We start from the raw sequence: 72,089 nt of genomic DNA, 5'->3' as shown, positions 1-72,089 counted from the left end.
TGACATGAAAAGGCTTTCAAATAGTTCAAGATAGTGTATGGTACATACATTTTAAAAATTCCAATCCTATTTGACTAAAGCACTGATACACTGAGAGAGAGAGAGAGAGAGATAAACAATGAAGCATAAGCACAAGCAGAAACAACAACTTGTTCAACAACTGCAAACTAGTATCTAAATTGGCAATCTTACTAAAAATTCAAAATGGGCATATACAAATATACAAATTTATGGACAATCCAATATAGCAAAACATCCATTCTGCTTGATCAAACCTTGTAGAAGATAAAAAAGATAGATAACACGAACAAGGTTGAAGCTAAAAAAGACTGTTCCACAATGAAAGAGAAAAACAACACTGTAAATACAGAAGATAATGAAACATCAGAAACAGAGTAATCAATAGAGAAAAGAAAACACATTACAAAGAAACAACAATTGGGTAGAGAATCAAACAATTCTATACCTGTAATGGGTTGGGCAACGAGAGAGAAAACAGAGTGAGAGTCAGAGACAAGGTCTCTCTAATGGCGTCAGGGCAGGGTGAGAGAGAGCGTTAAACAAGGGAGCTCCAGGTACAACTGCGATTGGGGGTGTAGAGAGACGAAGGAGATGAGAGGGATCGGCACGAGTCTCTTTGTATTGGGTGATTTGAGAAAAAAACCCTAATCATCACATGTTTGGAACTTTGGATAACCGTCCGTTTGATCAATAAGGATACAAAATAAAATAAAATAATAATAAGATAGGAGAGAGAAAAAAAAAAACATGTGTTATTTTATTCCTTGTTTGGGAATTAAGAGTTTTAGGTAAAAAATTAGATTATTCTTTTTATTTATTTATTCTTTTACATTTTTTTTGTAAAATTTTAAAAAAATTATTAAAAAATCAATTCTCAAATGAGTCCTGATATAATTTAGGAAGTAGTAAAAAATAAATCATCCCATTCTACTGTTATTTAATAAAATAAAAGAAAATTTATAACATGAGTAAAATAGGTGAACATAAATATCAATTCTCAAAAAACTGGTAACTATTTATTATTTCAATAATACTTGAGACACTCGTAATTTTTGACCCTCATAACGCTTAATTGATTTGTAGCCACACATTATATATATATATATATATATATATATATATATATATATTTTTTTCTTTTCTTTTCTCCTCTCTATTTCTCACAAATGTCCCCGTTAGCGACACGTTCCTTTACATGCTTTTGTTAGGGCTCTAGGAGAAAAGTTTGTTCCCTTCAATTTACCATTTTAAAAGGAGAGCAAATTATACTAACAGTCCCTATAATTTGAGATTTGTGTCAGTTTGATATTTGACATTTTAATTATGACATATTTGATCATGAATTTTGAATCATATTCTACATAAGGACAATTGAAGATACAATTGCTTAATTTTAAAGACAAAATTGTCAATTTAATAAAATATAAATTAATTTGACAAAAATAAATGTCAAAAATATTTTTTAATTTTTAAAAATTATTTCTACACAGTAAAGATAAAATTATGTAAAATTGATATATCTTTTAGACATTTATTTATATATTTATTTTATCAAATTAATTTTTATTATGTGTTTGGATGATGATCATGTAATGAGTGGTTGTTTTTATTTTCATTAAATTAGTTTCAATTTTTTCAAAAGTCAAATATAGTGATAACTTCGATATCATTATTAAACCAATTCATTGGCTCAAAAAATCCAAAACTAAAAACATTTCATATATTAAATATATGGGTTACACATTGAATTCTAACAACCACAAATTACATAACTATTATCCAAACACATAACAAAAATTAATTTGGTCAAATAAATAAACAAATAAATGTTTAGAAGATTTATCAATTTTACATAATTTTATCTTTTGTGGATAGAAATAATTTTTAAAATTTTTAAAATATTTTTTTGACACTTACTTTTATCAAATTAGTTTATATTTTATCAAATTGATGATTTTACCATTGAAATTAAGCAATAATATTTTTATTTATCCTTATTTGGAACAAGATTCAAAATTTAAGATCAAACACAATTGAAAAGTTAAAAACCAAAGTGATATGAACCCTAAATTATAAGAACGGTTAGTGTAATTCACCCTTAAAAGAATAAAAAAAAAATCTTTTGATATAAATCGAAATAAAATAACCTTATAAACCCTGAAATCCCTATAGTTATGTTTTATTATCTCTTTCCTCCAATGCTACATTTGCAACATCTATTGACGCCGCCTCAACGCTATAAATTATTTAGATCTAGCAAAATTAGTGCTTTGTCTCATTGTCCTCAAATTTTCTGAAGTTGTTGTAAATTTAAAAAATTTGATTATAGCGCTTGTTTGGAACATTTAAAATAATAAAATAAAATACAATAAATAAGGGTTATGTTTTATAAGCAACTATGCATGTTCTATAATTATAGGGAGCTGTTAAGATGTGCACCTCAATAAGATGTGCACATCATATACACATTTATTTTAAGCCATTAGATTTTTACAAATTAATCTCGACCACTGAATAAATTGATTAGAAATCGTGAGTACCTTTTCAACCGGTTACCATTTTTACAAATTTCTTCACTGATTGTTCTCTTTCGAGCTGAGCTCTTCACGTTGTTTTTCCAAAGCCCCCTCTGTTTTTGAGACACCAGTTCGACACTCTTCTTCGCCCTTAAAGACCATCCTTCGAAGACCATCCCCGCGAACACGACCTACCCTTGACTTCGCCTCAAGGTATGTCTCTCTCTCTCTCTCTCCGCAACTTTTTTCTCTCCTCCTTTCTCCATCTCCATTCTATCCTAGATTGCAATCCCCTTCTTTGAAACTGCCCCTTTCACGTTTGTGAACTCACTGAGTTGGTTTATAAAATTAGGTTTAGGTTTTTTATGTTTGTTTTCTTTGGTAGCTATTTTGATTCCATTCTTCGAAATCCCCTTTTGTTAACCCCTATTTTCTATATCGATTCTTGTTTCCCATTGTTCAAAATGCCCCTTTCACATTTGTGAACTCACTTGGAGTGGTTGGATTCTAAATTTAGGAAAAGATGATATGAATAGCTTTTGTTTGTAATGTTTGTTTGATTTGGTAATTGTTTTGACTCCATATATATAGATATATATCTTGAAATTTTGGTTGAGTTTGTGAAATATGATGTGTGGACAATTGAATTTTGTACTCTCATAACTGATACGAGATTGCAATTATTTATTTATTGAAACCTGTTTATGTTTCTAATTCTTCGTTTCTTCTTATGTTATACTTCTGGTAATGGTGCTTTTGGGCTATCATTGAATGTAATATTCCCCTTATGGATTAGTAGTTGCATATTTTACCTATACATTTCAGGATTTTTATTGATTGATATACAATTCTTCTCATGATTGGATGCTGTTGTTGCATTATCTATGCACATATTATTTTAATTGTAATTTTATATTTGTTTGGAATTCCATCAGATTGAGTAGGTTCTTATTAACATTCAAATCATCTTTTTAGTACTAAGAATCTCCAACGCTCAAAAAATCATCCATAAGTACTAAGAGTTGAAGGAAACTTTTTTCCGTATTGTTCTTGTTCTTTTTGAACATGGTAGAGAGGGGGAAGAGGTTGTCAGGACTCAAAATATCAATGTCATGAACAAGCCTACAATGCCCCTTCATCTTGGCCAAGCTGGTGAACTCAAAACTACCCTCCCTCATCAGAAACTGAACTCAAACTTCCCTGTTTCAACTACTGTACCCAAATCTCAAAATTAAATCATCAATCTCTGCAAAAGTGAATAATTTTGAAATTTTAATTGTATCCAACAATACAAGACAAAATCATTTCAAAATAATCTCAAACTAAATTGCATTTGAGCAATGAGTATGTACGGATCAAAACATGTTCACACACAAAATTGTCACTTTTTTTTATGTAAGCACTCCAGAAATTCTAGGAATCATCATAATGAGTGGCACATTAGTAAACCACATTTAGTGATTCTAGTAATGTAAACAGGAATGATTCTAGTAATGTAAACAGGAGTTACTTCACTTGAGGTGATTTCAATCTTCTCTGTCCTCATTGATCTTTTCAAGAACGACCACAAGAGCAACTATGAAGGCGTAGTCCACGTTTGGATACACAGTCACCACAAACGTATCTTTTCCAAGAATAACGCTTTGAACACTGTGTTTTCTGTGCATCTACAATTAAACAACCATTAAGAAAAACAACCCCTTTAAACATATATGATAGAGATCAACTACTTGGGTGCCATTTGGTTGTCAATAGTGATATGAGCTTTAATCCAATGTTTTAGGATTTTGAAAATGGGGATCAGTAAAACAGAAATAAACTTGAGGAGGTTTCTTGTTGCTGCATCTCATCAACAAAATCAAGCAAAGCTTATACATGTACGTCTACGGATCTTTCAACTCAAACTGTTGATTTGGGAATGGTTTGTGTGCTCTATCTTCTCTATATATGTGCACGCATGTTTATGTATATATAGATTTTTACTCAGTTACAACTCTCCCTTCTTGGGGGATGTTTCTGTTATTATTATTTTTTAAATGGTTTTAGAGCATGTTAAAATGCCTTAATTGATTGGCATTGTGCATTGGCTGTTATATATATATATATATATATATTTTGTTATTGATCTAGCAAAAGAATTTGGTTTGTTGTTTTTTTGTTTATGAATTCATGCCATACTTATTATATATTTGCATCGTTCCAGTATGTTGCTACACTAAGAGAACAATTAGAACAACTAGCTGAACAGAGAACCTCAGATGGATTACTAAGGTCAATATTCTTTTCTTTCAACGTTTTATTTTTTTTTCTTTATACTATTGGATTATTAGAGAGGCGCTGCATAGTGCACACTGTCATGTCCGTCATATAATTGTTGTGAACATTTTGAATTGCTTTTTACATATCCTTCTAGAGGGACCTGATGTTTCACTTTCCTGGTAAATTCAAAAAGTTTTTCTTTGTGTATCTTTTTCAAAATGATGATCTTTGATGTTGCAATTTCAATCATGAATTGTGCAGTATTATGGTAGTGTTTGGTTCACTGCAATAAAGTGGAATAGAATTATCATTCCATCAAAATATTCATTCTCATAGTTGGTTAGACTAAAATAATAATGATAAATGCATTATAAATGGATTCATGTTACACCATTTTAAGGGAATTATCATTCTTTAGGAAAATTTAAGGAATCACATTTCCATTCCATTCCCTTTCATTTCAATGAACCAAATAGAGCCTCAGATTGAAGGGAAATTGTAAATAATGCATTATAAGCACTGGAGATAATAGGTGAAGGTCGTCTAAAGCCATTTTAGGAGGAATGATTGTGTATTGATTTCTTCATTTGAGGCCTTCTTAGGTAGATATAGCTCCTTCGGATTATTGTGCTGGCCTTTTATAGCATCATACATGTAATTCATTTGAAGAACTGAAAGCTAGAACCATTTCAAGAAACTAAAGCCATAGAAGAAATCTAAAAAAAATCAATATAAAGACATCAATGCAATGACAAAATAATAATAATAATAATAATAATGTAGGCAGGTCCGATCAAGGGGTAAAATATTTGTAAAAAAAGGATATCTTAGTCTTCAAAGCTTGTAGATATCTTGATAGATATAACAAAATTGATATTGGTACCTGAATATTCTAAGTCGTCATTTTTTTTTAAACTTCACGAAGTGTTGATGTGTAAATATATATTTCTTGATTGTTAGGTTTTATTCTTGGCAACCCCGTTTGACAAAATTTCTTTCAGTTGTATTTATTTTTACACTTTTATTTCAGTGAGGCTATGAGTGTTTAGATGCGAATCCAACCCGAATTGTGCCTTTCAGAGAAGTTTGTAATGCTAATACTTTCAAGATTGCCACTTCGCTGATTATGACAGGGATCGAGCTGCCCGATCAGCTCGCTGGGGTCGAGGGGCAGCGCCCCTTGGCGGGTCCGGGGCAGCGCCACGGCGGGGTCGAGGGGCAGCGCCCCCGAAGCAAAATGCAAAAATGCATTCCAAGTTGCCTGTCCGCTCAAGCGGACATTACCCCGCTCGAGCGGAGAATCCTTGGTTCCAGCAGTTTTGGTCGCCTGTAAAAGTACTGAGATGTGTGATTTCGCGCTCGAGCGGGTTATCTAGCGCTCGAGCGTACCTCTGTTATATCACGCGCATATTTTGCTGAAGCTGCTCGAGCAGGCTGTTGGACGCTCGAGCGGAGATCGCAGGACAGATTCTATAAATTTGCGTATTAGGTCAGATTTTAGGATTACTACTCCAGATCTTCTTTTTGGGTTCTAGGGTTTATATCTGGGGATACTTTGTGAGTTTTCTTTGATGCTTTGATTAAGTATTCAACTCATGTTTTAAAGAGTATACATCAAAGGTTTTGTTTGTTCTACAAAAGAGAGAGTTGTTCTTCGGTGGATTCTGAATAATTCGAGCCTGAAGCTTTGGTGGATTCTGGGGTGGCTCATCGTAAAGACAATTTCGAGGTGAAGACGGGTTGGAAGAGGCACGTAAAGGTTGGTTCAATTAGGCGTGGATTCACTAGGTAATTGAGAGTATACATGTGTAATTCTTTTAAATCTTCTTAGTGGATTGTTTTGTGGCTGTTGCCCGTGATTTTTTAATCACAGTTGGAGGTGTCCAATTGTGGTTTTTTCCACGTTAAAATCGTTGTGTTGATTTGTCTTGGTTGTTTGTTTGGGATTGTTATATACTGCTTAAATTTGTTACATAATCACAAATCAATATCTAGGGGATTTCTAGATTTTTCAATTGGTATCAGAGCAAGTCGTTCTTTTTTTTTTTAAATATTCTTTTAGAACGAGATCTTGTTTGATTTGTGATAATGGATTCAATTCGTGAGGGCAATTCTATGGTTCGACCACCCCTACTTGACGGATCCAATTATTCTTTTTAGAAAGCTCGGATGAGATTGTTTGTGAAATCTATTGATAAAAAAGTTTGGTAATCTGTCATGAATGGGTGGACCGAACCAACAATTACTATTGATGGAGTAACTTTCCCCAAACCAATTGATAAATGGGACACAACTGATTACCAAAATAGTAACTGGAATAGTAAAGCTATCAATTCTCTCTTTTGCGTTGTCACACCTGAAGAGTTTAGTCGTATTTGCAATTGTGAAGTCGCAAAAGAGGCTTGGGATATCTTACAAATTGTTCATGAGGGCACTTCTTCTGTGAAACGTTCAAAACTTCAAAGGCTCACATCTAGTTTCGAAAACCTTTCGATGAAAGATAGTGAGACCTCTGATGAATTTTATGCGAAGTTGAGTGACATTGTAAATTCCAGCTTCAATTTAGGTGAAAAAATACCAGAATCCAAAGTTGTGGAAAAAATTTTGAGATCCTTGCCCGATCGGTTCCAACCAAAAGTTACGGCTATTGAGGAGGTTCAAGATGTTGACAACCTCAAGTTAGATCAGTTGGTTGGAAATCTCCAAACTTATGAGGCACATAGGAATTTCAAAAAGAAAAAAAAAAAGATATTACTTTTAGTAGTGCTCATAAAGTTGGAGAGGATTCTGATGAGGATTATGAGATAGATTCCAAGATTATGGCTACTTTTGTTAAACACTTTAAAAAATCTTTTTTGAAAAAGAATCCTAATCTTTTGGAATCTACTCATACTCATAAATCTAAAGGCAAAGATAAACTCAAATTTAATTCTATAGCCAAGAAGGAGAAAGGAAAGATACAAGGGAACTCTGAAAGACTCCAATGCTATGAATGCCAAGGATTTGGCCACTTTGCTTCAGAATGCCTTACTCGTTTGAGAAAGAAGAAAGCCCTCGCTATCACTTGGGATGATGAATCAGAATCTGATGAAGATGAAAGTGACAACGAAGATCATGGCGAAGAGGGACATAAACAATTCCTTACTTTCATGGCGGCTTCCGAAGCTGAAGGACAAACAGATTCTCCGAAGATGTCAGTTGAGAATATCACTGATGATGAATCCTCGGAGAGTGATCATGAAAAGCTTGAGCAAGCTTATGAAAAGTTGTATAAGGAGTTTCTTAACTTATTCAAATTGAATGACAAACTCACAAAGAAACTCAAAGCATGTGAAAGTGAGAATGTCAAACTTAAGGAGGATATTTCCGAGGCTAGGATTGATGCCATCAAGATAGCTGATGATCGACAAGCTCTTTGTGCAAAACTATTGACTTGTGAGACAGAGAGGAATGAGCTATTGGAAACCCATGCCATGGATGAATAAAAGATTGAATCTCTCGAGATGTCACAAGTTGCTTTGGAAGAACTATTGATCAAGAAAGAGGAAGAGTTCAAGTGTGCTATGGCTACCATTGGTCTTTGGAACAAAGGATCAAAGACTTTGGAGGATATCATTGGGTCTCAACAAATGAGTTGTGACAAGAGTAGCATTGGCTTTGGTGATAAGAAAGAGCAAAAACAGAGTACTTCCACATCTCATGATACAAGAACTCAAGGAAAGGGGGAACAAAAATTTCAACATAAGGATAGACTTCTCAAACTTCCTAGAGTTAGTAAGGTAAAAGAAAAGAAGGTACACCTTGGACACCCTGTTTTTATTTGTCATCATTGTGGTATGCATGGTCATATTTGCCCTTATTGTTATAAGTTGCATGGGAGAGTGTCTCAAAAGGGTAGAAATTCGAATACTTTTTGGGTTAGGAAACAACCTTACATGCCCAGGCAGAATACCAAGATTCATGAGGGTGTTCACAATGCCACGACATTTACCAAGACCGCTAGACCTAATTTTGTTAAGATCAAAAAGATTTGGGTGAGAAAACTTGACTTGTGTTAATTTTTTTATTTGGTTTAGTTTTTGGGTTTCTGTGTGTTTTTTTTGAGAAAAAAAATGTGTGCATGTTCGGTTTTTGTCTTGCTTTGGTTAAGGGGAAAAAAAAAATAAATAAATAAAAATAAATATATGGTTTTGCAAGCTTGAAATTTTTGAGTGGTCCTTGGTACATATTGGATTTGATGAGAATATCCATTACATGTTAATATATGTGTGCTTTCTATGGTCATTAGTCGTTTTGGAGTGTGTGTTTTTTGATTAGTATGTCTCATTCTGTACACACTCTTGGATTAGCAAATTTTGGAGTCTTCCGCCTTAGTGATTATTTTTTCTCTATGGACTTCTGTCATTGATCTTTTGCGTTTCTAGAGGAATTGACCTATACTAGCATATCATGGGTGATGTTGAGTCTCTTAACCACCTTCCATCTTTTTGCACCTCTACGGCTTTCCCTTTAATTCTTTGCAGTCTAGCCATGAGGAAAAGGCTACCTCAGAGTCACCAACCAAGCCTTCCTTATTATATCCATGCTGCTCTGGTTCGGTTTCCATACTCTTGAGCGTGTTAGCCGCCAATGATTGTGCAAAAGAAAAAGAAAAAGAAAAAAATATGCAAAAGAAAGAAAAAATGTGCAAAAGAAAGAAAGAAAAAAAAGGAAAAGATTCATTGATTGAGGGGGAGCCTCCACCTTTACTCACCAAATACCCCTTGATTCCTAGTGGTTTGACTTTCCTTTGTTGTGCTTAGATCTTCTTGACGGAGGTCCAACTTTCAGATCACTACTAGGATTGAATCTAGTGTTTGTCGAACTCCAAGAGTCACACACACACTTTTATCATGGGATCTATGCCTTTCACATAATGCATCACTTTCTTTCATGAGGAATTTTCTGCAGACTGTGCACATTGTGTTTACTAGTAATGATGCTTCTTGGATAATCTTATGTGTTTTAAGGTACTAATCTGAAATTCCTTACTTGCTCCACCATATTATTTTTATCGTTTTCTTCTTGTTCACTGTTTTCAGTGTTTGTGGTTGCTTTTAGTGAGGGGGAGTTTGGTTCATCTTGATTTGGGTTGGTAAGGGAGTTTGGTTTTTCATTACAAGAGTTGTTTAGCATGAACACTTTGATATGTTTGGTAAGGGAGATTGGCTATATGTTTTGCAAGTTTCTATGCATCGTTTGCTAATTATTTCCTTTTTGCATGCCCCTGATTTTTACATCGTCATATCATTGCTTGTGTGGTTTATGATTTTGCTTTTGTTGTTTGAGAGTTGTTTTTCATGAGTCTTAGTTTTCATCTATTCATGTTTTCCATCTTATGTTTCAAGATAATCTTGTCCTATGTTTATTGTTTTTTCTTATACTCTTGTGGGACTAATAGTTTTTTTGGAGATTGTGGTACTAATAGCTGTTTTGCAGATCATGAACTTGAGAAAGAAGTTTGTTTTTGTTGGCTGTAATGGGTTGGGGTGTTTAGGATTTTATTTGTTAGGTATGTTTTGTCACGGCATTGCCAAAGGGGAAGATTGTTAGGTTTTATTCTTGGCAACCCCGTTTGACAAAACTCCTTTCAGTTATATTTATTTTCGCACTTTTATTTCAGTGAGGCTATGAGTGTTTAGATGCGAATCCAACCCGAATTGTGCCTTTCAGAGAAGTTTGTGATGCTAATACTTTCAAGATTGCCACTTCGCTGATTATGATGGGGATCGAGCTGCCCGGTTAGCTCGCGGGAGTCAAGGGGCAGCGCCCCTTGGCGGGTCCAGGGCAGCGCCACGGCAGGGTCGAGGGGCAGCGTCCCCGAAGCAAAATGCATTCCAAGTTGCCTGTCCGCTCGAGCGGACATTACCCTGCTCGAGCGGAGAATCCTTGGTTCCAGCAGTTTTGGTCGCCTGTAAAAGTACTGAAATGTGTGATTTCGCGCTCGAGCGGGTTATCTAGCGCTCGAGCGTACCTCTGTTATATCACGCGCATATTTTGCTGAAGCCGCTCGAGCAAGCTGTTGGGCGCTCGAGCGGAGATCGCGGGACAGATTCTATAAATTCGTGTGTTGGGTCAGATTTTAGGATTACTACTCCAGATCTTCTTTTTGGGTTCTAGGATTTATATCTGGGGATACTTTGTGAGTTTTCTTTGATGTTTTGATTGAGTATTCAACTCATGTTTTAAAGAGTATACATCAAAGGTTTTGTTTGTTCTACAAAAGAGAGAGTTGTTCTTCGGTGGATTTTGAAGAATTCGAGCCTGAAGCTTTGGTGGATTCCGGGGTGGCTCATCGTAAAGACAATTCCGAGGTGAAGACGGGTTGGAAGAGGCACATAGAGGTTGGTTCAATTAGGCGTGGATTCACTAGGTAATTGAGAGTATACCTGTGTAATTCCTTTAAATCTTCTTAGTGGATTGTTTTGTGGCTATTGCCCATGGTTTTTTAATCACAGTTGGAGGTGTCCAATTGTGGTTTTTTCCACGTTAAAATCGTTGTGTTGATTTGTCTTGGTTATTTGTTTGGGATTGTTATATACTGCTTAAAATTGTTACATAATCACAAATCAATATCTAGGGGATTTCTAGATTTTTCATTGATAAATAGATATTAGACTCACAATGTACATAATTTCATATTTTTCTATACATGATCTGCTAGTGATGTTCATGTGGAGGAATTGTTCTAAGTTACTCAATTTATTAACATTGTGAATCTCTTTTTCTTTTTTCTTTTTTTTCTTTTTTTTTCTGTGACTGTTTATATAGAGTTTCAAAAGCTTAGGTGCATGATTATTCAGAGAAGATTGAAGCCCTTGCTGCCAAATGTGGTGCATGTATACTTCAGCTTTGTTCTGTATTGGCAATTTTGCATGTTAAACAAATAATATTCAGGTTTTTCTAAGTTTTAGTAAAGTACACTTGAATGAACATGGGTTTTAGTTCAGATCCCCAGCATTATGAAACTGTTCCATTTCTCTGATTTTGAATTACAAATTCATGCATCTAATATGGGTATTTCATTTCCATTTAACTTTTCTCTTTGAAAACTTTCAGTCAGAGTCAGTTTTGCCAGAAACTCTGCAGCCTATTTCTGTTATTTCTGTCAAAGAAAGCCCTTCCAAAGCAGTAGGAGAAAGTTCTATTCCCACTTCTCCAGGATTGAGGAGGAGATTTTGTGTAAGGAGCTATGGTTTCTTTACTATGGCTTTTTTGGTGATATGTGTTTGGTCTTACTTTGTTTCATTTTTTGATTAAACAGCGCTCCATCAAACATTGAAGATAGGCCTCGTGATAGTGTTGTGACTGATTATTCAGCGCCTGTCAAATTGGATGTTGCAGCATGGACTCATATTGACAAGCACAGGTATTTTCCACATCTTAACTCGTTGTTGAACTAAGTTGAAGTACTAGAGCATAATAAGAGAGTGAGAGCAAGAAAACACCTATTTGTTTCTTGATTGATGTAGACAGGTCTCTTTCTATTTATTGATGTATATAATTTCTATTTATTGATGTATATAATTTTATGTACATTACATATGTATTGCGTCATTGCAGTTGAACAGTACCTAACCTACCTTTACCATATCCTTGTTTTATGTAGACTATCCACAATTTAATTCCTTTTAGGGGAAATGAACTTTCATCATTCTTTTTTAGGATTGCATTCTACTTGACCTAGATATCATTTGTAATTATTACCGCAGATACTTCATTATTGCTAATTCTTATTCCTTCCTCTATCAGAAAACTTCAAGATGATTTGACAGATGAAATGGTTGGGTTAGCACAGCAACTTAAAGAGAGCAGTCTCATGATGAGTCAATCCCTACAAAACACTGAAAAAGTAAGTTCCCAAAATGTCACAGTTTTAATTTACTTTGATTTTGATTGTTGTCTTGAGGTATACAGTGCAATGTATCCTAGTAGCTTGGATAGTTGACAATACTTTTATTATAGAGATTTCTTATAACTAGGATGCCTAATAACTAGCATATTAGATGTATTCTAATACATGGTCAACGAACCTCATAGTGCAATTCTAATTTGATTGCAGATACTTGATTCAACATAGCAGACGGTTGAACAGAGCTTGGCAAGCACTAGTCGTGCCAATGTGCGTGCTATGGATATATGCTCGAAGAGTTTCAAGACTACGTGTTTTACATGGCTTTTGATATTTGTAATGACATGTATATTCATCATGGTTGTACTTCTTATTCATGTCACTTAGTGTATTACATTCAGTGAGAAGCATCAGTCATAGATTCTGCAAGTCTTATAGTGCTTAGAATTTACCAATCAAACTATGTTCTTCTGATGTAACTTATATATGCTTACGATTTTGAGTATTAAGCCATGTCACTGGTTTATTCTGCATTTGACTTTTGATGGGAATGTCATTTTGATTCTCAAGAAATGCATTTTAGAAAATTTTGCTAGGGCTTGTTTCTGGTTTTTCTGTAGTATTAGCTAGCTAGTAATAATAGTACTAATAAGAATTATGGCTCAATTGTTTAGTTACAAAATTAATCGAATATGGGTTGGGTTGCGCTAGGTTAGAATTGATTTGTTTGATGTCACAAAAACACAGTTCTCAGCAATTCAACAACACAAGCCTTATTGTATTGGTTGTTTGGTACAGTATTTCATCATATTTAACTCATCAAAAACAACAAAGTCTCCAAAAAAAAACATCAAACCCTAGACTCAAACAATATCAACAATAAAAACAAACATACTGTAGGTCTCCACAGCATGAAGGTGTTGGCTAATAGTTGTGGTGGCAGCAGCAGCAACTCTGTCGTGGGATCAAACAGTGGCTAATACAAAGATAATATCAGACTGGCGGGGTGAGAGAATCTGAGACCAGCAACGTGAGAGACAAGACTGATATGCCAAAACCCCAAAACATGCGTTTTTGTGGGAGTTTTTAGATGGCCAAATTAAGCATGCGTTGAGTTTTTAGGAAGTTTTAATTTTTTTTTTTGGAAACACTATATGACTTTGTTGAGTTTTAAGAAGTCTTAAATTATTTTTTTGGAGGCAAAATATGACTGTTTTAATGGAGGTGGAGTGTCTCCAGTCCACAATCTGGACTGGACCGTATTGTTTGGACTTTTTGGGGCACCATTGATCCTGTTTTGATAATCAGAAAAAAAAAAATTTAGGTGTTTATTATTTACAAAAAAAAATTAGATCGCTGAAATGATCATAATCTTTTCAAATTATCGCATTTGTCATTACAAAAAGTGATGATTAAATTTTAAAAGCACCAATTTTGTACATTTTTTGGTGACAATGATGGATTGCTCTATCTTTTTGTGTTAACGAAATACACAAAATACGCAACAAAATTAATGGTTTGGATTCGAAATAGAACATGTGATGGGCCTCACAGGCCCAAGCAGTGCCCTCAAATCCAAATTATGGGGGGTCGAGGTAATCCACCTTTTTAAATTTGGTGAGGTCAAATAATTATGCAAATTTATTAATATTTTTTTGATTTTCTATTTTCCATAGACTATTTTTTTTACAATTTTTTTTATTGAAATTTCACTTTTACAAAATATCACTTTTTCCGAAAACGCCTTAAACTCAGTCGAAAAAAGGCGTTTTGGGGGCAAAAATTCAAAATAGCCCCCAAACCACCGTGTGGCTCTCGCGAACAGCTTCTCCATGACAAATAGGACTTGTGACAACTGACGGGATGTAATCCGGACCCGTAAGTTGGGAGTTAGAGCTGAATACGCCCAAAACTTACTCGAAAATGGGCGTTTCAGGGGTGAAAATTCAAAACAGCCCCCGAACCGCCGTTTGGCTCTCACGGGCAGCTTCCCTATACCAAATAGGACTTGTGACAATTGACGGAATGTAATTCGAACCCGAAGGTTGGGAGTTAGAGTCGAATATGCCCAAACTTACTCGAAAAAGGGCATTTCAGGGGCGAAAATTCAAAACAGCCCTTGAATGACCGTGTGACTCTCACGGGCAGCTTTCCCATGACAAATAGGACTTGTGAAAACTGAAGGAATGTAATTCGGATGTGGAGGTTGGGATTTAGAGCTGAATACGCCCAAAACTTACTCGAAAAAAGACGTTTCGGGGGCGAAAATTCAAAACAGCCCCCGAACCACGGTGTGACTCTCACGGGCAGCTTTCCCATGACAAATAGGACTTGTGACAACCGACAGAATGTAATTCGGACACGTAAGTTGGGATTTAGAGCCAAACACGCCCAAAACTTAGTCTAAAAAGGGCGTTTTGGGGGGCAAAAATTCAAAACAACTCTCAAAACGTCGTGTGGCTCTCATGGGAAGCTTCCTTTGACAAATAGGGCTTGTGACAACTGATGAAATGTAATTCGGACCCGTAGGTTAGGAGTTAAAGCCAAAATACGCCCAAAACTTAGTCGAAAAAGGGCGTTTCGAGGGTAAAAATTCAAAACAGCCCCCGAACTGCCGTGTGGCTCTCACAAGCAGCTTTCTCATGACAAATAGGACTTGTGACAACTGGCAGAATGTAATTCAGACCCGTAGGTTGGGAGTTAAAGCCGAATACGCCCAAAACTTACTCGAAAAAGGGCGTTTCGGGGACGAAAATTCAAAACAACCCCCCAACCACTGTGTGGCTCTCACGGGAAGCTTCCCCATGAAAAATAGGATTTGTGACAACTGACAGAATGTAATTTGGACCCGTAGGTTGGGAGTTAGAGCCGAATACGTCCAAAACTTACTCGAAAAAGGGCGTTTCGGGGGGCGAAAATTGAAAATAGTCCCCGAACCGCCGTGTGACTATCACAGGCAACTTCCCCATGACAAATAGGACTTGTGGCAACTGACAGAATGTTATTCGGACCCGTAGGTTGGGAGTTAGAGCCGAATACGCCCAAAACTTACTCGAAAAAGAGCGTTTTGGAGGTGAAAATTCAAAACAGCCCCCGAACCATCGTGTGACTCTCACGGGAAGCTTTCCCATGACAAATAGGACTTGTGACAATTGACAGAATGTAATTCGGACTCGTAGGTTGGGAGTTAGAGCCGAATACGCCCAAAACTTACTCAAAAAAGGGCAGTTCAAGGGTGAAAATTCAAAACAGCCCCCGAACCACCATGTGGCTCTCACGAGCAGCTTCTCCATGACAAATAGGACTTGTGACAACTGACGGAATATAATTTGGACCCGTAGGTTGGGATTTAGAACCGAATACACCCAAAACTTACTCGAAAAATGACGTTTCAGGAGCAAAAATTCAAAACAACCCCCCAACCGCCATGTGACTCTCACGGGCAGCTTCCCCATGACAAATAAGACTTGTGACAACTGACAGAATGTAATTCGGACCCGTTGGTTGGGAGTTAGAGCTGAATATGCCCAAGACTGATAATTGATTCATCATAGAAGGTTGCTTTTGTGATTGAACATACATTTCTACATATTTCCTTTTGTAATTGAACTTTATTTTGGTTATTATCTTTCTCACATGTTCTAATATCCTAAATGAAATGGCACTGACAGACATTAATAATTAGGGATAGTTTTATATCCGATCTAATGATTCAAGTGCCTTTTGCAAACAATTAATGAGGAAGTTGGTAAAAAGAATAGTTTCTATTCACATTGGGCTTTGATATTGGTTTAGCCACAGAATTTGGATACATGTTGCATACAAATAGAAGATTGTTACATTAGCTTTATGTTAGTAATGACAGATTTAGTAATGATTGTTCTGCATTTAACAATGTTTCTTATAACAAAAGACTTTAGAAGGACTGATAATTGATTCATCATGGAAGGTTGCTTCTTTGATATGTTATTTGTCACTTGTTCCCAAATTCATTCATGAAGTTGGGCATTTTTTGGTCCAATTCTAATTTTTTTTTTTTTTTTTTTTTTATAGATGACTTTGTTGCGTGGACTTTTAGAGTAACATTTTGGTGTATAGAGAAGAAATTTCACTTTTGTATAGAACTAATGTGATACTTTTGTCATCCCCGGCTTTTGTGCAGTTCACTATTACTGATACAAAAAATTTTTGGCAGCCAACAGATAATTACTAGCATGGTACATAGATCACCTTTTGTCGCCGTACATATATATGATTTTTTGTCATGGTACATAGATGTACTTTTGTCTTGGTACATACATCACCTTTTGTCGTGGTACAGATTACGATGGTAATTTGTACCATGCCAAATGGTCATTTCACATGATAGTAAATGTAATATTTGTATATGGCGGGCTTTGCTTTTGGTATGATTCTATATTTTGTATGGAATTATTATTTTAGTTTGGACAATAGTTGGTTTGTATGTACTTTGACAGTTAAAGTTATTTGTTTTTTGTATACAAAAATTGACTTTTGGCGACTAAAAATTTATTCGCAAAAAGTGAAAATTCTTGTAGTGTGTGTTAAAGTCATTTATACCCAACGTCATCATTTGGACATAATGACAACATGACACTAATAGTGGTAACAATGCTATTATAATGGCCTAAGTCGATGATGATGGTTGTGTTTCAGTGGATCAAAGGGCATGATTAATTGAAGTTGGTAACAATAACATTGTTGTCTAATTCACTAATAATGACAAGGAAAGAAAGAGTGAGAGTCGATGAGATAGTCATAACAACAACATTTCAGGTAACATTAACATTGACGATAATGACTGAGAGAGAGAGAGAGAGAGAGAGAGAGAGAGAATTGTAAAACGAGAAACGTAGTTGAAGTGTCATGCGTTTTTGTTAGTGATAATGTTTGAGGTAATGAAAACACAACAACAAAATTACATATAAATGGCGACCGATCAACCAATCAATTGTACAATCAATTGTGATATTTGAATCTCCCTTATATTCTAATGGATTGTACAATCAATTGTGATAGTTCAAGACTGTGGCCACTAATCGATTGTATAATCAATTGTGGTCTTTCAATCCAATCGATTTTGCAATCAATTATGATTTTCCATTTACTCCAATATGCTATACCAATTGATTACACAATTAATTGTGTTTGAAATTTTAAAAGTTATGATGTTTTCTTAATGTTGTTATGATTTTCAGGACAAAATTACAATCAACATGCTATGTTATGATTCATTGATAAAAGTTATGATAGTTTGTTAATGTCGTTATGATTGTGGGAAAAAAAGTTATACTAAATGTGTTATGGTTATGATTCATCAATAAAAGTTATGATTTGTACCGCCAAAAGTTATGATTTGTCATGATGAATCATAATAAAAAATGTTACGATTCAAATGTTATGATAATTAATTAGAAATAACTATATTTGTTATGAGTTGTCATTATATTGTTATGATTTATAGTGTCTTTGTTTTGATACTTTAGTGAATATTATGTCAATATTATGATTCATTGCAGTATTGTTATGATATTTGAAAAACGTTATGATTTTTTCATGTAACCTGTTAAATGACCTGTTTAACAAGTTACTTTTTATGACGTGGCACAATATGAACCACACAATAAGTGCATATCATATACCCTTTTAGAATGTGCACATTGTAGACTTTTCCATAAGTATATGGTGTTCCAGATTGTTGATCACTATTGATAAACATATATTGCAGTGTTTACTATTATTCAGATTTAATACCCATCTTTTATAAATTGTTTATTACTAGATATGTGGCTTGATGAATTGGTTGTTGAGTAATCCTTTTTAATTGTTTGGTTCATTTTTCGGGTCATGAGTTCCTGTCATATGTAATTTTTAGCCTTCCTCTAATTGTGTAGAAGACAAATAATCATCTCGTCTATAGAAAGTTATATATAAACATACACATATATATATATATATATATATGTATATATGTAAGGGGGAAAGTTGTTCTGTGATTAACTTGTGAAACATTTTAGAGATTAATTAATATAAATTTTAAGGGAATTGTTTTTCAAGGTTATGATATTAAGACTTTATAAAATAAATGACATACAATATTTTCATAGTAGTTAAGATCTCTCAACATTTTTACAGCGAAAATTTGATTCAAAGAAATTTTGCCCAGCTCAGAGAAATTTTGGCTCGACTTAGAGAAATTTCTCTAATATGATCACAGAGAAATTTTGAAAATTTATTTCTGATCATACCAGAGAAATTTCATCGAGGGACGTTAGTTACTAAAAAAAAAACATCTTGGACCTCTCCTACTACACAAAGTTGGAGAGGGATGTTTCACTAATTTTTCCTAAATTTTATATGTAAGGCTATTGGACTTTTATAATGGTTAAATTGATTGTTACAAATGGTGTATTATGTTAAGGGGCTTTTATGATATTGTCATATATGTTCTCTGGTAAATAGAGTTATAGCATCTTTGAGATTTTTATTGTAAAATTGGTGGCTTTTAATAATTGGCGGTTAATATTGAGAATATTGTATTAAGACATTAATGTTAAACAATAATAATAGCCAAGGATTATATACAAAAATAACCTGAAATAGAAAATAGTGTGAATTGCATAATATAATTGTTACCATATAACATTTCTTATTTGTCGCTAAGTGGGATATAGAATTGTTGCTTCTTTAATTTATTGCTCAGTCTTTAATTTATCGTTACTATGTATAAGTGATAGCATGTGATCGTTAAAGATTGGTATTTAGATCTTTAATGCTATTTAAACAGAAATAAAAATTTATGAGGATAAATATAAATTTTATGTGTCTTAAATCTTGATAAATTGATTGGATTGGTGAGCATTAGTTGGAAGCAAATTGTTGGTAGATTCGTATTAAAAGAAATAATTATTCATAAGGTTTTAATTGTCATTTTCATGGGTTAATCATTTGTTTGTGAAGAAATTACATTAGTACCTAAATTCATTTACTTCTTGGTTGTAAAGCCCTAAAATAATTAACAACTAATAATCTTGATTTAATCATTTTCAGTTAAATATAAGTGAAACTTCGGTCATCATTATACTAATCAGATCTCTTTAATTGTATTTCCTTGATATATGAGAGATTTAAAAAAGAGGTCTACATGCAATTACATATTCATTTTCCTCTAAGGTATGAATCTATAGCATGCGAGACAGACAATATAACAAAATAAACAAACACAAAATAAAATCCTTCAGGTCATAAGTTGCAAGGCTTATGTTTGGTTATAAGTAAATGGTTTACAAAACCCAAACACATAAGCCCTTAGCTTGTCAAAATATAATAAATAAACAGAAGAGTCTTGTGCACCCAAAAACATCCATTCGCCTTCATTGAGGTGGAATCACCGCATCTTTTCTTACACAAATCTACTAGGAGTGAGTACAAAATCCAGTAGAAAGATTTTAACAAAGTATATATCTTTGAAGTAGTCTTAAGATATGGATGCAATGTCATGTCTTGTTCCGAAACCATGTGTTTTAATTTTTTGTAATCACATGCAATGCTCTTTTCGAAAGGACGTTATCTCATTGAGTTCGAAATACAAATACAGGGCAGTAAATACGACTCAAGTAATTTCTAAACTGGTGGCTAGAAGTAGGCATATTAAGCACTACCAATCGCGACTTTACCGGCTCCTAACTGGAAGGAAATTTGGAACCCACCGCGCGGGTTTTTGGACTTTCATTAAGGACCTCAAGCCAATTTAACAAATACCAAACTACATCTATCCAGACTTACCAAATGGATTTACTCCAAAACATTTCAAGTTTGAAGGTTTCTGAAAACCATAATTCGATTTTCCAAATCATAACTTTAATAAAACATAACTCAAAAGTTATACAATGAATGGAATGAAATGTCTCATTAAGCAATTTCCAAAATTTACAACATTCTCTTGATGTAACATAATGTTCAACATCTCTCAAATTATCGCATCAACCCATATTTCTCAAAATCATCTAACAATATCAATAGATATATGTGATATATGACGATATTTCATACTCACAATAAACATCAAATTTTCATAATCCAAGTATATTCAATCATGCTATCAAAGATTATTTCTCAACAACACAACCCATCCATCTTATGGGCGCCATAGCAATACTTCACTTATGAAAGTTTATCATTTTTTTCAATGAAAATCTATGATGACCGAGTGTATTATCCGCCTCATTTTCTTGTTTAACTTTGGGTTTGCCTTATTAGAGTGTCGGGTTTAACAGGGAGCCTTGTTAATGTTTCGTTTTGTTGTATTTGAAAGCTTATCTCAAATCCTTACTTTCATTTACTTCCATATCGAGTTTCTCATATTTTGAAAGGTGCAAGGTTGGGTTCAGAGTGTCTAGAGTTGAACCGAGAAATTTCTAGGTTGGAGGACCAGGGTCACACGTGCGGAAGGTGAGGCCGTACGTATGGAAAACAGGGGAGGGTTGGAGAACACACTGCAATATATGCAGGTGCGGGAGCGGAAGTGCGGGGGGAAAGGGCCGCGCATATGGAGATGAAGGCCGCACGTGGGGAAAGAACGCTCTGCACGTGTGGGCATGGTTGCCGCACATGCGGTGGTAGGTGGAGTCTGAAAATTTCTCTTTTTCTCTTCTTTGGGCTGAGTGTATCTCACTTTTGATATATCTCTCTCTCTCTAAAACTCTTTTCTCTCCCTTCTCTCTACATTTCCTACACCAAATCGCTTAAAACTCCTGTTCTTGCAATCCATTGGGATTTTGACCCAACATTCTTCACAAATATTGGAGAGCTAAGCTAGGGCTACATTGTGTGCGGTGGAGATTATGTTTTGGCACCGTTGATTTTGAGGGTTTCATCTCATTTCTTCTCCAAACTTGAGGTAAGGATTTTCTTTGCGTTATATATATGTTTTTGCAAGATCTACATGATTTTCTAAATTTCCCTTTGATAGCTTTGAAATTGATTGTTGGTTAAAGAATATGGGTGATTTTAAGAGTGGGTTTACCCCTCCCCTTCTTTAAATAATTTTCTTAAGAGCTTGAACTACATTGATTGAGGAAAGATATTATTAAAGAGAGTTTCTCTCAAATGTTTGTGAGTGTGTGTGTTGTTGTGGTGAGAAAAAAAACCTAGAAATTTGGGGGTTTTAAAAGGGGTGTTGAAAACACATGGTTGACATTGTTAATGTATGATTTTGTGTACCAAAATGAGTAAAGGATTGGAAAATTCTTATTTATAGTTATAAATGATGAGCTTCATGAAATATGAGAATTGTTGATATTGGAAATTATTGTTCAAATGTTGCTATAGTCTTGAAATGACTAAGTTGTTGGGATTGCATGAAATACGGATATGTGGTTATCTTGCAAGATAGTATTGAAAAGAGAAATGGAAATTTGATTATTTCGGAATTATTGGTGTTAATAATTGCTGCATTGCATATCCATTCAATTAGCTATTACGCATTTTGAATTGAGTTGGAAACTTTTGCATTAAGAAAAAAAGGTTTATGAATAAACTTCTCATGAAAATTATTTTAGGGTAAATACGTTGGTAAGTCTGAATAGGGAGTATAGATGAGATTGATTAAGTTGGCCTGAGTGTTCGAGGTGAAAGACAGAAACACACGCGCGGAAGAAGTACCACTTCCCTTTCGGTTAGCAACCGGTAAAGTGGGATTTTGGTAGTGCTAATTATGCCTACTTGCAGACACCAACCTAGGGATTACCTGAGTCGTATTTACCTCCCCTTGATTTAATTAATAAACTTTGAATTTGTTGAAGATATCATAGTATCATTGAGTATGAAGGTTTTTCAAAAGATGAAGAAATATGAATTTCTTTCAAAAGAGCATAACATTGCATATGCATTTCATTTCTCGAGACTTGTATAAAATGTATATACTTTGTTAAGAATTCTCTACTGGGTTTTATACTCACCCCTATGGGATTTTGGTACAGGAAAAGACGTGGTGATCCCGCCAAGTTAGGGTGTGGACGTATGTGTTGGGAGCATAGGGCTCTTATATTTTTGTTGTGGCATATTTATGTTAGCCAACGGCTATAACTATTTGGGTTTGAGAAACCATTTTTGTGTAACTGGGCTTAAACCTTGGAAATTTGTAGACCCTTGAGGGCATTTATTTATTTTTGGATTTGATATTCTACATGCTATAGATTCATGTGTTTGGAATCATTGAATGTATAATTTGCATGTGGAATTATTTTGTACAAACCTTAATGATCAATGATGTAAATGTTGGAAAACTACTTCTTTTCTTATAATGAGTGTTGGTTGAAGGATTGAATGATGTTATAAATTTTGGGGCGTTACAAAATCCAAAGATTTGCATGATTCCTTCCCAAAATTAACTTTTTCTCAATTTCCAAAATCTAGGGGTTTTCCCAAAAAATAACTTTCTCTTATTTTTGAAAGTTGCTTTTCTCAATGGATTTTCAAGAGTCTCATATGTTCATAAAATAAATCAATTTGAGCAAAATCATGAGAGAAGTCATTTTTTCAAACCCTTGCAAAATCCAACACTCCCAAATTCTAAACTTCCAACACAATAATCATATTAAAATAGGTCAAGACATGTTAACATCATATATATAACTCTAAGCAACTCCTTACCTCAAATTTGGAGAAGAATGATAAGAAATAACCTTAAGATCTTGTTGGTGTTGAAAGCCGATCTCCACCGCATAAGATGTAACCCTTAAGGAGCTTTTCAAAGTTGATAAAAGAAACTAGGGTCAAATTTCCAACAGATTTGAATAGATTAAGCATTTATGGTGATGGTTGGGTGTTTTGTAGGGAGAGGAGAGACAAAATGAAGTTTAGAGAGAGAGAGAGATGTAATAGAAGTGAAGAGGAAATTGTAACGCCCCAATTTTTCATGCCCAAATGGTAATACAATAATCATGACCCTTTAAAGTAAAACTAATAATAAATCCTCATACTTGCATTACATGATGTAAATAGTCTTCATGTGATAATACAGTTAATCCAACAACAAGTAAATAAACAAATAAATACCCCAAAGGGTTTACAAGTTTTCAAGGCTTAAGCCCGGTTACACATAACGGTTATTCAAACCTACACAAATATAGCCCTTGGCTTACAAAACAGAGTCCCGCAAAATGAGAGTATTGTACTCCCAACACACACACTTCTACACCTTCAGTTAAGCGGAATCACCACATCTTTTCCTGCACAAAAATCTCGTAGGGTGAGCATAAAGTCTAGTAGAAAATCCTTAATAAAGTATATACATTTTATACAAGTCTCAAGAGATGAATGCACATGCCATGTCATGCCCTTTTGAAAATAAAACACGTCTTAATCTTTTGGAAACCATCATGCTCAATGATGTCATGCAATTTCTACTGTTCAACATTTATCAATTTTATTCAAGGGGAGGTAAATACAACTCTGTAAATCCCTAGGTTTGTGTCTGCAAGTAGACTATATAAGTACTACCAATTTGTCATTTTTACCAGTATTAACTGGAAGGTTCGACACCTATCCTCTACACCACCTTTCAAGACTTACCACCGTATTTACTCCAAAACCATTTCATGAAAACTTGTTTCTCAACATTCATTTCTAAATGCAAAGTTTTTAAATCAAATTTCAAAGCTCTTCATTATCAAATGAATTGATATGCCAATGCAATGATTAATAATACAATGCAATATTTCTTCCATTTTCAATGCTTCCACACAATATTCCTATTGTGATCAAAATTCTCATTTCTCATTTCAATGCAATTTCACAAGATAAATAAATAATTTTATTTCAATTCATCCAAGGGATAACATAATTCCCACATTTCAAACATTTTTAACAACGTAGTTATTTCAAGACTATATCAACACTTTTAAACAACAATTTTCAAAACTTCAACAATTCTCTTATTTCATGGAAAACCATCATTTATATGTAATAAATAAACACTTTTCAAACATAATTTATTTTGGCACACAAAATAAATATAACAACTTATTCTAAAGATTTTTAACATCTTTCTTAAAAATTCCCAATTTCTAGGTTTTCTCACCAAAAACTATTCATCTTTAAATATTTGAGAAGATCTCACCAAAGACATCTTTCTTTCATCAACATAGTTCAAAAACCCTCAATTTCTATTTTAAAAGAAACAAGAAAGTAAACTCACTTTCAAAATCACTCATCTTCTTGAATCAATAATCAATTTTCAAAACTAATCAAATGATGATTTCGAAAATCATCTAGATCTTGCAAAAACATATATATAACTCAAAGAAAATCCCTACCTCAAGTTTAGAAGAGAAGATGAGCAAAATAAGGTTGAAATTTCAAAGATGTCAAAACCAACTTCTACTTGGATCAAAACGAAGCTCTAGACAAGACTTACACTTAATCTCAAAGGACCATGGTGAAAAGATCACTTTAGGTGAGTAGATCTAGAGATTTAGGTGCGAAAAGTCAAGTTTTAGAGAGAGAAGAGAGAAATCATGGTTTGAGAGGAAAAGAGGAGGAAAAGTAATGAGAGGAAAGTGGTTTGGGTCTATTTATAGTAGTAGATAATTGCCCTAAACTCAAATAAAAAGGACAAGTCAAAACCCCAGGGCACAAACTAACCCAAAAAGCTGAAAATTATACGCACGTGTTGACCCTTCAGGCACAGAGGTCGACCCTTTAGACAGAAAAGCAAAGAGTGCAACAGGTAAGGTGTCAACCCTTCCTAGACTGGTGTCGACACAAAAAAACAAGAAGCAACTTTCAGATTTAGTAACACACAAGGGTCGACCCAACAAACACCTCTATATGTTTAATTTAAAATGGTATTAAATAAGGTAATATATTATGGTAGGGTGTTTAGTTTAATTTATGATTTAATTGTTTTATATATGAAAAATTCTATGGTATACACCCTATTTTATGGTAATAAATTATGGTATTTAGGTGAGTTTGGGGTTGCTGCTGTGCAGGGTGTGCATCAGCAACTGTTGCGCGCCTTATTGGATCCATTTCAAGGTCTAATTGGATAATCTGAACCGTTCACATTTTAGAAGGTATCGAGTAGAATATATTTATAAAAAATCACGTCGATCGGATATTGTTATCTCTTTCATCAAATCACATTTGCATTGAGTTTTATATTTCAAATTACATTGATTTTTTTTTTTTTAATTTTTAAATACAAATGTGATTTGATGAAAAGGCCAACGATATCCGATTGACGTGATTTTTTACAGGTATATTCTACTCGATACCTTCTAAAATGTAAACGGTTCAAATTATCGAATCAAGCCCTAAAATGGGCCCAATATCAGGTGCGTAGTAGCAACCCCAAACTGTATTTAGGTTAATTTATGATTTAATTATATATATGATATGTATGTTTAATTTAAAATGTTATTAAATAAGAAATTGAGTTAAAATTTTAGATTAAAATTTAGATTAAAGTAACTTTATGGTAATAAATTAAGGTGCTTATGTCAATTTATTATTTAATTTATCAAATATGTAATTAAGATAAAAAAAATTATATGTAGTGGAGAAAAAATAGAGAATATGGCATAAGTTTATTTAAATTAATTTTGTCACCATTATTAATAGAGTTAGTTTTTAATCCAAAACTATAAAGGAGTTCTCCACCTATATTTGAACCATTGGATAATAAAATGCTCAAAGACAAAACCATAAAAGGTAAAATAATTTTTATCTATTCTTTTATTGATATATATTTCAAATAAATAGTGGTGGTGGAGATAGTGCCCATTTAAATCGGGTCTCATATTCAATCCACTTAAATTTCATGTTAATTGTGTTTACAAGGCATGATATATCAAAGGGGCTGGACTTTGTGGAGGGAAAAAAAATGTAGGGTCAGGTCCAATCAATGTATCTCAGCTCAAATAAGAAAAAGCCCAATATGTAATAGGCCCAAAAATGAATATCAACCTCTACTACACTCAGGCGCGTGAGGATAATGGAAAGTAGAAAGATATTCTTCTAGAAAGGAAATCATTGGAGATAACCAAGATCGTTAGATCAAGTCCCCAATTCAATGGATAATAATTGATGTTAGAAGAGTTATAGTATAGAATGAGGCTAGTAAGAGGAAGAGTCTTCGATCATTTTCATCCGACGATCATAATGCAAAGCAAGTTGGCCACTATGGCCTGATACCATCCTTGCCGTTCGATGAACATGGATCGGAGGATCAATAGCCAAAGCAAGTTGGCCACCAGTCCAAATGATCTCTAATGAAGGCAGAATCCTCCGATCAAAGAAGAAATGAGTGATCATGATGAGAGCTAAATAGCTATAAAAAGAGAAGCATGTAAAGTACAAAGAGAGACCAAGGTAATCCAAAAAACTCATTTCACATAGTCATTTTCTATCTTATATTCATGGTCGATCAATATATTGATTTGATCATCGGAGGATCGTTTTGATATACTCAGATTGCAGGTGATCATTGACTTTGATTTTCTTACAGAATCAAGGAAGTGACACGTTATCTCACTTTTATCTGTGGAGATAATTTCACTTTTCACAAACTTATTTCAAGTTTAAATTTGAATTTAAGAGTATTTGAGAGACCGTGGAAGCTACCATGAGTATTGTTTTAATGATCCAATCAGTTCATTTTGGAGAGTTCTTCAATGTATATTATCCTTAAAAAAATTAGATAGATCTGATAATTGTATCATTTTTCATTTAATCATGTTTGTTTTTTAAAAATTGACAAGGAATATATATTTTAAAAAAAGATCATCTATTCTTTTAGACATAAACATAATAAAATAAAAATATTACAATTATCAAATTAATTTAATTTTTTTTATTTTTTATAAATGATATACAAAAGGATTCTACAAAATGAATCACTCAAATTCTTACAATAAAACACATGATAGGTTTTAAAGTCCCTCAAATTCTTTCAATTTCAAATATTGAAATTTGAGAGAAATTAAACCCTATTTAAAATTAGGTCCCGTTGATGACAACATTTAGAATTGTCAATAATAACACTATAAAATATCATAATATTTATATTCTTAATACCCTTTTCACATATTCTAAAATATTTTTACATTCAATACATTTTAATATAATTTTTTATCACTAACAATAATTCAAAAAACTGTTTAAAACTTTTTGCTTTAAAGTCATCTATATAAAATCTAGACTGTTTGAAAGATTTTGAAGTGGCACGTGTTCTCTCCCTACAGAAAATGCTGACCAAATTGTCGGCTTTTGCTCTGTTTTTGGTAAGTGCTGTCACGTGTTTCTTCTACAAACCAGGTGTGAAACCTCATCACCCGACACGTGTTAAGATCGTACCATCCAAAGAATGCCACATATCCAAAACACACATTGCCACGTTTCCGTTCATTACGTGACGCACTTGCCCACGCTCATCTGTCTCACGCTATGTTACATATATATATAGAAACACCTTCCTGAACAAAATGAAATGAATTGTGTTAACGTCTCTCTCTCTCTCTCTCTCTCTCTCTCTCTCTCTCTACATATCTACTATATCTATCTAACTCTTTCGAGTTCAAAAAAAAATCTAACTCTCTCCCTCTCTCTCTCTCTCTCTACATATCTACTATATCTATCTAAATCTTTCGAGTTCAAAAAAAAATCTAACTCTCTCTCTCTCTCTCTCTCTCTACATATTTATATATATACGTACTGTTGTTTGAGAGGGTTGGTGTGAAAGAATCAACAATGGCAACGATTGAAAGAAAATCATCAATTGAGAATGAGCCTCGGACTCTCAGCGTGAATCAAATCCAATTTGCAAGGGTAAGTTTCTAACTTACATGTTTCTCTGTTAGTAATGGTTCAAGTTTTGTGGAGATGACATATTAAATATTAAAATGAGATCTTATTATTTACTAAATTTTGAAAAGTGGATGCAATGCAAATGATATATTTACCAATTTTGAGTAATTACAGTTACCAATTACAATGGCCTCTCCTAATTTTTTTTTTTAAAAATTACATTAACCTTCCATGAGGTTTACTTTTGATTTGTAAATTGTCCCATTCCATTGACAGTTTTTTTTTGGCAAAAAACCTAAGAAGGAAGTCTTAAGCCCAAGCTGGTAAATCTCCTCCTAAACAGAGTAACCTCCCCTTGAAATTTGCTTGATGCCAAAAAGCACAAGATTTTCTAGACCAAACAACCATGCCAAACAAAAAGATTTTAGTTTGGTTTATATAACATTTGAAATGATTATTTATAAATTAAGAATAAAAGAAATCAATTAATCATTTTTTTAGATAAATAAATTAGTATAAATTATTGAAATTAAATGCGAAATATAAGAACTTATATGTATGTAATTTAATAAAAGATAATTACACACAAGTCTTAATTTATAAATTTATATTGCATTAAATCTTAATTAAGATATTTTGTACCTTTAAGTCTCATTAAATTTTTAATAGTAGTAATTATCCTTCAAACAATAATGGTTCATTATTTATGATTATCTATAGAGGAACATGATGATTTGACATTTATTTAGCTTTTCAAATTTAAATATCAATTTTCAAATTGAAAAAACTAAAAGAAAATTATGTGGGAAAAAAACTAATCAATGTGTTTGGTTTCAATTTTCTGAAAATTGTGTTTTTTATTTTTCATATTTTATTTTTGTTTTTAGTGAATATTTTTAAATTTTAAACAATTTTTTTTTTAAATTTTTTTTAGATACACCTTACTTAGATGTATCTAAATAGTAAAATATTTGTGAAAAAATATTTAAAAAAATTAATAAATACACAAAATATGAAAAATGTACTGAATTTCATATTTTAAAAATATTTTTTGATATTTAGTATATTTTTTAAAGATTTTTTTCACAACTATTATGCTTTTTGAGTGTATTTATGTTAGGTACGTCTAAAAATTAAAAAAAAATGCTTAAAATATTAAAAACAATTCATTGAAAACATTAAAATACCGAAAATAAAATAGTAGAATTTTCTGAAAACTGTTTTATGAAAATCAAAACCAAACAAGTTGAATATTTTTTTTTTGAAAAAATTGAAATACTGAGTCTTTTTTTTTTTGTGCAAAATTGAAAATTTTGCACAAAAAAATTGAAAAAAACTGAAAAAAAAATTAAATATAAAAAAATTGATAATGTTTTCAGTTTTAAAACTGAAAAAAACTGTTAATGTTCTCGATTTTATTGGATAGTTGAATCAAACCAATAAGTAGAATGGCAAAAATATTTAATCTCATGCTCTCTTTTTTTATCAGTTAATGAAACAATTATTTGAAATATTACTATGCAAAATTGATAATGTTTTTAATTTTAAAAATCGAAGAAAAACTGATAATATTCTCAGTTTTACTAAATACGACTTATTGGTTCAAAAAATCTTAAATAGCATCTAAATTACCATAACATTTGTAAATAGAACTTTTAGGTAATTAACTCTTTAATAAATTATATATATATATATATATAGCTAAATTATGTATGTATTTAGAAATAAATTATTTAATACTATTCAAATAAATACATGTTGTTCTCTAATTTAAATTTTATAAATTTAGATAGTGAGACTCATCAATTTTAACTTCTTTTTTTTTTATTTTAAAAAAAACTAACTTGTATAATATCAATATTGATTAAAAATTATGAAATAACTTCTTTTTTTTCTTTTTTTTTTATATGTACGTAATTAGTATTATTATTTTTTAAAATTTGTTTTATCATCGTTTTTGTCATGACAATAGAATAACATCGGTTATTCTATATATGCACCATAAGTTATTTTAAATATACATCTTTTTATGTGTACGGTATACAAGTGATAACATTTCTAATATTGAGATTCCTAACAATTATATTGGTGTCCCCTCATTTTTCTAAAATTACATTGACCTCTCCTATGACTAACCTTCCTATTAGCGCCGTTAGTCATAAGGGAGGTCAGTCTAATTTCAAAAAAGGTAGAGGAGACTAGTATAATTGTCAGAAACCCCTAGGTGATTGTAATTTACTCTGTGACTAACCCTCCCATTAACCTCGTTAGTCACAAGGAAGGTCAGTGTAATTTCAAAAAAAGTAGGAGACATCAATGTAATTGTCAGAAACCTCAGGAGATGTGACTGTAATTTATTCTTAAATTTTTGAATGATTTGATAAATGAGAAAGATGAATTAAATTTGAAATATGAAATGTTTCTTGCAATAATTTTTTCAGATGCGAATAGTTAACATTTTTATGAGTATTCTTGAAAAATAAAAAGTAAAAATAAGCGTGTGAAAACTTACATAAACAGTGTCATTTATTTATTATAAGGATACTGTCTACATGTAATAACTAATGACTGTCCCATCTGAATGTTGCTAAATAATTCTTGTCATTTTTATTAAATATATTGTCAAAAATTTTATTTGTAAAATTATAAAAAAAAAAGGAAAATGTATTTGCACCTTTTATATGAATAAAGGGACGGACCCAGATTTCATATGGGGTGGCTGAACATATATTAGTAAAAATTTAAAATAAAAAGTATGAATTATTATATCATTTTTTTTATTAACATATAAAAAGTGAAAATAAAATAAAAAAATATATAAAGAAGCATACTTTTTTTTTATTTTTTTATTTATCCACATTGAGTTATAAAATATAGCAACTACAAAAATATTCTATTTATTACAGTGAGGAACTTAGAGTTGTGTTTGACGCTAAAGTATCTATGATAAAATCGATTTTGAAATTTTTCATAATGTCTTTCTTAATGAACATTACCAACTAACTAACTGATGCGTTATTTCATAAGTTGGAAATAAGGTTTTTGTAATCCAGATTCCACAGTAGTTATAAGAAGTTATTTATTTTATTATATTTCTTTATTTTTTTTTAAATCTCGTATTTTGATCTAATGTTTTATAGATATAGAGGAGAAATCACTTAAATTTTAAAAAATATTGAGAGTGGATGACCACCTAAATTTGTTTAAAAAAAAAAAAGGAAAAAAAAATACTGAGAGGGGACGAGTTTCTATAATTTAGAGATAATTATAATTAATACTAATCTTTGTCTTCCTCTAGGTCCATTCTTGTATGTATATCTATTGTATGTATGTGTACGTGTATAAAAGTATTATATATGTATATAACATAAATTGATTTTGGGGGATTGTGGTTGATTATTATGATATTAATCGATCGGTTGTGATTGCAGGAAGCAGCATTGTATGTGTTGAATACAAGGAGCATTGAAGAAGCCATGAGGATTTTCACCAAGGTAAAACTATAGTTCCAAATGCCGCATCTAAAAAAATGAGTAATGGTCGATACATTTTACGAATGTTGAAATGTTTCATAAATATCCTTTATGTTCCCACATCTAATAATTGTTCCAAACTATTAAACAATTTGCTCATTTATCAAACAATTTAAAATTTTAGTTGTAAAGTTATAAACGTATTATAAGAGACACGGTTCTCTTGTAATTAAAAAGTTATTGATAAAATCAACGCGAAATGACCTCTTAATTAATGAACAGTAACTACTAGTTCACTTATATGCACATGTGGGCACTGTCATAGTAATTGATATATACATTTATATACTTGAAGTATTGGTACACATTATGTCTGTGTGAAACAGTTAAATAAGATTAGAAACTGTTCCAGATAGTTACTAAGGTGAGCCCATTTCGTCTACGCTAACTTAACTGTTGGTTTTATATAATAGTATATATATAGTATATATGTATGTATATATATAGAAGGTGTACATGTGGGTGTGTAGTTACAAGATTTACAGTTACACAAGGGAATTGTAGTTACCCTTTTGTAATTGCTCATGGGGTATTTTTCGAAAAAAGAAAAAGAAAAAGTGACAGCCACATTAACTGAAGTGCTTAAGTGCTGGCGTTAATAGTATAGTATATAGATAGTGTTTTGACAGCCAGGTTTGGAGATTGAAACTAGGGTTTTGATTTGGATTTAAAAAAAAAAAAAGTTCCCCCCTTCCCCCAAATAAAAAAAAAAGAAAAAAAAGAGCACAAAGTCGCACTGCATTTGTTTACATAAATGAGCTATAGGGAAAATCTTTGATTCACACTAAATTAGTTTGGTGTTTCATTAGTTTGTACAATTTGTTGTGGTTGGTTTTTCTTGCTTTGTGTATTGAATATGGAGTTATTCCTTTTATGGAGTTTTTGCACCAATTACAAATAGTTCAACTTAAAAAGAAAAAAATAAAAAAAAGGTTTTGATTTGACGATTTCAAACAAAGGCTTTTGATTTGGGGATTTCAATCTTTGAACTTGGTTCAAGGGGGGGAGCATTCTCCGGGTGCTTGCTTTCGTCTCCAGCTCTCTCTCTGGTGGTCTTCTCTAGCAACGTGCATTGGTGCCCCCCCTCCCTTTCTTCCTCCTTGGCTGGTGTTTATTTATTTATTTATTTGTTTTAAAGCTATTAACGAAAATGACGTCGTTTTGGTTGTACTTCAAGATCTCTAGGAAATAGTATTGAGCCCCCAAAGCTATCACTAATTTTTCCTGTTTAATAACGATTGCCTTGACCATTATTCCTTGATGTGGTTTTAAATTTGCAGGATTTGCAGCCAGTTGTAACTGTTGCAGAACAGAATGAGAAAGCAACCATTGATTTCAATGAACACAGTGAAGGAACCACCATGGATTTCAATGAAGAGTAACTGTTTTGCTAATGAATTACAAATTCCATTGCCAAGAGATATTGCCTCTTCACCTTTTTGATAATGATTTAATTGCTCCTTCCTTCCAGTTTTATATATTATAGTTATAGCATGTTTTACAGGGTGGATTTTGCTCGCCCATTAGTTTAATTTTTAAAAAATGCTAGGGGTACTAACATTCTTACTAATACACTCACAAGTTGAAGCGGGTCACATACTAAGTGATGATCTTATCAAAACTTGTAAGTGTGTTAATAAGATTGTTAGTAAATGTGTAAGTATCTCTTGTATTGTTGTTAATTTTTTGGATTTAGGGTTTTATGAAGTTTTAAAAGTGGTTTTGTACCAAAATGTAGTGTTGTGTTTCCTTTTCGAACTCAATTGGGTAATGCTTTATTGGATATTGTAAATTTTTTATTTTATTTTTAGATATTGAATATATATATTTTTTTTAATGGATAAAATTCATTTTACCCTGAGGTTGGAGCATTTATGACATACATAGTTAAAAAGTCTAAATGTGATTTTAGACTAAAGTGTTATCGTTAATTTTTTAATTTATTTAAATTAATTGAAAATTCATTTAAATTAATGGGACACTATTTATTATACTGGGCCTGATTTGTTAAACAAATAAAATGAAATTAATAAAATAACAAAATAATTTTATTCACATCTTTTTTAAATGTAAAATTAAATTAAGATGTTAATTTAAATAAAGTTAAATTAAAATATAAATAATAATTGATTTAAAATATAAAATATAAAAAATATTGATTTAATATATGATTAAATTAAAATATATAAATTAATAATAATTAAGGATTTGTCACGCCTCACTTTTTATTACTTAAATAGTATTACCACATTTATTATTATAATATAATTTCATTAATAACATGCGGAAGCTGTATGTATTACCGTTCATAGATAAATGAAAATTTTCTTATTTGTATATACATTGAATGCAAAATAAATTACAATTAAAAGAAACGCCCGCAAGCTTATATTATTTCATAAAAAGAAAAGGTTTAACCCTTTACAATAATGACGTTCCACCAATAGATATAGGCCCCTTGGCCAACAATTTAAAGAAAATCCTTCGACCTTGTACCATTTCTCAACGTGTACCTAAAAAATGATTACCAGCATGGAATGAATATAAAGTATAGTAGAGATTTCAAAATAATCCTAAACAATAGCAACATATAGATAGTTATGATCATAAATACGTCACATCATACTATATAAGTAATGTGACAATTTTATTCCAAAAATAAAACATACATAATAAATATAATTTCTTCTAAAAATCTATCTTTTCAAGCTTTCAAGCAAAACCTGTTTATCGTCTCTTCATCCCATCAACTATGATTGAAAAGAATTTCTACAAATTATATTTACTTTAGAAAAACATTTTAAAGCAATCAATCATTCGCCCATTCCAACCTTCATCCCAAAAGTGATACTCACACATTCTAGTCATAATCTCATCTTACATCACAACTCACTACACACACACCTTTAAGCACAAGGGCAAAAGTACACCTCCAACAATACAATACAATACATCTATGCGCATACAGATATATAAATATGAATAACGAAAAAAAAACACATACTTCCATTTTTACTGGCCTAAAGCACGAATGGATAATGAAACAACCGACATAACAAAACACGCTTTACCAGTCTCACCTGAACAGGAATGACCTACAGGTCAGACTTTACCGAGTGCAAACCAGAAGGGAGATGAACCTATCTTAAAGCGTCACACTTTATTAGACCTACCGAAGGGTAACAGACCCCAATTCACACTTTATTCGGCGCAAATTGGTAGGGAGAGACCATCTATCAAGACACCACGCTTTACCAGCCTTGCTGAGCAGGAAATGGACCCCCAATCTTATAACACAACATTCTAGATTACATCGATAATCTACAAATATAACATATATGTATTCTATTCGACAACAACAATATTATTCTCCACCGATGACTAAGGATAAAACCCCTAACAATTAAATACATAACTCTTTTAAATTATGTCCACAACCGGTTCCACAATTTCAAACCATCAACGTTTTCAATGAAATCATTTCAAAACAACTATTTGCCCCACTCACTTTTCCTTTTTCCATTTTCCATCTCATTTCACAAAAGAGTTATAAACATCATTTTCTTTTCAAAACCAAACCCGTTGTTCTAAGTCTTCAACACTCCCAACCCTTAGTCAAAACCCCTTTTTATTTAACAAAATTCCAATTTGTTGATACACAATCACAACTCAACACAATATAACATTAACCAAACAATCACAAGACTTGATTAACTTCTTTTTAGCAACCAAAGTTCTAATTATTAATGAAACATGTAACCCAACAATTTCTCAACTTTAATTTCTTTCATTTTATTAAACCCTTAATTACAACTTAGGGATTTTCATTACTACCAACATAAGCATGATTAACTACTTCCCAATTTATCAAATCAACTCAAAATCATGCTATTAAAACTTCTAAAACTCAAAACCCTAGATCCTCTTTCGTGCTTTAGAAAAATCCGATAACAAACATGTCTTTTAATGTGATAAAAATTATGTCTTTTAATGCAAAAAAAATTATCACATGTCTATCTATAATGAGGTATTGAAATGATGCAAAGAAATCCCTACCTCTCAAAGTAAAGAGGAGAAAATTCAAAAAACCCACGGCGACGAAAACACGATATGCTCAAATTAAAAGGAAACCCTTGTCGAGTTCTACGTTTTGGTATATACAACTAGGCGTAGAAAATAGATAGAAATATATGAAACCTAGGTTTGAAAGCTTTATGGACGCAAAAATGGCAGAAAGGGAGAGAGAGAAAAGACAGAAGATCAGAAAAAGTGAGGAAAAATGAGCCAAAAGTGTCACGACCCAAACCCGGTACCCAAAGGTTTGGCGTCGAACAAGATAAAATAAAATAATTCTAAAATTTCTATAGTGGTAGCGCAACGGATAAATTAAATAAATTAAAATAAAATAATTAAGTACCAAAAGTTTATTAAATGAAACAAAAAGTCATTTGGACTTTTATTTTATTACAAGAGTCCAATCAAAATACAGATAGTACAAAAAAAAAAAAAAAAAAAAAAACTAAAAAGGGAAAGTGTGATGACCGGTTGCGTTGTGCGCCCTTTCCCACATTGTTTATATTGGGTTTGCCCTTGTTAAAGTGACGGGTTTAACTTGGAACCTTGTTAACCGTTGGGTTTGTTATGCTCGGAAGTTTTTCTCAAAATTCTTGTTCTCATTTATTCTGGTGTTGAGTTTCACTTGTTTCGGAGGGTGCGGGGTCGGGTCCGAAGCGTTGAATTGAGTCGTCAAATTTTTGGGTTGAAGGACCAGGGCCACACATGCGGGGCCTTAGGTTGCACGTGCGAGAGAGGGGTCGTACGTGCGGGAGAATGGTCGCCCATGTGGGAGATGAGACCGCACGTGCGGAAAACAGGGGAGGATTGGAGAGCACACGGCAATATATGCAGGTGCGGGAGTGGTAGTGCGGAGGAAAAGACTGCACGTGTGGTGATGAAGGTCGTACGTGCGGGAGGCACGCTCCACACATGCAGGCATGGGTGCCGCACATGTGGTGGTAGGTGGAGTCCGAAAATTTCTTTTTCTCTTCTCTTTGGGCTGAGTGTATCTCACTTTTGATATATCTCTCTCTCTATAAAAACTCTTTTCTCTCCCTTCTCTCTATATTTTCCTACACCAAATTGGATCAAAACTTTGCTTTCTTTAGATCAATTAGAGTTTTGCCCTTAGTCCCTTCACCAAAGTTAAAGAACTCCTCGAGGGCTACATTGTGTGCGATGAAGATTGAGTTTCGACACCGTTAATTTTGGAGGTTTCATCTCATTTTTTCTTCAAAACTTGAGGTAGGGATTTTCTTAGAGTTATATATATATATATTTGCAAGATTTGGTTAAAATTTCAAAATCCCTTTTGATAGCTTTGAAATTTGAGTGTTGGCTCAAGAATGAGGGGTTTTAAAAGTGGAATTAATCTTGTACCTTTTTAAATAACCTCTTGAGGGTTTGAATCACTTTGGGTGAGGGATGATGTTCTCTTTTAGGGTTTCTTTCAAACGTTTGGGTGTGTGTGTTGTTGTGGTGAGAAAAACCTAGAAATTTAGGGGTCTTTAAAAGAAGGAATTTGAGAATACATGGTTGATATTGTTAATATATATATATATATTTTATGTGCCAAGATGAGTAAAGAAAATGGGAAAAATTCTTGATTTTATATAAATACATATATAGATGATGGGTTTCATAACATATGAGAATTGTTGAGATTGAAAGTTGTTGTCCAAACATTGCTATAGTCTTCAAATGACTAATAATTGGAAATGTATGAATTATGGAAATATTGTTATATATTGATGAATTGTAGCAAATACTTTGGCTATTTTGTGAAATGGCATTGAAAGGAGAAATGAGAATTTTGATCATTACGGAATATTTGTTAAAGATATTTTGAAAGTGGAGAAATATTATGTGGCATAGATAATTGTTGCATTGGCATTTCAAAACCTTGCATATTATGAATATTGAATTGGGATTTGAAACCTTGCATTGAGAAAGAAATATTGTGAAATGAAAATTATTGTAATGTTTTGGGATAAATACGTTGATAAGTCCAGATAGGAAGTGTAGATGAAATTGATTAAGTTGGCTTGAGTGTCCGGAGTGAAAGACCGAAAACACACGTGGAGGAGGTACCACTTTCCTTTCGGTGAGCACCCGGTAAAGTGGGGTTTTGGAAGTGCTAGTTATGCCTACTTGCAGACACCAACCTAGGGATTACCTGAGTCATATTTACCGCCCCTTTGAACTAAATTGTAAATTTTGAATTGTTGAGATTTCAATCATTGAACATGATGATTTTCAAAAGATGTAAAAATGTGATTTTCTTTCAAAAGCATAGGATAGCACGTGCATATCATATTATGGAGCTTGTATAAAATGTATATACTTTGTTAAGAATTTTTTATTGGGCTTTATGCTCACCCCTATGGAATTTTTGGAGTAGGAAAGGACGTGATGATCCCACCAAGTTAGGGCGTAGATGGGTGTGTTGGGAGCATAGGGCTCTTATTTTTGTTATGGTATATTTTTTGTTAGCCAAGGGCTATAATTGTTTGGGTCCGAGAGACTATTTTTGTGTAACCGGGCTTAAGCCTTGGAAAGTGTAAGCCCTTGAGGGCATTTTATTTATTTTGGATTTGATACTCTACATGCTATCGATTCATGTATTTGATGTCATTGAATGTATAATTCGCATGTGGAACTATTTTTGTACAAACCTTAATGATCAATGATGTAAATATTGATGAATCACATTTTTTCTTATTATGAACGTTGGTTGGGGTATTTGTACAACGTTATAACTTTTGGGGGCGTTACAAAAAGAAAACATTGTGATTGATCTCCCATCTTGGTCTCATTAAATCCCGTCACCTGAAAGGGGTAACAGTTATAAGCCCATAGCAGAGTGAGAAATATTATACTATGAGTATAGGAGCACAAAATAGCTATGAATAGTTATTTAAGCTAAAACATTAATATAATTTAGGTTGCATAAATAAATTATTTAAGTGGCAGAAACTGAAATAAAAATTATGTAAATATCTATAACCACAATACAGAACAGAACAGAAGAGGGGTCGTTGGAGTGACAATCAGAACATGGGTCAATGGATCCATGACAAACAGAGGACCACAAGGTGGCCAAACAAAGGCCAATGGTTTATTTAATTCCCCTAAGGCATGAGACTCCCGTGGTGGTACTTATAGAAAATAATTGTTTACAAATTCATTGTCAAATAATTATTAAAAGTTAAACAGATATATCCATGGGTTTCAATTTAAGTAAATAGGGTTCAGAAAATAATCCACATAATTGAAACATTAACGTAACCATAAAACATAAATTATATAAAATAAACTGTGATAACTCAAAACATTCGTAAAATATATTATACTAACTTAAAACATATTTAAAACATGTTATGGTAGCTCAAGGTATAATATAACTCACCTTACTATTGACCCTTAACCTTTATTTTCTTACTCCAACCAACTCCCAACTACTTAGTGCTACCTCTTAGTTATTGATTTGTATGTTACCTTTTTATTGATTTATATACTTTTTTTTTTTTGAAGCTCAGTTAATCACTTCCCTATTTATAGGCACAGAACGTGTATCAACCATCAATATATGGCTCGCTAGGTTCGGCCACCTATCCAACAATTGTCAACTTGCCCTTCCCCACGTGACCCTCTAAATTGATGATTTACCAAAGCTATGTGGTCTAGCTAGTGATTCACCAAAGCTATACCTTTCGCTCTAATTCATTTCTAACCCTAAACATTTTGATAATCCCATAGTGTTTTGATTTGGCCCCCAAACGATATATTAATTATTGGTATATTTAGGTGACAACAATGCCTCTAAATTTAGTACGTATAACTATAAAATTAAATATTTTATTTTATCTTATCACATTTATTTATTTATTTATTTATTTTTATTATTATTATTATCATTATTATTATTATTATTATTATTATTATTATATTTTTTATATTTTTTTATAATAATAAGGAATTATATTTATAGCAGTATTAAATTTAAAAAAAAAATTCAGGTGTCACATTTCTCTTCTTCTTAAAAGAAGTTTGTCCTCAAACTCGACGTACCTTGGTTTTCGAAAAGGTGTAGGTATTTGGTTCGCATTTAGCTTTCAGTTTCCCATGTTGCTTCTTCGACATGATGGTTTCTCCATAAGACTTTTACAAGAGATATAGTCTTGTTTTGAAGGACCTGATCACAGCGATCAAGAATTTGTACTGGTTGTTCTTCATAAGAGAGGTCTTCTTAAACTTCCAGGTTCTCATAATCAACAATATGCTTCAGATCTCAAAGATACCACCGAAGCATTGAAACGTGAAACACGTTGTGGACATTGGACAGTTCGGGTGGAAGCACAAGGCGGTATGCCACAGAGCCAATCCTTTTGAGTATCTTGAATGGCCCGATGTAACGTGGGTTTAACTTTCCTCGTTTTCCAAATCGGATAACCCTTCTTGTTGGTGAGATCTTTTGGAACATATGATCGCCTATTTGAAATCTTAAGTCTCATCTCCGTGTATCTGCATTGCTTTTAAGGCGGCTTTAAGCAATGCGAATTCGTTGTTAGATGAGCTGAATCTTATCACTTGTGATTTGCATGATTTCGAGACCTAATAATTTCCTGTCTCTAACTTTTGTCTAACATAGAGGTGATCAACATCTTCTTCCATACAGTGCCTCGTACGGTGCCATTCCAATGCTTGCATAGTAGCTGTTATTATAGGCGAACTCCACCAAAGGTAGGTGATCATCCCAATTACCCTTGAGGTCTAGCGTACACACACGTAACATATCTTCCAAAGTCTGGATTATTCTTTCGGATTGCCCATCAGTTTGCGGGTGATAAGCTGTGCTAAACTTCAGAGTGTTTCCCAAAGCTTCTTGTAATTTGTTCCAGAAGTGAGACACAAAGCGGGGGTCTTTATCGAATATAATTGAAATTGGAGTGCCGAGCAAACGGATGATTTCCTTAATGTATAGAGTGGCGAACTTAGAGAGGGAGTACATGATTCTGATTGGTAGAAAATGCACCGACTTCGTCAATCGATCTACGATAACCCATATTGCATCATTCTTCGAGACTGATTACGGTAGCCCCACCAGGAAGTCCATAGTAATGTAGTCTCATTCTCATTCAAGAATAGAGAGTGGTTGCAACATTCCTACAGGTCTCTGGTGTTCTGCTTTAACCCGTTGACAATGCAGGCATTTGGAGACGTGGCTTGCTATGTCTTTCTTTATTTTTGTCCACCAAGAGTGTTCCTTCAATCGTGATACATCTTTGTGTTGCCAGGGTGAATCGCAAACCTCGAGCTGTGATTTTCTACCAATATCTTTTTCTTGAGTTCTGGAAGATCGGGTACGCAAATTCGATTCTGAAATTTTAGCATCCCGTTACTTATGGTAAAGTCAGGATCGGGCGTGCTTCCTTGCTCCTCGTATTTTTTATTCAAAAGTTTATCTTCACATTAGCGGGCTTTAATTTCTTCAATCAATTTGGGTTCCACAATTATGTTGGTGAGCAGTCCATTGATCTTGCGGAGAATAAGGGTATATGCCAAACTTCTGGTCATCTTTCGACTTAATGTGTCTGCCACCACGTTAGCTTTGCTTGGATGGTAATGGATCTCCACATCGTAGTCCTTCATAAATTCTAGCCATAGTCGTTGCCTTATATTTAGGTCCTTCTGTGTAAACAGATATTTGATACTCTTGTGATCTGTATAAATTTCGTAGGTTACTCTGTAGAGATAATGACACCAGATTTTGAGGGCAAAGATCACTGTTGCTAATTCTAGATCGTGGGTCGGGTAGTTCTTCTCATGGATCTTTAGTTGACGTGAGGCATATGCAATAACCTTCCCATTTTGCATAGGAACGCAACCCAAACCATTGTATGAGGCATCACTATAGATTACGAACCCTTTTGTTTCCACAAGGAGTGCTAGTATAAGAGCCGTCACAAGTCTGTTCTTCAATTCTTGGAAGCAACGTTCCTGCTTGTCGGTCCATTCAAAGAGTGTGTTCTTTTGAGTTAGCTGGGTCAAGGGTGATGCTATCTTCGAGAAATATTGCATGAAACCCAAGAAGCTTCGAATCTTGGATACGTTAATGGGTCATAGCCAATCCATGATTGCTATAACCTTTTGGGGGTCAACTAAGATGCCATATCTTTGTTAATAACATGACCGAGGAAGTGTACACTAGTGATCCAGAAGTCGCATTTCTTCAACTTGGCATAAAGCTTGTGATCACGTAGTGTCTATAGAACTCTTCGCAAGTGGTGTTCATGATCTTCTAGCAATTTAGAGTATATGAGAATGTCGCCAATGAAGACAATGACGAATTCGTCAAGATAGGATTTTAACACTCTATTCATGGGATCCATGAAGGCTGCTAGAGAATTGGTGACGCCATATGGCATGACAAGAAACTCATATTGCCCATAACGAGTTCTGAAGGCAATATTTTTTATGCTTTTTGTTTTGACTTTTAGTTGATAGTAACTAGAACGCAAGTAAATTTTTTAGAATACTTGGGCACCTTGCAGTTGATCGAACAAGTTGTCAATTCGTGGCAGAGGGTAGCGATTTTTTACGGTGACTTTGTTTAACTCTCGGTAATCGATGCATAACCTCATCGTGCCATCCTTTTTCTTTATGAATAGTACTGGAGCTCCCCAAGGTGAGGTACTAGGTCGAATGAAACCTTTGTCCAGTAGTTCCTAGAGTTGAGTCTTTAGCTCTTTCAATTCTGTCATGGAGATGCAGTAAGGAGCTTTTGAGATTGGTTATGTACCAGGTTGGGTTTCAATGGTGAATTCAATTTCTCAATCAACCGGGGTGCCAGGTAGGTCTTTAGGAAATACATCCGGGAATTCTCGAACCACAGAGATTGCATCAAGTGTGGGGGCCTCTTGTTGAGTATTGATCGCATAACCGATATAACTACAACAACCTTTTCTTAGAAGTTGTTGGGCTGTTATGAAGGATATAACACATAGAAGGGAAGAGACACCAATTCCTTCGAAGACAAGCTCAAGTTGGTTTGGTGACCGGAGGAAGACCTCTTTGGCTCCACAATCAATAGAGGCATGGTTGGCAGCTAACCAATCCATTCCTAAGATCACGTCAAAGGTACTAATGCAGAGGGGAATCAAGTTTACATGTGGAGTTTGCCTTTTTAAGAATACAATACAAGATTTGTACACATTAACACTAAGGGCAGAGTTTCCAGAAGGAAAAGACACAGATAATCTGTATCCTAAGGGTTCGGGTGTTGATGCCAACTTGGTAACAAAGTGTGGTGTAACAAAAGAATGAGTTGAACCAACGTCAAAGAGAACATGGGCTAAGTGACCACAAACAGAAAGTGTACCTGACACAACATTCTTAGTAACTTCTGGGTTTCCAGGCACCAGGGCAAAGGCTCTTCCCTGGCGTTTTTTGTCCTTCCTCACTCCTCCAGGTACTGCAGGTTTTCAGACTGGTTTAGAGGGGCCGACTGTAGGACTGGCAAGCTTGGGACAATCTCGCAGCAAGTGGCCAACTTGGCTGCATCTAAAGCATGCTCTCGTGTTTCGACGGCATTGTCCCTAATAAGTCCTTCCACAGGTAGAGCAAGTTGGAATGGCGTCACCTCTGGGATTCGTAGGACCTTGATTGCTTGAATTGATTGAACTGGTTGTGCCCCTATTTACCCTTTTGGAAGGCGCGACACCGGATCTTCTATTATCTCTTTCCCAAAATCACTTCCTTTAGCTTGATTCCCCAGAGCGCAAGGCTTTAATCCCTTTTTCCGCAATGTATGCTTGATCTACCACTGCTGCATAGGTTGATAGTTTCAAAACCTCTAGCCTGTCCTTGATTTCAGCATCCAATCCTACTTCAAATTTCCCAGCTTTTCAAGCTTCGGTAGGGATAACATATGTCACAAATCGAGCCAGTTGCATGAACTTGCTCTCGTATTCGGCCACTGTTATTAGATGTATGAATTCCGACGCCTTTTGTTCCCGCAGCAAATCTGGAAAGTATTTTCCATAGAATACCTTCAAGAATCTGGCCCAAGTCACAATATCTTCCTTCTCCAGGGTAAATAGCCACCATTCTTGCGCATCATCTTTGAAGATGAATGTGGCGAAAGTCACATTTTGCCTTTCTATGCAAGGTAACGCTCAAAAAATTTTATCCATATCTCTGACCCAAGCTTCTGCCACCAGTGGATTTGTACTACCAATGAATATGGTAGGTTTCAAGTCCTGGAACTGTTTTATTGTAGTTGGTTTTTCTCGTTGTTAAGGCAATCCGCTATTAATGTTGGTTTGTAAAGCTCGCAGAAAACTAGTAACTGCTCTTTTCATGATTTGCTTCATTGGATCAATACCACTGACCGATGATCCGGTTCCATTTCCATCATTAACCATTACTACAAGGTGAAAATGGTTAGTGAACTCCCCCTCTTTTCTTTTGAACCACTTAGTGTACATTTAATTATCTATAATTCACAAGATACTATAACAGTATATATATCATTTTTACTTATGCAAAAGAAAACATATTAGTACAACGTACTTAAAACACAGTCAAGAATTAGTGTCTAATCCTATTAATACAAAAATAGAAAGATTAGACTAGTCATTGTCAGCTCCCAAAAAAAAAAAAAAAGATCGGCGACACCTCTTGGTCATGCTCCTAGAATAGGTCACTGAGCCCCCACGAAAACTAACTCTGGAAGACTAGGCCATGGAACAGCCATGGGAACTCCTGCTACCCAAGGGACTCAAACTCCCATCCATTAAGCTCAATCCCAAAACAACGCCAAACTACCTGGACCATGTAGGCCTGTACAACGTGGTCATATCCCCAAAACTGCCACCTAGTGAGTCGCACTGGTATCTCTAAGTATGTGGTACTGTCAGTGTAGTCCACAACTGGGGTCTAGACAATGTGTTGTGGAGGAGGAGTAGTAGTGCAAATGTGGCTGCTAAGGTATATATTCCCTTTCCTCTCGACAAAGCCTGGGGGTAAGGAAGCAACCAAGAAATGCGGATGTACCAATCTGACGACGTGCATCGGCCCAATGTATCTCTCTCGTGTGCTAGCCCGGCTAAGTCTCCAAAACAAGTAGTCCTCGTTAGGGTCGGCCCTCAAATATACTGGCCTCTCTATGAGTCGGTCAAGGTCGGGGTAGGTCTGTCCAATAATGCTTTTTGATTCCCCCCATCCCTCCAATAAGGTAGGGGCTAGATACGCTCCCTGGGGCTCCAACCAACTCAATTCTTCCTAGTGTGCCATGTCCTACAACACATGAAAACATAGCCTTCCCAATATTTATTTAAATCATGTTGGACACAATATTTTATTTATTTATTTTATATTATGACAATATATATATATATATAGATATAATTAAACAATTATGGTGTTGGACAAAATATAGTATTTATTGATTTTTATTTTATGACAATATATATATATATATATATATATATATTTATTAATAGACACTCAGGTTTTTTTTTTTTGTAAAAGCTTTGATACCACTTTTTTCACGACCCAAACCCAATACCTAAAATTTCAGCGTCACAATAAGATAAAATAAAATAATTCTAAAATTTCTGTAGTGGTAGCGCAACGAATAAATTAGATAAATTAAAATAAAATAATTAGGTACCAAAAGTTTATTAAAAGAAACAAAAAGTCATTTGTGTTTTTATTTTATTACAAGAGTCCAATCAAAATACAGATAGTACAAAAAAAAAAAAAAAGAAGAAAACACTGTGATTTATCTCCCATTTTGATCTTGTCAAATCCTGTCACCTGAAAGGGATAACAACTATAAGCACATAGTAAAGTGAGAAATATCATACTGTGAGTATAGGGGCACAAAATAGCCATGGATAGTTATTTAAGCTAAAAAATTAACATAATTTAAGTTGCATAAATAAATTATTTAAGTGGCAGAAATTGAAATAAAAATTACGTAAAAAACTATAACCAAGGTACAGAACAGGGGTGAGTGACAATCAGAACAGGGGTCAATGAATCCATGAAAAACAAAGGACCACAAGGTGGCCAAACAGGGGCCAATGGTTTATTTAAGTCTCCCAAGGCGTAAGACTCCCATGGTGGTACTTACAGAAAATAATTGTTTACAAACGCATTGTCAAATAATTATTAAAAGTTAAACAAACATATCCATGGGTTTCAATTTAAGCAAATAGGGTTCAGAAAATAATCTACATAATTGAAACATTAACGTAACCATCAATTTTGTTGAAGCTCAGTCAATCACTTCAATAGCAACATCAATATGTGGCTCGCTAGTTCGGCCACCTGTCCAACAAGTGTCAACTTGCCCTTCCCCATGTCACCCTCTAAATTGATGATTTACCAAAGCTATGTGGTCTAGCTAGTGATTCACCAAGGCTATACCTTTCACTCTAATTCATTTCGAATCCTAAACATTTTGATAATTCCATAGTGTTTTGATTTGGTCCCAGAACAATGCCTCTAAATTTAGTACGTATAACTATAAAATTAAACATTTTATTTTATCTTATCACATTTATTTATTTATTATTATTATTTTTTTATTTTTTAAATTTTTTTATATTTTATTATATATATATTTTTTTATATTCTTTTTATAATAGTAAGGAATTCTATTTGTTGCAGTATTAAATTTACAAAAAAAAATTGGGTGTCACAAAAAGTGGCTTTTAAAGTGGTTGATCTTGAACGAACCACTCGAGCGTTAAAACCTATGCTCGAGCATCAAACACAACATATCACTTGAGCGACCAAACCTACACTCGAGCGAAGAAACCAAACTTTTAGAAGTTTAGACTACACAAGGAACAGACTACTTGACCGAACAAACAACAACTCGAGTGAACGTTAAGAACTTGCAAAACCCCAAACTGCAGACCAAAGTACTGAATGAATCGAAAGTTCGCTCGAGTGAAGAGAAAAAAAATCTCAGAGTGCTACATGATTGATTTAAAATATAATTAAATTAAAATTAGATTATTTTGTTAGGAATTACAATAAATAATTAAAAATTTAAGATTAATTGTGATTTAAAATATAATTAAATTAAATTAAAATAGATAATTAAATATTTAAGATTAATTTTGATTTAAAATATAATTAAATGAAAAAGTTAGTAATAATAATAAATAATTATGAATTTAAGATTGATTGTGATTTAAAATATAATTAAATTAAAATTAGAATAAAAAGTTAGTAATTATAATAAATAATTAAGAATTTAAGATTAATTGTGATTTAAAATATAATTAAACTAAAATTAGATTAAAAAGTTAAGAATTACAGTAAATAATTAAGAATTTATTATTAATTTTCATTTAATTAAATTAATGCTATAAATTATAAATTATATATATGAGAGAGGAGAGACAGAAAAAAATAACAAGATTTGAGGGTGTTACAATAATTTTATATATGAAGTTACGAGAGTTGGTTACACTTTAATTCAAAATCACATGGAGACTTTTTGGTTAGAGTGATGCTACTTAGGCTAAAAAATTAGACAAACTTTTCAAATCCAATGATATGGCATTGCCTTAGAATATCTAAGGCAACTCTCGCTCTCTCTCATATTTTGTTTTTTAATTATCAATCAATTATCTCATTTACACATTATTAGATCTAGAATATGGACTTGTATATCATTTTCCTTACTATATTTGAAATATAATAGGGTATAGTATTCTAGCCTCAAAATACAAGAGGGTAAAATAAAATTCTCTTTTGTTATTTTGGGAGTGGAATTAAAAATATATATATATAATTATATCATCTCAAAAAAAAAAAAAAAAAAAAAGAAGAAGAAGAAAAAAGGGGAAAAAAAGAAAAAGGAAGACTTAAACAAAGTCCTATTATAGGTATTGGTTTGAAGTATCATAATATCTTCTGTACCATAAAATAGCGTAGGAATGGAGTTACCTCACGGACTATTCATTCCATTATTGTTTATGAAGGATATAGTTTCTAATTTTGTCACCAAATTGTTTATTTGGGTTATTGATTCTTTGTTTAAGTCAATATTTATTATAGAACCTAAATTGTCTATTTTAGATTCTATAGACTCCACTTTGGATTCTAGATAATTTTGATTTATTTTTTTATTTTTATCTAATTTAGAAAACCAAGAACACATAATATCTGTAATATTATTTAAACTAGAACACACACTATTTATATTTGCAAATTTTTTAGTAATATGCAAACTATGGTCATATTTATTATTAACATTATTTTTTGTATTTCCAAAGCATATTATATCTTCAAGGTTAATTGCTATTATAGATTGTTGTTAGTACTTAAGACCCTCCTAGTGTATTTATCTGATGCCTAAAATCTCTCTTTATGATCTTAGAGACTTAAAAATGCCTAATTATGGAAACAGTCAAAAGATCTTAATGAGTATATAGCCTTTGACATACACTAAGCATATAGGTTTTACAACAACTATAAATGAAACAAATAATTATAAAGATATAAAATACAAAAGATACACAATTAAATACTAAACTTGACGAATAATATTTTCTGATTTTTTTTTATATATCAGTAAGAACACCATACACACTTATATATATATATATATATATCAAAATTTATACATAGACAGAAATACTTATCTTGCTTGATCTTACTTTCAAAAACTCTTCACTAAGTTCTGATACCAATTACAAAATAACAAAAGGAAAGGAGCTTTCTACTATTTTTATTTTACTAGTTTATGGAGTTCTGGAGTTAAGAGAGGAAGTTAGAGAAGTAGGAAGTTACTACTATTTTTATTTTACTAGTTTATGGAGTTATGAAGTGAAGAGAAGTTAGAGAAGAAGTTGGCAACAAAAAGATTGAGAGAATTTACATAGCTCCATTATGTTGGCATCAATGCCAATTTATAGACTACAACTTTGTAGATACAAACAAAAAAGTCATCAAAGAGATAACAAAAAAACCATCAAGCCTAACCGTAGGCAGTTTTGGTTTTCTAAAGGCTAGAAAAAAAAAAGTCCTAACACAATGAATACAATGGATCCAAAAAGTCTAAACACTAATAATTATAATGACTTTTTATTTTATATCTTCTGAGAATCTCTACAGTTTCTACAATTATATACACTATCTACCCTCCCTGTTGTTCAAAGAGATAGACTGGTATAGATAAGATTTGGTGGATCTTATTTGTCGTGTAGCGTCAGCTGAAAGGATTTGTCTGACCACTTTCTGCCTAATAATGCAGGTTGCTCCACGTGTCCTAGATAAGGTTGGAGTCAATCGAGAGACAACTGCATGTGATAGTGGGGTCCACTATGCATCCATCCGGTTGATGAGATTGTGATACTCATCATCAATCTCTGATGAAGGGGAATCAGGATCCTGGTTGTATCGCTCATTCCGAAATTATTCTACATCATCTGCGGTCATGGCTAGTTCCAATGAAAGATCCAAATTATTTCTCTTTTTGAGATTTAATAACTTGTCAAGAACCTTATTAATTTGTGTTGGAGACCTTTGATATGTTATGGGAAAATGAGTGACAAATAGTATTCTACCATCTGTTACTATGAATGGCAATTTTGCTGAGCCATGGATATTAGAAATTGTTTGTGAAACAGATATTAGACTATCTATCCAATATTCTGTTAAAGGAAGTTTTTGAATGGTTTCCAATCGCTCCCTCTTGCGATCTTCATCTAAATAATCATCTTCAAATTCAAAATCTTTAGTTTCTTTGAGATACCAAATTTGGTATGGTTAGAAAAAATGTTCTCGTTCTCGCCAATCAATTGTGTTAGAGATCTAAAAAGTAAAATATTTACTCTATTGAAAGCCTTTTACTACCCATAAGAGCATTGCTTTTATAATCATTGGATATTCTATCCACTGAATTGGATCTAAAATTTGAAAAATAACTTGATTAGTTATTCCGCAATCTATGTCTTTTAAAAACAATATGTCATGGTTTGCCATGATGGTTATTTTGGGAATTCCATCTTTAAAATTTAATTTATTATAAGATCGTTCTAAGATTTGTCTAATCTTATCACAATGATCCTCAACTTGGTTTTTTATTAATAGAAAATTTTTTTTTAGAAGCAAAGTTCTTGCTTTTTCAAAAAGACAAATTCTTTTTATTTGTTCAAAAACTGGGTAAGAAAACTCATCTAAAATGAGATCTGATAGCTAAAGAAAATTGTTTATTTTTTCAAAATTAATCGTTCCAATTCATTTGTTTAAGGATATTGAAACAAAGATTTTACAAATCTTTTAACTTAACTATTTGCTCAGCTAATTTGTTGGCCAGAACTCCCATGTGTTTTTGAAATTTCACTTTGTTGTCTACAATTTGAGTTTTCCAAACTCCACTGAGTTTTGTATAAATTTCTCTGGATATACCAGGGTTGAAAAATCTTTTATTTCAGATTCATCTAGTTTAGATGCCTGAATATTAGTTGGAACTGGGTTCCTTCTCATTTGACAAAAAACAGGCATATCTGGTGCACTATAAAAAGCTTTTTTAGCATTGGTCATGCTATCATATGATTTAAAACTTGCTCCCGAAAATCCCCAAACTTTCTTATTGCACTCATTCTATTCTATGTAAACTAGCCTATCCCCCGTGCTATGCACGAGATAATTTTAGATATTTATATTTGTTTTAGATTTTTTTTAATATATAAATTATGTTTTTTAAGACTTTTTATAAAAATAATTTAACAATCTTATCATTAATCATAGTGTATAGGAGAAGTTGAAAAGGGTACTGCAGTAATTATACACGGATTGTATCTATAATTATTTGTATGAGGTGATTTTAAATGCTGATCAGGAGTTTTTAACCAAATCAATAAATGCAGGCATGTGAAAAGACATGTGGATTGAAAAAAGTTAATAAATACTGATCAGGGAATTTTGACCAAATTAATAAATACTGATTTTTTTTTTAAATAAAAAATTTAAAAAATTCAGATTGGGATATTGAAGCTCCCACATGCCTTGGGATTTAAAGACCCCCTTTTGCTTAATATATAGTACTAACATATCACCCGTGCTATGCACGGATTGTGTTTACAATTATCTATATATGTGAATTGCGATTTTTAAATGTCTTTTTTTTTTTAAATGCCTTCTTTTTTTCCTTTTTTATATTATATTAAAGTTTAATATTTTGATAATAATCATATGTGTTGGACTTTTGCAGAATTTTTTTTTTATGCTTGTTCTTAATGCATTAAAGTGTTATTATGAGGGATAATAATCATATGTATTGGGACTTTTCAAGAAATTCATATGTGTTGGATTTCAAATAATTTTTTTTATGTTTGTTTTTAATACATTAAAGTATTATTATAAGGGCAGGACTTGGGAATTGGGAGAAGTTAATAAATTCTAAGTTTTTTTTTTTTTTTAAATCAAAAAATCAGAAAAAATAGATTGGGAGATTGGAGCTCTCATAAGGCTTGGGGTTAAAAACCCCTTTTTGCTTAATATATAGTATAGATATATAAGTTAAAAATCCCTTTTGCTTAATATATAGTATAGATATATATATTTAATAAGAATTTATATTTGTTTTAGATATTTTTTTAATATACAAATTATTTTTTAATTTTTTTTATAAAAATAATTTAACAATCTCATCACTAGCCATAGTGTATAGGAGAAGTTGAAAAGGGTGTAGGAGTAGGTATGAGAGAAGTCAAAAAGTGGCTTGGGAGAAGTCAATAAATGCTGAGTTCTTTTTTTTTTTAAATCAAAATTTAAAAAAATTAAGATTGAGATATTGGAGCTCCCACAAGGCTTGTAAGTTAAAAACTCCATTTTCCTTATATAATACTAGCCCATCACCCGTGCTATGTACAGGATAATTATAGATATTTATATTTGTTTTAGATTTTTTTTAATATATAAATTATGTTTTTCAATATTTTTTATAAAAATAATTTAACAATTTGATCACTAACCATAATATACATGAGAAGTTGAAAAGGGTACTGCAGTAACTATACACGAATTGTATCTATAATTATTTGTATGAGGGGATTTTAAATGCTGATCAGGAGATTTTGACCAAATTAATAAATGCAGGCATGTGGAAAGATATGTGGACTGAAAAAAGTTAATAAATGTTGAGTTTTTTTTAAAATAAAAAATAAAAAATTTAGAAAATTCAGATTGGAATATTGAAACTCCCACAGGCCTTGGGGGTTAAAAACCCCCTTTTGCTTAACACGGAATAATTATAAATATTTATATTTGTATTAGATTTTTTTTAATATATAAATTATGTTTTTTAAGATTTTTTATAAAAATAATTTAACAATCTTATCACTAAGCACAGTGTATGAGAAAGTTAAAAAGGGTACTGCAGTAACTATACACGGATTGTATCTATAATTATTTGTATGAGGGGATTTCAAATGCTGATCAGGGGATTGTATCAATAAATACAGGCATGTGGAAAACATGTGGAAAACATGTGGATTGAAAAAAGTTAATAAATGTTGATCAGGGGATTTTGACCAAATCAATAAATGTTGAGTTTTTCTTTTTTTAATAAAAAATATAAAAAAAATCAGATTCGGATATTGAAACTCCCACGGGTCTTGGGGGTTAAAAACCCATTTTTGCTTAATATATAGTATAGATATAGATAGATAGATAGATAGATAGATAGATAGATATAGATATAGATAATATAATATAGATAGATAGATGTGTTGAAATTTTCAAGGAATTTTGTTTATGCTAATTTTTAATTCATTAAAGTTTAATTATGAAGGGGTTTTGACCAAATCTCCTAAAAGGCATGGAGATTGGGAGAAATTAATAAATATTGAGGTTTTTTTTTTTTAAATCAAAAAATTAGAAAATTAGAATTGGGATATTGGAGCTCCCACAAGCCTTGGGGGTTAAAACCCTATTTTGCTTAATATATAGTACTAGCGGTAACCCGTGCGATGCACGGAAAAATAAATTATATACATTTTGTGTGATATATAAATTATTCTAATCTTGAATTATATTTTAATAGCAGCAAGCCATGATGTTAGGCCATCTTGGTTGATGTTAACAATAATTAATCTACAAAATTTCACAATAAAAATTTGATATACATAAAAAATTGTTAATTATAAAGATTGTTAGGATAATAGTATTACAATCACTTGCTAACATAAATAATTTGTATCAGACTGTAGTGTCATGCAAAAAAAACAAAAACAAAAACAAAAACAAAAACAAAACAAAACAAAAACAAAAACAAAAACAAAAACAAAGCATTAAAAGAAATAAATTGTATAAGTTATCATAAATTTACTTATTTTAAATCAATAATTTATATTATTATTGTGGGACCAAATTATGAATAAATCTCAACTTTTAATTATAATTTGTAAGTAATCATTCTCTATAACTTGAATAATACTTGCATAGTTTCTACAATATTTTAAAAAAAAAATCAAGATAAGAATTTTGTAGGATTATAATAATTATATAAGAAAATAGTTTAATCCATTTTATTTATAAAAAAAATGATGACAAATTATTTGAATTGTATTTGAAGAAATATAACAAATGATAGCTTTAATCATTATATATCCAAAATATATATATATATATATATATAGGTTACTCAACAACAAAATGGTCGAATATAACTAAAGTCATGGACATTGAATTAAATCATATGGGCTCTAAATTGATAATATAATCTAATAAATCAACTAATAATAAAAGAGAGATATCAACAAATATGTAGTATTTCTCTACCATCTTTTATTATATTCATTAATTTCATATATCATATGAAAGTTTTACTTGTCTCAATCTTTCAATAAAATAAGCACCAAGAAAAAAAATTTGATAAGAAATTAGTTCTAAACTTTATTATTAAAAAAAGAGAAATTTCAAAGAGAAAATTTAGAGATGGGATTGAAAAAATACTATAACAAATGACAATCTTATAAAAAAAATAAAAAGAAAGAAAAAGAAAAAACACATAACAATGATCTAATGTAAACTATTTTTAAAAATTAAAAGAAAGAATATCAAATTATTACCTTGGATAAATATAGTGACGGAAAATAATTTTGTGAGATTTTTGTATTGCCTTCTCCCATATAGCTTTCATTATTTAATTATTAATACTCTTCTTATTCATAGCCAACCATTCTTTTTTTATATATATCTTTATCACTTGGTAGATAATAACAAATAATAAAAATTATGAGGATTAGGTTAAGAGGAGATAAGAAGTTATAGATAAGAGTATTTCACAAGATAAAAAATTCAAAATAAAAAATGCTAATATGTGATAAAAGGAGAAAAAAAATATAAGTAAACCAAAATAAAGATTTAGATAGATATGTTTTTTATAGATATAGATTAACAAATCATATATTTATCTAAATTTTATTATTTTAATTTTTTTTGTAAATCAATTAGTTAATCTTTATCTTTATCTGTAGACCATGGAATTAATTTTTATAAATTATTTATCAATTCTTATATGTTTATTTATCTATAAGTCATGAAATTATTATTTTTCAAATAATTTTTAAAATTTTTATCTTTATCTAAATGTCATGAAATAAATTTCCATACATTAGTTATGATTTTTTTATATGTTTATTTATAATGAAATTAATTAAAGTACAAAGTGAAGGGCAAAAAACATGAGTAATTTTTTTTTAAATCAATTTTTTAACCTTTATTTTTATCAGTAGGCCATGAAATTAATTTTTATAAATTATTTATCAATTTTTATATGCTTATTTATGGAAAGAAATTTTAAATTATCGATAAGTTATGAAATTAAGTATTTAATTTTTATCTTTATTTGTATACCATGAAATTAATTTTCATAAATTATTTATCATTTTTTATATGTTTATCTATATGGAGGAATTTTGAAATTCAAATCTTTATCCATAAGCCATGAAATTAATTTTCATTTTAATTAATCAAACAAATAGAAAATGGAGGAAAATAGAAAACATGAAAGACAATCAAAAAGGGTTGCCACATAGGAAAGAAATAATTTTAAAATTATGAGAATTTAGGAATGAATATTTACAGATTTTTGACAAAACCACTACATTTGATTATATATATAGTATAGATTCCAGATTGTCTTCCTACAAGCACAACATAAACTTTTTCTTGTCTGGGGAAAGCTTTTTTTAGCAATTGTCACCCAATCTCCTTGAGCGGATTGTTTACCCTTGTCCATTTTTTCCTCTTGGTCTAGAGGTCTTCTGCAAAAATTAAAATTACTGATTTAGTAATTTAATTTTCTGAAACAATTCCCACAAAGAAAATCTGCAAGAAAATTGTTAGTACCTTTAAGATGTTCTACCTCAAAAGTATATTTAGAAATTTTATTATACCAAGCTAATCTTCTTCCTTGCTCAATAGGTTTTTTATTGATCAAGAAATCTCTTACTGCTTTATTATCAGTACGTAAAATAAAATTTTCTAGGACTAAATAAATGTGAAAACTTTTTATTGCCAATTTTATTGCAAGTAATTCTTTTTCAAAAACAATATATTTCTGTTCATTTGGTTTAAATGTTCCAGAATTATATCCATAAATTAGTTTTTTTTTTGTAATTTTATGGGTATTAGATTTTTTCTTGGTCTAATCTCATTTTTTGATAAAGGTATCTCTTTATCATGCCATAAGTTACTTGGTATTTGTAGCTCGACTTTTCGTGCCCCCTTTCGAAAGATGATTAGCCCTACAATTCGGACTCTCGCGGTTCTAAATCTGATTCCACAAGTGTAGTGTGAAATAGATAATCACCAAAGAGTCCCAATTTGGCAAATCTTTTGAAAAATCAATTTTGAATCAAAAAATGACAAAAATGGACTGCTTTGCCAAATATAGAGTCGCCACCTAAATATTTTTTTAAAAAATTTAAGAAACCCATAACTCGTGCCAAAGGCCACGTGTTCGTCATCACCAAGATTGTCTCGGCTCGGGAACTTAGGAACGAGAGGAGAAGGTCATGAATTGAGCACCCCCGCTCGCCCAATCAAAGATCGGCCTCTACTAATCATGATATGAATCTTATCTACATTATATGCTTTTGTTCCGGTTTATTAGGGTAGCATTACTATGTGATGTGCACACACACAAGTATGGACTAACCTGCAAGAATTGGAACACTTGATTCATGTTTTGTTTTGAAAAATTGTTTTGAATATGTACCACTTGAAAATTTTGATCGCATATGAACATTACTCAAATTATTCCAATTCAAGCAATTAGCCTTCATCCACTGGCATTCAAGTAATTATAGCATTGAAGCAATTAGCCTCATGGCAAGCATGCTAAGCATGGCAACATCAACACGCGATATGCTAAATCGAGTAAAGGCTCACCTAGTACTGCAAGCCAAAAAAGAAACTAGTTAGAAAATTGCATGATTCCTAACTATGCAATATGACTAATGCAACGCATGCGATATGTAATTTACTAGGTTCGGCTACTAATATGGCATATGAATCAATTTGGTATCATGCGGTCCAAGCACCTTTTTTAAAGAAGTATTTAAACTAACAATGCAAGTTAGAATGATGAACCGAGCCTCGGTGCATGCAAGACAAGTGGATGCAAATATGAAGTATGCTAAATGAAATATGATGCCTTATACTAACCATCATAAGCTAGTAAATAAAAGGGAGAAAGACGTGGGGTTGGAAGACATATACATTATTACAACATTGCGGTCTTATGAAGGAGAGTCTGAATGAATTAACTAGCCGAGCTAATTAGTACGAATTAACTAACTATTACAATCAAATTGAAATAATTTAGCTAAACTACTTAACTAAATATTACAAACCGAATGAATTAATTAACTAATCTACCTAACTAAAATAATTACAACACGAAACAAATTAGCTATTACAAAGCCACTACTTTAAGCAAAATACTAATATATTTACAACACGGATCTTGAGGATCGATGTAGGGCTCATGTATGAATGCGGTTTTCACCCTAAAAAGCCCTGCTGAATGCCTCTGTTGCACAGTAAAACATTTGCATTGATTTCTATCTCCAGACCAATTCTGTTTTGCTGGGGAAGTACACTGCTCGATTTTGCACTGGTAGCCGGCAGAGGGCCTGCCGTCCACTAATGATGGCCTTCCGGCCACTGCTGACTGGGTTGTTTTGCTGCAACAGAGAGCAAATAGAGCAAAGACAGTGTATTATCAAGGGTTTGTTTGCACAATTTACCCCTCTTTATCATGAACAACTCAAAGGAGTAGTAAGCTTGGTTCACAAACCATCAATGGGTTCAATTTCATTGCATGATGGCCTATGAACCAAGTGTGCAATTTCAATGAATGCAACAAAACAAGACTCTCAAAACCACCTCTCTATTATGAAAAATCAAGGGAAGTAGTTGACAATGAATCTTGAACCATTTTCATCACAAAGGAGTATGAAACGACTCAAGACTTAAGAGTTCGATTAACGTTCGATTAAACCCTAACCTATTATTATCTTACACCTTTTTAGTAACCAATTTTATTACTTTATTTTAGTTACCTCTCAATTCTTTAATCAATTAAGTCCAAAAGGTGAATTTAAGTCCTCTAATGGAAAGAGAGCTCAAACGAAGTGTTGCTTTGAGCATGAAAGAGACATCATACCGTTGGTAATGAACCCCCAAAAGGATTAAACCAATAAGCATGACACCTCAATCTCATGCTTAAACAAACAAATAATTTGAAATCACTTTCAAAGCAAAGAAAAGCCAAGAAAGGAGGAAGGTTGCAGAGGTGATTAAAGGTGAGAACAAGTAAGAAAAACACTAAATAAATGCAATCAACTCAAATAAGGTGGTTTCTAAGGCCTAAAACACCAAACTTATGAGGACAATTACACTACAAGCATGCAATATAAGGCTCAAATGCAATGAACACTTAGAAATAGTCCTAAAATAGTGCTAAATAAATCCTACAACATGATGGAATTAAGACAAAAATAGCTAGAATAATAAGATAAAACAGAGAGCAATGTAAGCTAGTGAACAAGACACAAGGAGGGGAGGCTAACCTCTTTAATTTTGGACTTCAAAACATGATTTTAGCCACTGAAATAGCTATGAGAATCAGTGTTTAAAAGCTAAAAAAAATAGTACAAAGGTAGGAAACACAAGGATAAAGGCCTTGAAAGCAAGGTATAAATAAGGGTGAGCCACCCCTCAACCTTTGTTGGCCTTAAAACCCAAGCTTCAGCCCAAAAATACAGAGTTTTTACAGTCCAAAAATAATTGGAAAATAGCAAAGAAAAGAGTAGATAAAACAATTAAAGAGACAAAGCCTTATAGCTTTGAAAAGAAGAGCACTTTCTAGGCAACAAAACAAAGCAAACACACCCTCAAGAGCTCAAACAAGGCTCAAGAATACCTCAGCTCAAATATGGAAAGGTTTTGTTAAGAGTGTATAGGCAAAGGTGAGGGATATGTGTAACATGCCCGAGAGGTACCTATGCGAGTTAAATAGTTCGGACCTTCGATTTATTTGATCTAGTCTCACGAGTGCAATGTGAAACATAGATGAGAGTCTAGATTTGACAACTTTTATTGAAAATCCATTTTATTGCAATTTTGTCAAAAATGGATTGCGTCATCAGATCTCAGAATCGCCACCTAATATTTATTTTGAGAAAATTAGGAAACCCATGACTCGTGCCAAGGCCACTGTTCATCGTAACCAAGGATGCTTGGCTTGGAACCTTAGGTATGAAGGGGGAAGATCATTAATTGAGCACCTCCGCTCACCCGATCAAAAGATCGGCCTTTACTAAACCATCAATTTTATTTTATTTATATGTTCATGTTCTGATTATTTAATAAATCCGAAAATTTACTATGTGAAGCATATAAGTATAGACTATGCTATTCATTTTGGAACAATTTGATATCATGCATTTTAAAAGAGTTTTAACGATGTACAACCCAAATAAATTGAGTTTACAAACATGAAAAATAAATATCATTCTAAATTAAGCGACACAACTTCCATTCACTGGTATTCATATAGTTATATCACATAAGCAAATAGTCATATGGTAGGATGCTACACATAATAAGAAAATTATGTACAAGTGGGATGCTAAAGCATAACAACTTACATATGTACTGACGTCCCTCGAACAGCTACAAAACAAAGTTAGTAAAATATGCATGATTCCTAACTATGCAATATGAAAAATGCAACACTTATGATATGCAATTACTAGGCTCGGCTACTAATATGGCATATGAAATAATTTGATAGCATGCGGTCTAAGCATGTATTCAAAGAAGTATTTAAACGACAATGTGAATTAGAATGATGCGTTGAGCCTTGGTGCATGCAATACAAGTGGATGCAAACATGAAGTATGCTAAACAAGATATAATGCTCTAATTTAACCATCGTAAGTAGTTAAACAAAAGGGAGAAAGACATGAGGTTGGAAAACATATATATTATTACAAGTTTGCTTACCCTCACGTCGAAGGGTTCGAATGAACTAATTAGCTTAACTAGCTAACTAATTAAAGCTAAACTATTACAAAACAAATTAACTAACCATGCTAGCTAGTTATTACAACATTGCAACTAATTAACTATTCTAGCTAATTATTACAAATTGGAACTAACTAATTGATTATACTAATTAATTAATTATAAAATTCTAATTAACTAACTAATTAATTACAACATGAAATAAAGTACTTAAATAATGAATTAGCCCTAGGAAGTGAAGGATGCTCATGTATGCACGGACTTCCACCCAAAAAAGTCACTGTTTCTGCTACTAGATGCCTCTATTGCACAGCAGAACACTTGCACTGATTTCTACCTCAGAACCAACTTTGTTCTGCTTCAAAGGCACACTATTGGATTTTTCACTGGTGGAGATGGCTCAAAACTAACCTCATATCGAGTCACATGAGGATCACGTAATCAATCATCATGGAGGCCCTGGTTGAACAAAAGATCACCTCATGGAGGCCCTACCACTTATAACAAGCAGCATCTTTATTTAATCAAATGGGCCCAGCCCAAAATAACTTAACTTGCAAGCCCAAAGATATGAGTTCACTTTGATTTACTAAGCATCCATTAAGAACATAACAGAATTGGCCCAATTCTACAACAACCCTTTAATAAAAAGGCCATGGGCCCACCAACCAAATACAGGGAAAATTACTATGTAGTCCTATGTAGGGGATCTATTTCCCTTCTAATCCCAATATATTTTTAATAGATTAATAGGTCCACAGTTTTTTAAGTTTTATACCCGAAGGTCCCGTTTTTTATTTTCTTATTTTTTAAATAACTGTATTACCATTTGTTTTGAGATCTATATATACGTGAAAAATCAAATATTTGCTCTGTTAAAAAAAAAATCAAATATTTGCATCTGCGATCTCAATTTCTCTTCGTTATGGCGATCTCTTTGTACTGTGTAGTCGATCTCATTGTGCTGTGAGGTGGATCTGGTTGTACGATCTGAATCTCTGTGTATAGGTGATCTCCGCGTACGTTCTCTGTGTGTGTGTGTGTGTGTGTGTTTGTGTGTGTCTGTGTCTCACTTTGTCTGTATTTGTCAATACATATATGTATGTATATATAGATAAGCAAATTTGCGTGATATTTGGTTTGTGTTTGGCAATGTTGTTATAATTCTTTGTTTTGTAATAATTTTTGTTTGTTTGATACTTATTTTGTGATTTTTGTATGTGATATAGTGTAATGATTTTGATTTTGTTTGTTGTATAGTGTAATGTGTTTTGAAGTTGTAGTTTGAAATTGTGAATTCTGATGTTTTGATATTGATATGTTGTAATTGTATAATTTCACAGTTTGGAATTGTGAATTGTGTAGTGTTGGTACTGATATGTTATAATTGTATAATTTTGCAGTTTGGAATCTGTGAACAATTGTTTGCTAGTTTGTGATTTTGTAGTATGGAGGGGTGTTTCATATTAATGTGCAAATACAGCAATTTTTGTGCTGTTTTTAAGATTAGTGAGGGATGCAGTTATCATGAAGTTGTTGAAAAAATATCTGCGAAGTTCAAGGAGTTAAGTGTTGGTAACTTTTGTTTGTTTTTCTTTATTCCTGGATATTCTAATTGTATTGTTGAATGTGATGATGATTTGGGGAATATACTGTCAATGGTAGGTTGTAGTGGTTCTCATGTTGTTGATGTTGTTGTGGGTGATAAGAGAATTATGGAGGTTGATGATGATAATTCTTGTAGGATTGATTCTGTAATTTGTGAGAGTTCTTTGGTTAACGATTGTGATGATTTTGGTGGTTTGTTGCTTAGTTTTTATCCAGAACTAGAGAGAGTTTTGTTGTCTGCTAGTTGGAAGGGGATTATACATAGTGTTGGTCAAGAATTTGAAGGTGGAGTGCTGGCATTCCGTATTACATTGGCTAAGTATGCAGTTGAGTGTGGTTTTGTAGTGAATTATTTGAAAAACGATGCAACAAGAATAACTGCTGAATATATGATGACGTTGTCTACGGGTTGTAAATGGTTTGTGCATGGAAGGGTGTTGATGAATTCTGGTATTTTTTTTATTATGAAGTTGGATAATGTGCATACTTGTGGGGTTGTTGCTCGTAGATCTTGTAGCAAAATAGTTGGTTCTAGACTTGTGTCTGATATTGTGCATAATGATATTAGTGATAATCCGTTGACCTGTCCTATTGAAGTTAAAAAAAAGTTAAAGAAGTAATATGATACAGATGTTTCTTATCGAGTTGTATGGTTAGGAGTTGATAAGGCAAGAGGTGGGTTGTTTGGTGATTTTGTAACTTTTTTTGACCAACTTCAATGGTACCTTGAGATGGCTATGAGAATGAATCCGGAAAGTATGTTTGAATTAGATGTGGATGAAAGTAGTGGGTGTTTTTGGAGGTTGTTTGTGGCATTTCATGGATATTTGTATGGCTTTCAATTTTGTCGTCCATTGTTGTTTGTTGATGGTACATTCTTAAAGGGGCGTTACAAGGGGCATTTGCTTGCAGCAACATCCAAGGATAGTAATCAAGGTATGTATTTATTTGTAGTTAGTATAGTTTTGGTTTGTCAGTGTGTTATTGCATTGTGAGTCTGCTAATTTTTGCAGTTTTATGTTTTTTTGTTTACAGGCCTATTTCCTTTGGTTTTTGTGATTGTTGACGCTGAAAATCAAGATAATTGAATGTGGTTCTTAAGTCAGTTGTTAAAGGATGTTGGTTCAGGCCGGAGATTGACCTTTGTGTCTGACCGTCAACATGGATTGCTAGATGCTCTTCTGTGATTTTTCCCAATGTACATAATGTATATTGCTTGAATCATTTGAAGAGAAATTTGATTGACAAATTGGTGGGACTTCGTACTAACTATAAGCTGAGTTTGATGAAAATATTAGTTAAATGTGCTTATGCGCCAACTGTTGCTTCTTTCCAACATTATATGAAAAAATTGAGCGGTGGGAATGGTAAAGTTGATAGTATGTTGGATGGTTTTCAAAATGATAAGTGGGCCATGCATTTTTTAGAGGGAAACGATATGGTGAGATGTCATATAATGCTATTGAGTCTTACAATAATTTGATTGGTGGGGCCCGTGAGTTGCTTATTACTTGTATGGTTGATATGATTAGGGTTCAAATCATGACTCAATTGTCTAATAAAAGAGCTGAATCTAAAAGATGGACTATGAAATTGTGTCCAGTTATGGAAAAGAAATTGGTGGACTCTTTGAAGTTAGCTAAGTCTTGGGATGTGATTGTTGCTAGTGATACTGTGTTTGAGATTCATTCTTTTATTTCTTTTTATGTTGATATTGGTAGACAAACTTGTTCTTGCCATGAATGGTAATTGAATGGTTTTCCTTATTGTCATGCTGTGCATGCTTTGCGTGGTAGTGGTAGAGATGTGTATGATTTCATTGATCATTTTTTTTATGTAGATTGTTTTAGAGAGTCATACAAGAAATCTGTTTATCCAGTGCCTTCAAGTGAGAGATTTGACTTTGATGGTGTCGGTAGTTCGATTATCAAACCTCCTATAACGAAAAAGCAGCCCGGGTAGAACAAGAAGAAGAGGATACCTTCTAGGGGTGAGGATGTGAAGCAAATCAAGTGTGGGAGGTGCTTGAAATATGGGAATCACAATAAGAAGACGTGCAAGGCTGCTATTTGAGGCCATAGTCTATTCTTTTGGATTTGTATTTGAATTTGAAAAATTATGATAATAAAAAATGTGATACTTGGTATTGTGGAAATAATGAATAAAGTTGGTTGCATTGTTTTTTCTTTTCTGATGTGTTCTTTAGTTATTGAAGTTGTTTTGTGAAATTATTTTTTTACAGTTTTTTTTTTTTTTTTTTTTGTGGATTTGGTTGGTTTTGTTTTTATGGAATGCTGAGAAGGTTGTTGAAAATTTCTTATTAAAACTGTATAATATTGAAATGCAGTTTTGCTACATGATATATTTATTTTATATTTCGTAATGACAAAACTGTACAATTTTGCAGTTTTATTTTCAATTTTGAAATGCAGTTCATCTATTTGTTGAGTCATGAAATGGGATGCATAATTGTGTAGTATAATTTTTGTTTGAGTAATGAAACTGTATAATTTTGCAGTTTTAAGAATTATGAAAAATAACCTGGTGAAACTGCATAATTTTGCAGTTTTAAAAATTATGAAAAATAACCTGATGAAACTGCATATTTTTGCAATTTGAAGAATTGTTAGAAACAACATTTACTAGATGAAAATATTAGCAACCACAAATGTGAAGACAATGATAAGGAGAAGAACACAAACAAGTATAATAAGCACAAGAAGAAGAACAACAATAATAATAACAAGAAGAAGAGCAACAACATCAATGACAACAATCATTTTCACCATAATAACCAGAAGAAGATCAATTGCCAAGAGCATATAAAGTACTTGTCTCATTTAAAAAAATAAAATAAAAAAAGATGGAAAAAAAAGAAGAAAAGAAAAAGAAGTACAAAAATATGTTCACTGGAATATTTGTATTGTCAAGAAGTTTCTTTATTGTTTCTATGGTTTGGTATGTTTTGTCAACATTTGGTAGTGCTCTAGTTTCCAAGATCGGTTCTTATCATTGAGGAATTGACTGATGATTTCTGCTCGAAATTTGACCCACTCAGTTAGTCAAAGTGATTTCTGCACAGGTTGCCAGTTGATATATTGGTTGATAACATTGCAGACGGCGATTGCACAATCATTCCTGCAAATTTTTAGATGAAGTTAATTAGTTAGGTAAAACTGCAAAATTTAGCATATTGGAACATTAGTTTATTGATTTTGTATCTTACAAGTGTGGAGTTTGTTGTGGGCATTCCTCAATTGATGCAATTACTGTCTCGCACTCTTAAGATGATAACATGTTTCCTTGATTGCTGAATAATGCTTTATTCCATCTCAGTTGATGTTGTTGCTACAAAATAGTTAGTGGGTGTTTTTGTTAGTTATAGTGATGTGTTGAGATGTTTTGAAAGAAATGGAACTGAGTAGGAAATTTTATTTAACTTACAATTGCCTTTGCAATTTCAAAGTGTTTGTTGTGGCAATCTTTTATTGGCCTCAGAGAGTCATAGTGCCTCCATATCCTATCAGTATTGTCAAAGACCACAATTGTTCAATGGTTGTCGTGTTTGATTGGAAAATGGATATATCTGTTTTTCATTGCTTCTGAAAAATGGTTGTCTATCATTTTTTCTCTAAGTGCTTGATCTTGGGTTTATAGTGGAGTCTGTAATTTATATATATGTTTGAAATATGTTATAAAACTATGTAGTAAGACATGTTAAGAAAGTAGAAAATTTTGCAGTTTGAATAATATTAAAAGGTATGTTAAGTTTTGCTTACATTGATGAGTGTTGAGAAAACGTAAGATCTTCCTGCGTATGGATTTCTTGCAAAGGCTAGATCATGTTTCTTAAATTCTTCAATGGATGGTTGGAGTGCCAATTTCATTTCTGAGAAGGCATCAATGACCTGAAACATGTTATATATGAGAATGTGTTAAGTTTGTGGAATAGGTTATTGAATATGAACATAAACTCTAAAATTGTGCAGTTGGAGACCTACATTTCCATATAAGGCTTCCATGTTGGTCAATCTACATATATATGAAAAGTATATTCAATTTTCATTTTTGCTGCCAGACCAGACACAAGCAGTTGATTATGTGTTGTTGATAAGTTGAATTTGGTCTTGGTCTTTTTTGGATAGGTTATGCCAAACCTTGTTTGTTTTGCAGCATGAAATGGCGAGTGGCTTGTTTTGGATTGATTCTTCATTGAAATCATCATCACTTTCCAATACTTGAACTTGTGTCTTCTCTTGATTGGCATCTTCTTTTGGGTTGGTTTCAGCAGCACATTCTTTCTCTTGGCCAATATCTTCTTGCATTTTTTCTTTCTGCTATTGTTTTGCTTCATAAGCACCTTGTTTTTGCTCGGGTTCAGTAGCAAGTTCTTTCTCTGTTTTGATTTCTTTTTTCTTTTTTTTTTTTCATTCTTCATCTCTTTTTCTTCATTGGTAGCCTGTGTTGGTTTGGGTACATCAGCAGCAGTTTCTGTCTTCTTTCTTGTATCTTCTTTGGCTTTTGTCATTAGTTGGTATTCAAAATCTGGGTCATATGCTTGTTTTCTTGACTTTTCTTTGATTCTCTTGACCATTGATCTTTGTTGGGGACTGCTAGTTTTTTTGGCGGACATTTTCTTCAATTGATCTTCTTTTCTACGCAATTCAGCCATGAATTTTTGTTTCATTTCTTGCATTTGTGCTCTCATGGCTAATATGAGCTTGTCTTTGTCATCCTCTTTGGTTGATGTTTGTGTTTGGTCATGACCTATAAAAATGTTAGATTGTGTTTTGGTTAGTTTAATTAAATTTTACAGTTTGCTTCAGTATTAGACAAGAGTTTACCTTGTGCATGAAATGTGTCAGATTTCTCTTGGAGTTCTTCTTGTTGTTATGTCGTTTGTTCTTCTTGTTGTTTTGCTTGTTTTTTTTTTTTTTTCATGTTGTTGTTATTGGTCTGTCAGTTCTTGTTCATTGACTTCTTGTTGTTGGTTTGTTTGTTATTCTTCTTGTTCTTGTTGTTAGCCTTCTTCTTCATCAGTGTCTTCTTGTTGATCATGTTCTTCTTCTTCTTCTTCTTCATCATCATTGCCGTGTTGTTTATCAACTTCTTCTTCTTCTTCTTCTTCATCAGTCACTTTTTTTTTCATCATCAGTTTCTTCTTCTTGTTCATCACTTTCTGGTTCTTCTTGTGGTTCTTGTTTCTTTTTCTTTTTTTTTGTTCTTCTTGTTTTGATTCTGATTTTAATTGATGTTCTTCTTCGAGAAAGTCGTCTTCATCACTGTCTAGAATTCTTCTTTTTTTGTTGCTTTTGTTTGTTTTTTTCGCTTATTGTCCTTTTTGTGGTCATGTTTCTTTGCTGAAGAGTCTATTGATGTGCTTTGATTGATATGTAATAACTGTATTTCTTGTTCAGTTGGGTTTGGTCAACCTGCATTGGAACAATATGGCATATATCAGTAATACTGTAAAATTGGTCAGTTCCATAACATGAGTTGTACTGTGAGTAACGTGAGTTAAGCGTTGAAATATGTTGTTTGAAACTAAAAACTTTTACAGTTTCATAACATGGGTGATGTTAAATAGATTTGTGCGTTTAAACTGTAAATTTTTGCAGTTTCATAACATGAGTGATGTTAAATAGGTGTGTGCTTTGAAACTACAAACTTTTATAGTTTCATAATATGACTGTGAAAGGAGTGTTGTATAAATTTGTGCTATGAGAGTATAAAAGAGTTTGAATACCTTTTCAAAGTTGGCAAGGCTGATGTGTTTCCACTTGGAGTACATTTTGCTAAGGTTCCACTTCATAAACCTTGGAAAACCTTATTTGTTGGATGGTCGGAGGAATTTACTGTACTCACAGTACCAGTACTGTAAAAAAAAATTGAAATATGTTAGATAGTACGAAATAGGTGGATGTTTGATATTTTTGTGTGAAGTAATTGAGTAGTGTGTTTACCAAGAGTAACATGACGCATCTAGTGACATGCCTTGGGTTGTTGTTTGCATTTGCTATTGAATTCATGAGTGTGTCTTTTATTGCCTCAACCCAATTGTACTTTTTGATGTTGTTGAGATTATCAACATAGTTAAGGAAACTCTAACTGAGTGTATGGCCTGTTGTAGGCATGAGAAGTTTTAAGTACAAATAAAGGGTGATGACCCTTGTAAGATCTTGACGATCATTGATTGTTTTTCCTTTTTTTGTTTGTTGAAACATTTTGGTTAATGACTGGCCATCTAATCTCTTTACTGATTTGCATCTTCGTTGTAAAATGCAAGCTCAAAATCCTTTGGTCTTACATAGGATTTGGTGGTGATGCTGTATTCTCCACAATCGATACAAAAAATGAGCCTAACATCACTGTTTCTGAGTTTCATTTCTTTTTTGTCAAGTATAAATGCTCTTTTTCTTTTGTTGTAGAGTGTTGTCATTTCTGCTACAATAGAATTGTAGCATCTGCACCAAGAGGCCTTTAGTTGTGTTGATGAGAGAGCATTTATAATGGGCCAAAAAGGGATTTTTTCCAGCTCTATTTGTTGGGCTTTTGTGAATTTGGCCCTCTTCAACAGTTTAATTACTGTTCTGATGTTGGAACGGTAATTAAACTGTTGGATTCTCTTTGCAGGGACTGCTCCTTTTTTCCCTTTTGATGGCTTGGTTTTTGTTTTGGGAGTTGATTAGCTTTCTTGGAGCTTTCTTTTTTTGGTTGGAGGAGCTTGTTGTTTTTTTATTGGCTTTATTTTGTTTGTTTTTTTTTTTGTGGTTGGAGGTGTGGTTGGTGTTCGTTCTGTAGGTGGGGTCTGTGGTGTAGTTCTTGGGTTTTTTCTTATAGGTGGTGTGGTTGTTTTGTGGGTTTTTTTGGTTGTTTTTGGTTATGGTGGTTGGATTTTTTTGTAGAGGGGGAGATTTTGGAGGCATTTCAGTGGATACAAGAGAAGGACTTTCAAAAGGGGAGATACTTAAATCCTTGATTTGATTTTTGGGCATACAAGTTTTTTTCTTCCAATATCTTTCAACAGCTATTTCTGAAAAAAATGAAAGTGACAGCAGGGCATGAGTAATATAGTGACAAAACTGTATAATTTTGTAATTTTATATACAGTTTAATATGAAGTTATATCTATTTGTTGTTAACAATTACAAAACTGTATAATTTGACAGTTTGATTTACACTTTATAATAAGTTACCAATTTGTTTTGAGTAGTGATTAAACTGTATAATTTTGCAGTTTCATTTGCAGTTTGAATAAATTTAGATGTGTTACCTATAGAGTGATGAAATAAAACTGTCTGATGTTTCAGTTTTTATAAACAATATCAATAATAAGAACAGCCCATTGTATTTTGTAAACAATAACAATAACAACGAGAAGATTAAGTATTCAACAAAATGTAGCAACAATACGAAAAAGAAAAGCCAATATTTAACAACAATAAGAAGCAGGAACAACAAGAATAAAAATAAAGAGTTAAATGTGTAAAAATATGGATTTATGTGTAAAAACAGTGGATTAGCATGTTTAAAAACAGGGGATTAGAATGTTTTAAAACAGAGGATTATATATAAAAGAGGGTTTATATATTTTGAAGTATGTAAAATGTGTTTTACAAGGGTTTGTTTATGAAAGTGTTATTGAAACGGTATATATGAAATATGAAAGAATAATGTACAAATTTGAATGAAAAATAATAGATGAAGAGAGATATTACTTTTTTTCCCTATTTCTGTGAATCGAAAGTCAGGAACTATGAAATTTCTTCAGAGTAGTGATGGTTCTTTGTGTTGTTGAGAGTCGGCGAGTGGAGAAGATGAACGGCTTGGTGTTGTGTTGGTAAAAGTCGACGATTAAAGAAAATGAGCGGGTTTGTTTTGTGGTTAGGGTAGGGTTTCAGAAAGAGTGGAGTCGAACGGTGGAGAGATGGAGAACTAAGAATGCAGAGTCGCGCGGCAGAGATGTGACAACGTACTGATCAGACTGAGATGATCGTGGATGAAGGTTGTGCGCGTGTAAATTGGACGATATAGTGTGTATATTTTCGTCTAATTAATAATTTGAAAACTTAATAGAATATTAAATTTATTTAGAGACGAAATGAAGCATGGTATGTTGAATTTGGACCTTTAAGTCAATTTTCCATACATAAAATCCGTTGTGACCACAAGTTAGTGAGCCTAACCGGCCTTTACACAAAAAGTTCAACTTCCCTCCAAACCTATCTATTCAACTCACATTAGCACGCCTAAAAACATAGACCATGAGTGAGACAAGACACCCCACATGGGCCATCCTTCTGCAACGGCAAACCCCCAACATTGGTCAAAGACAACACCCACACTCCACGTATAGAGTAGCTATCACACATGTATTGCATCCCACTCGTTAGCACACAGGTCCACTACTACTGCAAGAAACCAGCGACCAAATTCAACTCCGCGTAGACAGCCAGAGTTGAAGCTGCAGACTACTCTAGCAGCGTAACAGACACCATAGTAATAACCCATAAGGTGGGTTTGAAACATGACCATCCACATGGCGAGCCCACAACACCGGAGAGGACCCAAACGTTCACTGGAACAACTGCGAGGAACCACGAGAGAAACAACCCAGCTCCACCAATCAACAACCACCATCGAAGCCACACCCAAACCATCAAAACAATCAACCTAGTGCCAGAGTGGAATCACCATTGGCGGAGTAGTTTATGTACCCAAACCATGTACAACTCCTAGGTTCAAAACGATCAATAACAACCCAACACTCCATCAGCGCCGACGTGTAACTTCACCCACAAAAGGAGAACTAATAACTAGCCAGGACAGAAAAACTGAACTGGACAAACATAGCTTTGGTGTACACCAACAAGCTTCATCTTTCCTAATACCATTCACATGGCAGCGGAGTAAACCTATGCAACTTCACGTCTAAAACACAGAGCCTCAAACATGACCAGTCATTTATCGAAAACGACGTCCAGTAGGCACCACACATCTCCGTTTCACTTACCATGTTATACGAGCAAGGATCACACCATCACACCAACAAACCCACCAACAACGACCAAACCCTGACACAGGGCGCCATTGACCCACGGCGATTTGACCATCGGGGGCTAACAGTTGACAGTCGCCGGCGAGACAGCCTGGGAAGAGCCTATATGCACCAGCCATGGCTGACCGAAGCGTAACATAAACCATGGAGTTTAGTTTGCAAATAGAGAGTAGAGCCTAGGAATGTCCTTGATACATGCTCACAGAGGAGCTAATCAAACTGGGCGGTCTTGCAGCACATCACCACCACCATAATACACTACCGGGGGGAGCTTTCTCTCTCTAGAGAGAGAGGCTCTGCTTTCTTTCCCTTCTTAAAAAAAATCATCCTCTACCCCAAAAACATAATCATATCTTATCTTCCATCGCAAACCCATAACAACATCTCCGACCCATCCTCCATATTGAAGATGGAGGATCCTCTCGCAAAAATAATTCTAACTCATCCTCTATATCCTCCTCTCAAATAGAGGAGAATGAATTGATCCTCCAAATATAAAGGAATGATGAAAAAATAAAGGAGATTCTAAAACACTATTCACTCTATATTTCTTAATTATATTCAAAATAACTTTTAATATGTAAATTTAATTTTTATAAAAATGACATCAATAAAAAGTATAAAATCATATCTTTAAAATGAGTATAATATTAAATATGTTTTACAAAAATTTTAAAATTAAATATTTATTAATAAACAAAAATTACTTTTTGATTGGAGTTTGAATAAAAGAAATGAAGATTTATGGTTGAAATTTGAATAAATAGTAATTTCCTCTATATTTACTTTTTGAATAAAAAATATTATTTACACCCTATTAAAAAAAAGATATGATTGGAGATACTCTAATCATATAGTCTATCTTCCACCAAACCATCCTGCCCATAATATCTAATATATTCAATCTTATATAATATACAAACATAATTGAACCCAGCAAGCGGGGAGGTCGACACCGACCTCTCTTTCTTTTCTTTATTTTATTATTTTATATTTATAAAATACCTAAAATGTATTATTTATTAATTTATATAAAAATATCTAAAAATATGTACAAACACATAAAATTATAAACTACTACAAATTAATAAAATAATAAAAAAAATATTTTAGTGATAAAATAATTTGGTCAAACAAAAATGTTTCATGCCCCATTTTTCCTCCACCCCCTTTGACCCCCTCTCTCTCTCATTGATTACATTTTCTTTTTCTTTTTTCTTTTTTTCCTACTCCTCCAATCACCACCCGCCACGTGTCTGTGGGGGTTGTGGGGGTGGTGATTGAAGGGGATCTCTATCATAGCTCTTGGTCAAAATGGGTGAGGTTTGGGATTAAAGGTTCAATCTGATTTTTTTGCTAAGAAATTATTAAAATAGCATATTTCATTTTTCATCATCGAGTGTTAAAAAAAAACGCCCAAGTCTTAGGGCCGGTCAAAATGAGGTGTCTACAGTTGCCCCTCTTTGACAGAATTCGAAGTCATTTCATGACGTGAGTGAATGTCAAAGGCCGAAGACGACCTTTTTGACAAGGCTGTAAGACTTGGGCAAACAAATAAGATGCAATGCAAATGGTTGAACTAGAAGGTTGCCTCCGTATCCCTTTGCAAGGAATCAAACCTGCGTAGTTCAGAGACAAGGTGCCTGTTTGGCAGAAATTATTTACAGCTTATTTCAGCTTTCAGCTTAATTTAAGCTATTTTGATGTGTTTGGTTTAGCTTATAGCTTATACCTTATAGCTT

General features: G+C 32.8%; 3 protein-coding genes across 6 annotated transcripts in view; 1 reads left to right on the top strand and 2 right to left on the bottom strand.

The window, feature by feature from the left end:
- The window catches only part of LOC114292759 (PKS-NRPS hybrid synthetase cheA), a 4,770-nt gene extending 4,039 nt beyond the window's left edge, over positions 1-731 (bottom strand). The window contains exons 1-2 of one of the 4 annotated variants that reach the window (XM_028236783.2): positions 467-682; positions 276-358 (exon numbers count right to left, since the gene is read on the bottom strand). The gene's annotated coding sequence lies outside the window, so the exon portion shown is untranslated. Of the gene's footprint in view, positions 1-275; positions 359-466 lie in introns of all 4 variants that reach the window. The other 3 variants (XM_028236784.2, XM_028236782.2, XM_028236785.2) reach the window with 3 other exon arrangements.
- A 26,013-nt stretch (positions 732-26,744) lies between these two features.
- On the top strand, positions 26,745-33,897 carry LOC114292776 (uncharacterized). Its single transcript, XM_028236800.2, has 3 exons — positions 26,745-28,539; positions 31,950-32,012; positions 33,332-33,897. Exons 1-3 carry the CDS (start codon positions 28,462-28,464, stop codon positions 33,431-33,433), a joined length of 243 nt encoding a protein of 80 aa, XP_028092601.2. The 5' UTR covers positions 26,745-28,461; the 3' UTR covers positions 33,434-33,897.
- A 9,043-nt stretch (positions 33,898-42,940) lies between these two features.
- On the bottom strand, positions 42,941-44,216 carry LOC145823780 (uncharacterized). Its single transcript, XM_082923302.1, has 2 exons — positions 44,159-44,216; positions 42,941-43,581 (listed from the first exon to the last, which is right to left on the bottom strand). The coding sequence occupies exons 1-2, from the start codon at positions 44,214-44,216 to the stop codon at positions 42,941-42,943; spliced, it is 699 nt and encodes a 232-aa protein (XP_082779428.1).
- Positions 44,217-72,089: the final 27,873 nt, after the last annotated feature.

Source organism: Camellia sinensis, chromosome 4 (genome assembly GCF_055761805.1).
Source record: "Camellia sinensis isolate YWXY chromosome 4, ASM5576180v1, whole genome shotgun sequence".
NCBI lineage: Eukaryota > Viridiplantae > Streptophyta > Magnoliopsida > Ericales > Theaceae > Camellia > Camellia sinensis.
The sequence above is the reverse complement of the archived record's forward strand: the minus strand, read 5'-3'. Positions and strand labels throughout refer to the sequence as shown.

What these genes read in the sequence shown, in the direction of transcription:
- LOC114292776 (XM_028236800.2), top strand. Translation starts at nt 28,462, where the DNA reads ATGGCAACGATTGAAAGAAAATCATCAATTGAGAATGAGCCTCGGACT. An exon ending in ATCAAATCCAATTTGCAAGG is followed by an intron (nt 28,540 to 31,949) that starts GTAAGTTTCTAA and finishes TTGTGATTGCAG; the next exon opens with GAAGCAGCATTGTATGTGTT. An exon ending in CCATGAGGATTTTCACCAAG is followed by an intron (nt 32,013 to 33,331) that starts GTAAAACTATAG and finishes TTAAATTTGCAG; the next exon opens with GATTTGCAGCCAGTTGTAAC.
- LOC145823780 (XM_082923302.1), bottom strand. Translation starts at nt 44,216, where the DNA reads ATGGTGGCTATTTACCCTGGAGAAGGAAGATATTGTGACTTGGGCCAG. An exon ending in CTTGGGCCAGATTCTTGAAG is followed by an intron (nt 43,582 to 44,158) that starts GTATTCTATGGA and finishes GAAAACCTGCAG; the next exon opens with TACCTGGAGGAGTGAGGAAG.